The 52,814-nt window shown below is 42.2% G+C and overlaps 3 protein-coding genes across 4 annotated transcripts; 1 reads left to right on the forward strand and 2 right to left on the reverse strand.

Moving 5' to 3' along the window:
• Positions 1–13,725: 13,725 nt before the first annotated feature.
• LOC106810796 (telomerase protein component 1-like) lies at positions 13,726–49,139 on the reverse strand. Its single transcript, XM_014814248.1, has 43 exons — positions 48,939–49,139; positions 48,556–48,652; positions 48,012–48,204; positions 45,781–45,938; positions 45,030–45,230; positions 44,492–44,678; positions 42,156–42,339; positions 41,650–41,802; positions 41,308–41,385; positions 30,913–31,121; positions 30,241–30,393; positions 29,842–30,018; positions 29,168–29,410; positions 28,506–28,740; positions 28,043–28,234; positions 27,720–27,904; positions 27,287–27,434; positions 26,767–26,943; positions 26,310–26,402; positions 26,018–26,150; positions 25,589–25,787; positions 25,103–25,295; positions 24,367–24,587; positions 23,726–23,997; positions 23,440–23,569; positions 22,961–23,107; positions 22,605–22,713; positions 22,123–22,242; positions 21,674–21,929; positions 21,332–21,435; positions 20,966–21,132; positions 20,606–20,822; positions 20,175–20,294; positions 19,838–19,973; positions 19,266–19,444; positions 18,881–19,026; positions 18,420–18,531; positions 17,854–17,978; positions 17,442–17,606; positions 16,984–17,083; positions 16,430–16,651; positions 16,032–16,142; positions 13,726–14,733 (listed from the first exon to the last, which is right to left on the reverse strand). The coding sequence occupies exons 1-43, from the start codon at positions 49,137–49,139 to the stop codon at positions 14,611–14,613; spliced, it is 7,071 nt and encodes a 2,356-aa protein (XP_014669734.1). The 3' UTR covers positions 13,726–14,610.
• On the forward strand, positions 33,946–40,821 carry LOC106810801. 2 transcript variants are annotated; one of them, XM_014814254.1, is made up of 3 exons: positions 33,946–34,612; positions 35,953–36,279; positions 38,879–40,821. In XM_014814254.1, the coding sequence occupies exons 2-3, from the start codon at positions 35,957–35,959 to the stop codon at positions 39,873–39,875; spliced, it is 1,320 nt and encodes a 439-aa protein (XP_014669740.1). In that variant the 5' UTR covers positions 33,946–34,612; positions 35,953–35,956; the 3' UTR covers positions 39,876–40,821. The 2 variants fall into 2 exon arrangements, with proteins under 2 accessions (XP_014669740.1, XP_014669739.1); XM_014814253.1 differs by lacking the exon at positions 33,946–34,612 and adding an exon at positions 34,619–34,734.
• Positions 49,140–50,767: 1,628 nt separating the features above from the next.
• Positions 50,768–52,151, reverse strand: LOC106810797. Its single transcript, XM_014814251.1, has 2 exons — positions 52,064–52,151; positions 50,768–51,607 (listed from the first exon to the last, which is right to left on the reverse strand). Exon 2 carries the CDS (start codon positions 51,308–51,310, stop codon positions 50,768–50,770), a length of 543 nt encoding a protein of 180 aa, XP_014669737.1. The 5' UTR covers positions 51,311–51,607; positions 52,064–52,151.
• Between the last annotated feature and the right edge of the window lie 663 nt (positions 52,152–52,814).

Genomic DNA, 52,814 nt, shown 5'->3' on the forward strand with positions numbered 1-52,814 from the left:
ACTCTGTGTGTGACTGTGTATCTGTGTGTGTGTGTGTGTGTGTATGTGTGTGTGTGTGTGTGTGTGTGTGTGTGTGTGTGTGTGTGTGTGTTAAACGTTGCAAGTAAGGGACAAAATCTAGCTCAAACTAATAGGAGTAGTAGCTCTCCATTTTACATGTGTAATTTGAACAAAATATCACTTCATTTACCAGATTCAGGCATGCACGCGAGCTTATGCATCCCGCTTTGGTACAGGAAACTTTTGTATTACTAAGCGCTTTAATTTTTATTAATAAAGTAAATAGACGGCATGCTCTCTCTAAATAAAAAGTATAATTACAAGAAAATGCTACTACTTCTTTTGGATAGCTGTACACACAGCTGCAGATGTTATCTGCATCATATAGGTATCGCCATCTACTGGAGGATTTAAGCATTATTGGTGTGATGACAGCTAGGGCATTCTCAATCTGCATGGTTACATAGAACATAATGATATGTTTGAGTGCGTGTACTACCCAATATTACAGATATTTATGCTTGTTATTAAAAACAGTCAACATGGGTACATTACCCACTCAATGTTCATGTTTGAATTTAGCTCTTTTTACAAATTAGTTTGTACTAAGCATTGCAATATAACAGAAATTTGCTCGTCTGTAAAAGTAAGAACAAGGTTAAATACACACTAGAAGACACGACAAAACTATGTGCTCCTTTGACAACAAACCATTGTTCTAGTACATTTAGGATAACTTGAACGTACAGCTAGTTAGGCTACGATTAACAAGAGGCGAATTAATAAATAATGATAAAAATATGTCAAAATTATTAAAACAATAACAGGTAAGATTTGAATAAGGATATCATTAACATAATTATAATATTTTTGTACACATATAGTTGAAAATTTCACGCTATACATACATATATATATATATATATATATATATATATATGTATATATTGATATGGTTTAATTGATTATATGTACAGATAACTAGATCATTAATCGATCATCTTGCTGATTGTTTTCACATGTTACTGCAACTAGCATAGCGTTTCAGATGAAGAGCGAATGAAATTCTTTGTCAATGATTGTTGCCGCCCGCTCTCTCCCTCTAGCTGTTTCTTCCACCTCCCATCTCCTGCTTTCCCTCCCCCTCCCTCCCTCCCCACATCTCTCTATATAATAATGTATATACGTAGCTATTATATATAACATTAAAATAAAATAAAATATGTAATTGTGTCATATATTTCATATGTTCCGTAGTGCGAAATATATCGAGAGAGCTGATCAAGATCGAGTTTTACACAGCTAGTTTTCCAACAAACACCAGGTCACAGTCGTACTCTGGCCGGTCCTGCATAAAAGCTTCAGGCCGCATATGAACACCGCTTTGCTGAGCGTTTACTGCGTCCTCACAGAATTGATTATCTTTTTTTAGAATGGGTATCTCGGCTTTTTACCCCTGATGTCGGCACCAAGGTGGAGGCCTAAGGTCCATTCTCAGTATTCCGGTTAATTAAAATTGTAATTTCGGCTCTCCCGCGTCCCGGATGACTTCTGTTCGTAAATATATCATCTGGTATTTTCCGGTTTCCATGAAATAACTGCCCCCTCCATATTGCATACCTGCGTGCCTTTTAGCACATCCTCATTAATCCGCCCGTAGGTGGCGCACTAAGCACTAACGCACCAAGCTCATATATGTTACGATGGAACGAATGGTTCTTCGCGCATTCCTTGCCGCTTAATTTACGCGTCGGCCATAGGGAAATAGTTGAGTTGGTTGTCATGGCAACGAGTCCAAACGTTTGTTAACAGAATTTACAGCAGAACAGCGGGAAGAAAAATTTAATATCTTCACAATTATTAGTATAATAACCAGACGTCAATGACAGACGAATCACCGTGTAACCGCTGCAACACAGTGAACACACGCTGCGTGCAATAAAAACCGGGCAAAATGTAATCTACAATATCTACAATCTTCCAAAGCAAACGTTAGTTTATTTGTTATGATTATAAAAAATACAAACTACTGCGAAGCAAAATGAAATGTTGCGATTTCGCTAGTCACTATATAATTATAAGCAAACGTCATTGTTGGGTCCGTAATTAACGGCCCAGTCACACATACACGACGCACGGCCCGCGCACTGAAAAATTAGTGCCATTGCGTTGTCTTTCGCTGGGTGTGCGTCAGCATTCGTTACACGTTCGTCGAGCGCGCTGGACCAACGCTATGCATTCGTTGTCATTCGCTGTGTGAGTCGGGATTTTTGTGCATGCACAAAAATGTGCCCGGAGCTCAACGCAATAATGTACACGCCAGAAGGACGCGGAGCACACGCTGGGTATTCGTTGTATGTTCGTCGGCTGAGGTGTAGCGAACACCTAGTGCACACCTAGCGTGCTTCTAACGCATGTCCAGCGAACATGCAGCGAATATGGGCGTGCTGAACGAGTGCTGAACGAGTCTGTAGCGCGCCCAGCGTTCTTCTAGCGTGTTGCTAGCGTGTACGCAGCGTGTAGCCATGGGGTATATAAACGGGTCCCGCCCCACCTCCACATCATCACTTCTCCTCCGACCCTCATGGGTGATGACAGAAGTTCCTGCTGATCGTGTCTAGAAGAACCACCTCAGAAGATGGAGGATCCCGACAGGCTGCGACTACAATACGAAATCGCGGTTCTCCAACATCAGCAGAACGTTATGGAACTGGCACTTCACCAAGTCTATGTCATCAGGAGAGGGAGAAGAGAAGAGGTCAACGGATGTTCTGGGTCCGACCGTGGATCGGTAGGCGACGACAATTTGGCCTGTATGACCAGCTACTTGTTGAACTCCGTAACGAAGACCAGGCAGCCTTCAAGAACTTCATGCGGATGCCCCCCCGAGATGTTCGACGAGCTGCTAACCAGAATGGGTCCGAGGATCACCAAGCAGAATACAACCTACAGAGAGGCCCTCGACCCTGGTCTGAAGCTTGCCCTCACTCTGCGGCATCTTGCCCCTGGGACAAAGTATCACTTTATGTCCTATGGGTGGAGGGTGCCTCACAACACCATATCCCTGACCTGTTCGTTCGGTGACCTGATCGTTCGCTGGCTGTGCGTTGAATGCGCGGTGCATGCGCGGACCATTCGTTCCGTGCGCTAGCAACACGCTGTGCATTCGTTGGATTTTTTAACATGTGCGCTCTGTATACGCTCTGTATGCGGCCTGTATACGCGCAGCGCGCTAGCAACACGCTGTGCATTCGTTGTCAACTCGCTAGCTTCTCCCAAATCCTGACAAAAGTTGGACGCACAACGACGCACTGATCTTATTTTCCATTTTTTGATTAATTTTAAATGCGCGGGCTGTGCGTCGCGTATGTATGACTGGGCCATAATATTCCATTCAATTTTCACTGATCAAGTCAGTAACGCTTATAAATAATGAAACGTTTGATAGGACACGCACGAAACAAACATACAGCGTAACTACGTTTATTTGTATCCTACTACGTAATCTTCACAATTTATTTAGTTCGTACGGCCGACGCATAAGCCTGATGGCTAGGCCGCAAGTGATGGCTAATTTCGGGGCAGCTACGGGGACGTATGGAGTTAATCTAAATTAAGTAGACATGTATATTTCGGTATGCACAAGGTAATGTGTTTCTACATATGACTAGCAATTACACATGTGCATTTATCCTAGCTATTGTTACTGCAGTATTTATTTTATCATGTAACGTATTTGAATTGAAGGCTGCTATATAATAACTACAGTTACCATTGTATCTAGGTTTCGCACGACTAGAGGGCAAGGGGTACCATCTGAGTCCCCAAGTTGAGAATAACTCTACCACCAATCACCAAGAATCACAAAACAGCTCGGTTTCCAATCACCAAGAATTCAAATGTGGTTAAATACACTCCCACATTCACAATTTACATTCCGACAATTCATTCCAAGCAATTATACATTGGACAGCGAGGTAAACTAATTAAACCTATAGTAAAGTTTAATATGCTGTATCCCGTTTCATGCTGAAATGGACATGTCAATGAAGCATATGGCTATTTAATCGGCATTAAAAACGATAAACGCCCAAGTCAAACACAGCATTACACACAAAAAGCAAAAAGTGATCCTCTGTGTCGATCGATGATGTGACACAGCGTATGTTGCTTTCAACTTGTTTGTCTTCAGTTCTTACGAGACTGATTCCTTTCATTTGTACTACGCGTACCCGACATATCAGCTCGACGGTGATTGTGCTACGTTATATATATATATAGTCACAATTACTTCGCCTTGATTGTGCATTATCTTGGCTTCACCTGCGTGGCGTTGGTTGAAACGTAGATAGACCTACGTCATTCAGTGACGTTTCTACTAACTACTAGTCCATATGATAAACGGTCATCCACGCGAACACGAATGTAGCTATTACAGATATTACATGAATGCGTATGTGTATAAATCAAAGTATTCGTGGCGACGTATAACATTAAATATATTTAAATAAATAGTGTCTGAAAGTATATTCAATGAGATAAATAAGTTATCCATGAATTACCAACCATTGTGGCCGTAGTTTTGCAGCTAAAATGAGATGATCGGTTTCAGATTGCTTTGAAAAAGTGCACATCCTTTGGGATTACACGAGGAAACCCGGCATATAGAACAGCATAGTGGCGCTCCTGTCATATTTTATTTTTTGAGCATTTGATCTTGTTCGTAACCGTAGTAATCTCGTAGCAATAGGCCAATTTTCGTTACATGAGGTATTATTGTCAACAAATTTCCCGCAAGGTATGAAAACCCATTATTGGATCGAATATAGTTGCAAAATTGGTAAAAGAAACACACACACACACACACACACACACACACACACACACACACACACACACACCACACCACACCACACCCACACCACAATATATATTATATATATTTATATACATTTTCGTTATAATTATTATACATTAGTATATATATTTATATTCTAGTAGTAAGTATACTAGAACTACTAGAAATCACTACGTAAACGTTGCAAAACCTCGTGCTAGCTCACAGATATAGTAACAAGAATTGCCTATGTCGAGCACAACGAGCGCGTGCACACTAACATCCAATAAGGTGTGCGCCAGCGCGATTCGATTTGTTCACCGATGACACTTATACTCACTGATAAATATATATACGTAGCGTTGGTTGTAACGTAGATAGACCTACGTCATTCATTGACGTTTCTACTAACTACTATATATATATTATATTACCCGGTTATATATTATATAGATTAGCGGTTATATTGGAGCACCACGGTTCCTTTCGGTGGGTCGTGAACGCCGCTAAGCAGTATGTCGAGGTGCGCGATCAGGCGTTTCGCCTGGAAGGTGATGTGAGAGATTGCGAGCTGCACGCTGATTGTCTATCTGCGCCGGCGTCGACGGTGTAGAGGATCGTCGGAATCGTCAGGGCTCCGTAGCTGCGACGAAGGCGCGGTGTGCCATGGCGCGCCGAACAGCACCCGAAGACACCTGGCAGACGTGAAAGGATTGTGAGCATGCGTATCGTTCCGTCGCGATAGAAATTCGATTGCGCTAGTCGGATGAACAGCTGCTGACGGTATGATGATTCAGAATTTTCTCTTTTAAATATGTGAGAATGGGTATTGTAATGGAACGATTGGTAAATTGTTATGGACTATCGTATTCTGGGTTGTTCGCCTGTAACAACGCATGCAAAATTATTCGATCTATTTAATATTGCAAGACTACTCTTTCATGTCTGCTTATCGGTCGACGAATCGCTTGATTTGTGCATTCAACAAATTCTAATGTACGTATTGCTAACAAATTCATACCATACCGTCAGAGTAACAGACCAACGCCGCTGGCTTGCCCGAGAAAATGTCCGTATCGAAATGAATGATCATGTTAGTGAGCGTCAGGTGGAATCGTCTGATAAGTACTCCGTAGACACGTAGACGAAAGCGTCTGCGTCATTGATGATGCCTCTCGCATTTCTTGGCCGCAGCGGGATATCCTCAATGCGCTGAGGTGTGTCATTTGTAGCTCGCCATCATTAGTGGAAGTTCAGTTCCAAGGGTCTAAGAACAAAATTTGCGCCCCCCCCCCCCCCCCCCCCCCCCCGCCCCCCCCCCCCGCCCGCCCCCCCCCCCCCCCCCCCCCCCGCCGTCCCCCCCCCCCCCCCCCCCCCCCCCCCCCCCCCCCCCCCCCCCCCCCCCCCCCCCCCCCCCCCCCCCCCCCCCCCCCCCCCCCCCCCCCCCCCCCCCCCCCCCCCCCCCCCCCCCCCCCCCCCCCCCCCCCCCCCCCCCCCCCCCCCCCCCCCCCCCCTAGTTCATGGAGCTCTCTTTCTCTCTCTCTCTCTCTCTCTCTCTCTCTCTCTCTCTCTCTCTCTCTCTCTCTCTCTCTCTCTCTCTCTCTCTCTCTCTCTCTCTCTCTCTCTCTCTCTCTCTCTATCTATCTATCTATCTATCTATCTATCTATCTCTCTCCTTTTCTCTCGTGCGTGTGTGTGTGCGCGCGTGTGTGCGTTTTTGTGCGTACGCGTGTCTTTGTGTACGCGCGTGCGTGTGTGTGTGCGTGTGTTTGTCACGCTCGGGAATACTCTCTGAAATTTCTGGGTAGGTGATGGACATCAAGCGCGGTATGCCGCAGTGTTACAGAAGAGTCCACAGTGACTCTTTTGAATTCAGTAGTCTGAAAAGTGATTACCTTCATTGTCGAAAAAGTAGTTTTTTACTCTTATTTTTACTCTCGCACACACCCACACATGCAAGCACGTACACACTTAGGCACGCTCGGGCGCACAAGCGATCACAGGCACGCACACGCACAGATACGTACGTACACGCACACAGACACAGACTCACACGCGCACGCAGATGCGCACGCACGCGCACACACTCCCGTGTCCCTAGCATAAGAATACCATCGACATCTGTCACCAAAAAGCATCTGGATAACGAGCTCATGTTGCCGAGTGATTCTAACAAAACTGTCAGTAAGTTTATCTGCCTGCACGCGCGTGCATGTGCACGTACCCACGCGCTCCACTAGTACACACTAGTACTAACCATGTCGTCACCGCTCACAGCAGTATACTATACATATGGTTAGGAGTGAATAATAATAGATCAATTCTATTTCTATTTCTATTCTATTTCCATCTATTATACTGTCGATACTATTACTGTCGATACTTATACTGTCGATTCTATTTCTATCTATTATTATTCACTCCTCATATGGTCTATCGTAGTGTCGTTACGCATTAGTTATCTATTCACGCTGTGCATTATTTGAGAAGTTAACTGGAGATGTCGTAAAAGCATCAAGGAAGAGAGTAATCAGAATATTTTTACCAACACCAAATTTGAACGAACCCGGCAAGATGAAATCACACCGTGACAAGAAATCGAATTCTCCGGGCGAAATTAGTATAAGCCGAGAACATTTGTTCAGCAAGCGACAGAGTTGTAAGCATCTTAATTATCACCGAACGGCGCTCGATAACATGAAATTAACCGTCAGTATGAGATGAATGATCGAGGTATCAAGGTATATATATATATATATATATATATATATATATATATATTATATATATATATATATATATAAGCTATATCTCCATACAAGGTCGGCAATTAGTATGGTTTTCCGATGAGCCAATTAGTGTGTTTGGCACAGGAGCAGGGTCTCCTACGTTTAATTCCACTGAGCAGCGACCGCGTATGATCGCGATAAACGAGGCTATCGTCTGCTAGGTAATCGTAGGTAATAACTGTAGGTAGGTATCGACTCTGGGCGCAGGGCTCCTCGATGCGATATTGGTGGGACGCGAGCGAGGCCGGGAGAGACATCGGCACGAAACTCATACGCCACTCTTGGCTCTTGGTCTCACTTGCTTGATATTTATCGGGACTGAACTCGCGTGCACCCCTTCATTGTCTGACAGGGGTGGCGCTAGAGGAAAAGAGGAGCGGACTACAACCCCTGCCGGGGAAAAATTGAAGTAACTCGTCGACTGTACCATCTACGAAAAAAGATTGCAATCTCTCTCATTCCGTAGCGCTGCGTTACACGCAGTAATTAACAAAATCAAAATCAGCAGGACCGCGGGCAAATTTATTTGTACATATGATATATTACAATTTTTAAATTATAATTAATGTTATATCGCAATCATTTCCTGGTGAAGATGCTAAAGAGGCCACTTTACATGTTCACGTTTCAAACAAAATCGGATCCCCTACTTTAAGATAGCATTTGGCCTCCTATTCTTATTGTGAATTATTTTGGTATTCCCTCTCATCGAGGACCTTCGCCCCTGTGTCGGGCAATCTCTGGTGTCATCCTAGCTATACGAAATAACGAAATGGCTGAACGCGTCTCTATAATATTCAGGTAGGTTTCAAACGAGAGAAAATATAATCGTCTCTCTGTGAAATCAACTATTCGCGGCCGTCAATGCCGCATTTTCCATTCCCCTTTTGTGTCTTACACGACGATTGTGCCGCGCAACGAACCGTCTGAACACGCAAGTAATAATCGCTTTTATGAAAACGAGACGCAAGATTCGGATTACGAACTCGAGCGTTTGCGGCTGTGAACGCGTTCTCCGTGTAGAGCGATGCTTTCGTGCTGCCCATCGTTTGCGACTTATACAGCGGGCGCATCGTGTTCCGCGGTCGCATAATTATCTTATCTTATCTTATCTTCATCGCGTTTTCACCTTTTATTTTTTCACGCGTTTATTTTACCTGCATCTCAAGAGGATCGATGGCTGATACATAGACAGAGCACGCATGGCATATTATACTCGAGAGGGCACACGTGTGCCCGTGCTATATACTACAGGAAGAAAGTCCTCGGTACAGCAAGATTTCATTACGCTATCTTGACCAAAGGTATACGTTCAAAGCGCTACTACCGGAGGAACGGTGAAGAGCGTAGCGGCACATCACCGCAGCATTGTAATGGGCAAACGATCTTCAACTCGCTAATGGAACACCTGCACACGGACGTCACGTACACGGATGCTAACGGGCAAAGGCGCGATGTGTTCGAGGACGAGCGACATTCGCGGCTACGAATACTTTTCGGATTCGATAAATCGGAATTCCAATAACCAGCGAGATTCTCACGCGGACTCGCGTTCGTCGCGTCACATCTGACGCATGCAGCTCTAGAACCATAGCCTTTCGCTCCGTCACAGGACCACGGCGCCTGTGTCGGAGCGAATGGCTATAGTTCTAGAGCTACGTCTGACGCAGCTAGTGCTCTTACCCATGATAATCACTTCGTGGCCGGTGTTCTCCAACAGCTCTCGCACGAAGACCGTTACTCGATCACAGAGTCGCCGATGCCTCACCGATCCCATGAAGATGCACACCTTGTAGTTGTCGCGGGCGGCCATGTCTGTCGAGTCTGTCATAGTATCCCTACTACCATAGTACATGTTATTACGAGGGTAGGGGGAGTTGTGAGGCGGCGGTTACGGCTGCGCAGTATGCGGCGGCCTGCATGTCAGCTTCGACGCAAATGATCACAGTTGTGTAGCTGCGATATTGCCTCGCTTTGATTTATTGCCAGTACGAATATTACACAGACTACAACGGCGAAAATGCTCGAATATATAGATTTTTCTGGTGTTTTTTTGCGGGATTGCCACATGTGTTAGAAAATAACATCGACCTCGCGTCGTGTCATAGAGTGGCGTAGTTAGGGGGGGGGGGCCAAAGGGAGCCATGCCCCCCCTGTTGATCCGAACGTAAAAAGAAAAAGAAAAAAAGAATTGTTCTACTAAAAAGAGAATTGTCCTAGTCAGAATGAAGGCTGTACATGTACTCAAAAGTGCCTCAAATACCAACTCCTGCGATCAACATTTTTCTGGGGGAGGACCCCCATACCCCCCCCCGCCTGTTTTTCACCCCCTCCGTTTATATATCTTGGTAGCAGAGAACAACGAACAAAAATGTTGTCTTTATGCATGGCGCCTGAAACAAAGATTGCTGAGCTGAGAGGTGGGGGAACGTAGGGTGTGGAGAGGGAAGCGGAGGAACCATTAAAATATTAAGTCATCCACCATTTTGCACAGTTCGCTGTTTTTGCCCCCCCCCCCCCTGTTAAAAAATCCTGGCTACGCCACTGGTGTCATATGCCCTTTGCCATCGATTCTAGAACTTCACCCCTGCTAGTTTTTGTCATGACAGCTCAATATTGCCGGCATTTCCAGCATTAGCAAGACAAACGCACCATGCAGCTACGTAACGAAGAGGAGGATTCCATAACAACGTAATATTTAATAATTAATATGTTAATGAATACGCCGCTAAATTATACAGAAAAATTTAATCAATATAGGCCATACACTCTGCTCATGTAAATACGCACGTGAGGAAGATATTGGCCTTGATGTTTTGTCTAATGAGCGCAAAAGTGTGCTTCTTTTAACTATTAATAATTAATAATAGGCCGATGTTTAGGCCGAAGTTTAGGCCGATGTAAGTCATGGCCATACACTCAATGTAAGCTGACCGCTTTGGACATGTAAGAAGAACACACTGCAATCACAGGCACATAGTGCTCCACTCATCATGCAACACTAAACCATCTAAATCCACTAACTCATGCAAACATCTCTAATGTTAGATTAACTATGTCGTAGCTATCACCCGCGCCACCTGTCATGTCTTGGCGTCATTGTCCTGTCACCATCGTCGCTGTCTCTCCTTTTCCTCAGTGTGTTTAGATTACTTAGAAAAATTACTAGAAATACTAAAAGTGAAGAAATTCGAGGGGAAAAACTCACATACCGATCAGCAGGAACAGACAGACGCACGTCCGCACGCGCAGGTGCTAATAACTGGTATCGCCTACAGACGTGTCGCAGCTGGTAACTCGGCATTAATCACTCCGACAGTATTGGTGACCGCGAAGCAGATGTGAGCGACTACACGCTATGACTGCTTATGACGCCCACGACCGCTGCGCGCGTACTACGCGGTGTCGACAACGCTTCGATAGCCTCCTTGAGCGAGCTGCGCATACGACGATGGGGTGTACAATGATGGGTGGGGTTGGCGTGAGGTGAGTCGGTGCACGTTCGGTACTAGCTCTATAATTATAGCCCTTCGCTCTGGTCCTAGAGCTAGTTCGGTGCCTGCTGCATCACATTGCTACACGCTGGATAGAGTAGGGTGAACATGGGCGTGGCGAATCACGACCGAATGTAATGTAATGGAGTGGGGTGGGTGAGTGTAATCGGGCAAGGAGGAACGATCGAAGTCACGGGGGCCACATACAATTGCGCATGCGTGTAAATTTCAGGTAGTAGCGGCACAGTGACCATTGGTGAGTGCGTAGGCGCGTTAGAGCAAGTATCTTCTTTTTTCCCTACTCAGATCAAAGCGCAGAGGAAATAAACACGCGCAAGTCTACGCGGTGGATGCAATCTCACGGTATACCTCTCAGTGAAAGGATTCATTTGATTACTGACACAAGATACTGCGACGAAGAAGCCACATAGATCTAAGGAGACAGTGTAGCGTATGGCACCCGCTGATTCCGATCGTTGTAATTGCAACGATATGCGAATTCGTGGCACGAGTGCAACGCCATGCAAGTACCTCGAAGGAGCTCTCTCGCGCTCACTCTTCGCACAAACATGCCATTCACACTTACAAGCTACAAGCGCTATACTATCAGCAGTGTCATAATATCAGGAGTGTATTATATAGAGATTCTTATCCTTATAATTATACACTCCTGATAATATGGACACAATATGTATATAGACACGTAATATAGACTGTCTATATTAAAACACTCCTGATATATATATAGGGGAGAATTCGCCGTTATTCGTGAACACTGCACGCGTTTACGACCCTCGATCTCCTAAGTCTGACGGGTAAATAAATATTGCATATATTATTATCTATATTGCAAATAATGCACGGGTCTATCTCGCTACTTCTGCTACTCGCATTCGACACTCACGAAGCGAAGCTCGAGAACGAAGCTACGATAATTATAATTAATAATCCTCGCGTGAATTATAATTATGTCAATACCAATCATGCACTGATGTAGCAAACGAATAAACGAATTTGGGCCACAGCTTCTCACGGGCACGTAGTCCGTAAGGGTATCGTCTGCGTACATTAATCGCATCCGACCATAAAATGCGAGCGGGATATTTGCGTGTGATGCAGCTTACGCAAATGCAGTGCAAATGAGGACGCCCAAGATCAGGTGTGACGTACGGTAAGCTAATCGAATTTCATAATCATGATGAAGACCTCTCGATAGCTGGTTTAGAAATGATAAAGATGAATCATATCCCATTACTTTCTAAAGATCAAGCGCACCTTGTAAATTAGCGCGGACGACCGAGTCATTTCAAAACGATGACCATGTAAGAAAAGTAGCGAATGGTGGACTTATAGTTTGCTACAAACGTTCGTAGATGCCCTTGTTAGTTTGTCAAGCTATGAAAGACTGGATTAGATAGAGTCAAGCTTTCAGTCTTGTTTCCAGTAAAATTAAAGGGACAGTAACCTCTAGGTTTTTATTGCATACAACTGTACTTACTGTATAAGAAATCGTCTATACCCACATGTATTTGTCACCAGATACCTAATTTAATTGTTATAATTAATTACACATCAACGCTACGAAATTTGAACGGCGCCATGACACCCGCGACCGTGCTGCCACCCCGAAAAAGTTGCGTATTTGACAATTTATTTTGCACGTTACAGACCAAGGGCTAATCACAAAAGTGCAATTAAATTTATTACCTAAATGCTATTTAACCGAACGATATTCATTTTAGGGCAAATTTATCCATATTATAACTGAAACTATATGTCGTTTATAAGATATTACAATCCTTTTGCTTTTAAATGAATAAATAAGAAACACTCTCGGTCTTATGTTTTAAATGGAAATCTTTATGTTCACATAATTAAAAAAACGATAAAAATAATAAAAAACATAATAAAAAAAACCCTTGGCTAGAAGGTGGTTTTGCGCAACTTATCAGATCGTGCGCTTTGAGTGGCGCCACCGTCGTTGTAATCAAACTTTAGTCGTTAGTTTTAAAACATAAAAAAAAAAAATTTCTAATGGTGATTGAACCATGAAACTTTTCATGTAGCGTAATTATAACCTAAATTAGCTGAAAATAATCCTAGAACCTAGAGTAAACTCTCCCTTTAAGAGTTAATTACATCGATTTTAGCCGAGTAATTTTGCGCTGGCTAAGAGCAAGAAGATAATCGTGAGCCGAGTAGAGTTGCAGCATATACACAATGACACGCACGCACACACGCACGCACGCACGCATGCAATCGCGCACTCAGGCATGCATGCAATCAGGATGCAATCACACATGCACGCACGCATTCACGTACGCAATCACGCACGTCCGCACGCACGCGATAGCGACTAAGGATGAGAGGCAGGTAAGTAGAAGAACATTAGATGCCGATGAGAGAACGCATAAACCCCAAATGGGTAAGCATGTATGCATATATAAGCAGGTATGTTAGACGTGAAAGTATGATCAAGGGGTGTCTCACTGGAACATAGTGGGTAGTCATGAAGGTATTTTATACTCATATAATTACAATGTGTCAGCCAAGGATGTCGTAGATAACAGAGTAAAACGATATCGATTGTACGTATGAACATATATTGGGTTTTCAAGAATTTATTATAACATCTAGGTTCCACACACTCAGTGATCACAGTGATGCTTCCGACAATAATTTCTGCTAAATCTCTGTAATGTATTTAACATGCATATCACGAAAATGTAATCTCTATAACTATCAATATTACACCGACCATACATTCCACTCAAAAATGAGTTTTATAACGTTTTTTTAATTACGTGAACATAAAGATTTCCATTTAAAACATAAAAATAACACAGTAAAGCATTATACCATATAGTATTCATTAAATAATTATATAGGCAGCCTACTAATGATACATTAAACATACTTGGCATACTTGATCAGCATTAAACAGAAAATATTACAAGCGTCTTTGATCTTGGTTTATTGGAACTAATCAACCAGCAGTGAACATAACCTTGCAAACTACTAATTTAGTATTACTTGATGTTATATAATGCAGATTAATTTTAAGAATTTAGAATTTACTTTATATAAAAACAAGGTCATATATTTTAAAAAGCGAGCTTTCTAGAAAGCATGTCTCTATGTCTCTTTGTCAGGCTACATTATACTTATATTTAATCATAGTTTATATGACTTGATACACACATACACACGCACGCACACACGTACGTATGCATGCACACACGTACGCACGCACGCACGCACGCACGCACGCACGCACACACAAATATTTAATTCCATGATGAAATCATTAAAATTATACTTGAGGTAAGTCCAAATGTAATCATAGATATATATAGATATATTGTATGCGTGCATCACACCATACAGTGCTTCTTTAAACGTGCACTAGTACGTAGTATATGAGTTCCATAATTATAAGGCACGTCTCTGGCCTGATCAATATATGCTATTTTTTACTTCTTTCTCTAGTTCAAATGTCAGTCATCTTCGCAGGCTGCAGAAAGATAGTGCGCCCCTGCTTGTCTCCTGCAATCAGGGTTCCATTGCAGCTGCACAGACTTGTCACCTCGGTTTTCGCATAAAACTGCCCAACCTGAAAACATCAAGTAGTCCAAACGTCAATACAGTGACGTTGTTTCGTGGACATATAAGGTATTATTCCATACGAAGAGCTCTCAAATTTTGACGAATTAATATTGACTAGCAACGGAACAGCTACAGATGATAGTGAAGAATTAATTGAACCATTCCCGCAGTTTCATTCCCTGGACCTTTCTTTTGATTAGCATAGTTGACAGAGACCTTATATGTGACCCGCTCCAGCAGAACCAGGATTAAGTAGGAAATTCTACAAATTGAGTTATGTGCATATCTGAATAGATCATTTAATTATTTAATTACCTTTAAAATGATATATAATATTTGGCTATATCTAAAGAATTGACCGATCTACAGCAATTTGAAGATCGGAAACCGACTTCTTTCGGAATATACAGCTTTTGAGATAAAGCGTTCCGGGTAAGGGGCCCAGTCGAGGATGAGCGGTCAGGGGCCCTTAAAAAAATTTAGTTTCTTTTTTTTTTAATTAAAAATTACCATAATAATCTAGAGATATCTGAACCTATATATCCGGATTAAATATGCACTTAGAAACTTATTTTTGTAAAAATCTCATTTTTGTCCTGGTAGGCCATTTTCAGCATTGACATGTGTGCGGGCTCATTACTGAAAACAATGACTTGCGACTTAGTCCGTATTATGCTGGAGCGGGTCACATATGTCAAATACAAATCGATGTAAGCATTAAATTACTACAGGGAGCAAAGCACCTATCTGGTATATCTGGTATACAAATGCATACATTCTGGTACATCTGATATATGTCTGGTGCAGATATTCTTACCTAGTACTTATAAATCCTATACAAGTGAAATTATGCTTTTAATTTACATGCAGCAAGTTGGAGAGTTTCGGCCCAAAGATTATTTTCCAGTGATTTTTATAAGAAGCGTTGATAAGACCTTAATAAAATATGGCCCTTTCCAAAGCAGAAAATCTTTGTTGGTATACAGTCAACAACTACTAAATAAATTTATATTATCCAGTAATTATAAAAACAATCGTTTTCTAACATTGGGAGCAGTCTTATAATTAGAATTATGCACAAGCAAAAGACCATGCTGAATATTGATACACAAACAGGGAGGCCGCAATGAGTACTGCACACGGAGAAGTAATATTTTGGATAAAATATTTACCATTTCAAGAGCCATGAGCTAATACAATAGTTGTGATCAGCCTCAGCTTTATTGGTGTACCCTGAGGTTACACCTAACGTATAAAGAGATAAATAGATTATTTATGCAAGCTTAGGCACTTCAGTATCAGTACCTGCTTCCACGTTGAAAGATTGAGAAGTTTGATGGTTTTGTCGTCCGATCCGGTTGCAATTGCACAGTGGCTGCGTAGCAGTGTCATACATGTTATTGCTCCATCATGGACCTTTGGAACAGAATTACAGCCATTGTCAGATAAACTGTACTACTAATTGTAAACCTTATAACATATATTGATGCACAGCTCACTTTGTACGCTAAAGTGCAGTTATGGATAGACATACCTTTACACGAACATGCAAGTTCACCAAAGTTTACAATACATGACTGACAATAGAATACACGTGACACAATATACATTACATTACGTGTGACAATTACACGCATTTCTAGCTATAGAAGCCCAAGCTTGCCACAGAGATGAAATTTTTTTCCAGAACCCTCATGACTTACCTTCCTTGAGAAGAAGTTCTTCTCCAATGCGTTGGAATTACTTCTACGGAAGACAGTAAGATAGCCTTCCGAGTCACCAGCATACACTTCCCCTCTGTTACTGTCACAGCAACAAGCCAGCACCCAGTTTTGGAAGATTTCTTTGCCTGCTGACAGGTGCTGGATGGTAGTCCACGACTCACTGTTGCTCTCTTCATCTGGCCATATTAGCTTTGGTTTTTTCTGTAACGCAAGTAGAACGTTGATAAAACGTAGCAGATCACGTACACAGAGAAATTGTGATCCTGACTAGGCTAGTCAAACAAGAGACAGGTTAGATTAAAGCATGTACTGAGAGATCAGCTTCAAGAATAGATGCTAACAATATAGAAGAACCACAATTTCACCACAAGCATATCTGTAATTGGCCATCTATTCTATAAATATATATTCCTTGCGACAGTAAAGGGTAATATAAACACATAAAAAACACCCTAATCTATGCAGTAAAGAAATAGACTTTATGCATCACTCTACACACAATAACCTAAATTTCTTTGCAGAAGGGTACTTGCCTGATCTGTGGACTTTAAATAGCATAGAGCTATTGTGCCATTATCTGTAGAACAGACGATCATATCTCTGTCCGAGTCAACACACAGAACACAGTCAAACCTGGTAATGCCAAATTACATAATGCGTTACATTAGCTCATAAATGGCGGTACAGAGTTTGCCGAATCTACAAGAACTATACATAATTACAGACTATACATGGCAATTACAATGACAATACTATGACAACAACAATGACAATATTGTACGTACAAGACAAACAGTGTGACAAGGACAGGGACAATGTTATATAAATCAATACTACGACAATAATGATGACAGCAATATACAAGATAATACTATTGCAACAACAATGACAAAAATATACAAGACGATACTATTGCAATAAAAATGACAACAATATATAAGACAATACTATGATAACGATGATGACTTTACTATGACTAGCGATAACCTACATTAATTCTGAATCCCTGCAAGTCATCAAGGTATCATCAGCATACACCAACGACACTTGACCGTTTTGTTGTGCCACAATCACCATGATGACAGCTGGATTTTTGTCTGTGTTCATGGTCACAGTTGCAATTGTTGTTATTGGAGTGTGAAAGATGTGAAGCTGCCTGAAATATTGCATTACAGCAATAAAAAAATGTCCATCACAGTTACCTTAGTAGAAGGTAATATTATACATTCAATTGTGAAAAATGGTCCCAGATTCGAAAAAATAAAACACTGCACACCAGTTCATACATTATGAGAAATAATTCACAGTCAGAGAGCAGATCAAATGCATCCTAGAAAATCACACATTAGTAACAGCAAACGACAGGGCAAGTTGGCAGGGTACACTGGTTTGTGAAAACCCACCGAGAGAGGCTCAGCTGGTCGGTGACATTATCAATGGTGAACTCCCTTAAGACACCATCAGCAGATCCAATCATGAGTCGACTTTTGATAGAGAAGCAAAGTGATGTGACTGTTCTCTCACTCACCTAAAACACATGAATATCTAATTTGAGTGGCTTTTCCAATAATCTCATTGCAGCACACTACATTTCCTTCCACAGAATTAATGGCACAGATACATTTTTTGTTTTATGTTATTTTATTATATTTATATTTATTTAATATATATGCTTCAAATAGCTTATATGACATCTTCAGTCCAAAGGAAATATAATTGGATGGTAGTGTTTATATCGTATATATCTCAGCTACTATCTTCAAAAATAATTTCAATTAAAAATAACATTTCCCAAAGATTCTTCAAATAACACAATTAGTAATGGCACAATTAACTTCATAAGATCTTCAAATGCACTTCTACATTTCATTATATCATTAATTACTACATATGAAATATGCACACCTGATAATATTATTTACATAACTAAAGGATCATTAACAGATGACGTGGACTGATATTTCTTTACCTTTGCTTTGCTAATGCATTGCATACTTGCAATACTCCACAGCCTTACGAGTCCATCTCTTCCACCAGTCACTGCATATTTACCCGACGCAGCTACACATGTTACTTCACCTCTGCAACAACAACAACAACACACATCACAGTCAATTCGAAGCAATGAATAAATGAAATAACAAATGATAAACATGAAAACATGTATTCCTCCTGCTTTCTCTCACTAGTGTGGTTATAAATTATGCCCCTGTTCACAAGATATTAGGTAGATAAATTTTTAAGGAGCACAGCAACATTTTGAGCAGGTTGACAAAGCTGAAAGTAATTGACATGTTAAATCCTTTCTTACCATCAATCTTGCACAGTTGTTCAATTCACGAAAACCGATTAAACTAAGCATAAACATCAAACCTAATACCTCTAAGAACTCTACTTAATATTTTCTAGAAAATATGTTAATACGCTCACCTATGCTGGTCCTGCATAGTCTCACGAACGGCTTGCCACACACGAACACTGCAATCTAGAGAGCTAGTCACGATTTTTTCCTTGTTCGTCATAGTAACAGCTAGAACTCGATCGGAATGGCCATCCAATGTCATCAACTCATTTCCCTTATGATAAAGACGTGGGTCATCATGTTAATATAGCAGCTGAGTACTGACGGTAGCATACAACCAACCCATATATCTCTAGTAAATCTTATAATATCAACTGATGTTAGAAGTGGAAAACCACACCAACTGCTATTTATCTGAAAGCATCTGCCACTTCAGTCTTCCATCTCTGAATTCATCTGTCAATAGTCACATGTAGCAGAAACAATTTTGGTTACTATGGCAAATCACAGTACCTCTAAAGGACGCCACACTCGAGCTGTGCCATCATCACCAGCTGATACTACGATGACATCCTCGTATTTCGGTTTGCTCTGCTTTTCTTTAGTATCTTTCTTTTCATATTCTTCCTTCCAATCACTAAGTTCCATTTCTGCTGCCCAGTCCATGGATCTTTTGGACTTTGTCACAGAGACTGTGTGAGTTACACCAGTGCCACAATGAGAAACACAGTTTTCTAGCCTGGCTATGTTTCATAGTGCAGACTTTACGTCTGCTATTAAACAGTGGTTCGTTAACTGTAACAACTCTAAATAGATTTTCCAGAGCAAGGTGACCATCATTGATATTGCATAGCGTAGATATAGCATGGGGGCACGTGTATTACAACGAGTTAACAATACATGTATTACAATGAGCTAACAATACATGTATTATAATGAGCTAACAATACATGTATTACAATGAGCTAACAATACATGTATTACAATGAGCTAACAATACATGTATTACAATGAGCTAACAATACATGTACTATTACTGCTATATTAGCTCTTGATTACAAGATAAAATGTGTTGGTATGCTCACCTGCTTTTTCTGGGAAGACGAAGAGATCACAAGAGTTAACCCTCTCACTGTGCCCATATAATGTTGTCATCTCAACACCCTTGTGGGACCACACCTTCACTGTACCATCGTGTGACGCAGACACGACACAACCCGACTGAGAACAACAGCTTTGTAAATACACAATGTACAGGATTATTTATCCTCAGGATTACGATAAGACATAATTGTTCATAAGGTTTGCTCGACAATAATTTCTGTTTTCAATTACTACTTCTGTAGAAAGCATGCTAATTATAATATCATAATTATATACCCTAATGCTTCAGTGCTGTGCTGTTGTACACAACATACCTACCTTGTAAGCAACTGCGTTGATAGCAGACTCGTGACCAGTAAAATGGTACTTTGGAACATTTTCTGCTGATACAGCAGCAACATCCCATAGCTTTAATGTGAAATCATTAGATCCAGTTACCTGAAAACGAATGAAAAAAATGATAGCTTTCTGACAAAAAATGCAACCAATTTCACCATTTGATTGCACCTATATTAGGCTACAATGTGGTGGAATCTGGTGCTATCTAAATAGCGGAAAGCATGAACAAACGTTTATTGCTTAGATATATAACCCATATTATTTTCATGCATTACGAATAGATTTTTTGGAACAAGATACTCTTTATGTGCAGAGACACACAAGAACGAAATATATTTATATTCCCCACACGATTCTGTACACATGCCATGCCACATTAAAACTGAGAAAAGTCCAAAGTTGCTCTGTACCAGGTAATTTCCCACGTTTGACCATGCACAGCATGTGATCCAGTCTCTATGAGCTTCAGGTATCACATGTTCCGGTCTTGTCGGATCACTTCCCGCGAGGTCCCATATGATCACCGACATGTCCCGACTGCCAGTCACAACACGCCTGCCATCTGGTGACAGGTTGCAGCATGTTACGGGGCCCGTGTGCTCACAGAGATGCCACAAAGGCGCCAACCTGCGAAGCAAAAGGAAATACTTAGAACACAAGTTATCGCTACTTGACACACCCATCAAGGTTTCACATGTATAATTCATAGCAACGAAATATTATCACATACTATCACAATTTGCACATCCATCAGTGCAAATAGAACTTACTCCTTGCCTTTACTGGTGGAGAGAGAACTAGCACCAGGGTAGACATAGGCAGTGAAGTCCTCAGATGCAGTGACAATGTAACTATCGGCTGCAGCAACAGCTACCACGGCTCCCTTGTGCCCAGTCAACAGCTGCTCTGTTACTACGTCTCTGTGTCTATGATTAACCTATAAACAGAGGAAATTGTGCAAAATTGTAAACCAGTGTTTTTGTAACAACACCAATTTAAAACATCAGTATTCTCACAGAAAAGGTCACCTCATTAAAGGTCAAGAATTCCCAACACTTATTTAAAACAACCTGGTCTCTTAGGGCGACGACTTTATAAGATTTCTATACATGGGAGATATTGTCTACAGGTGGTACCTTGGCTGTATGATCTTCGGAGCCAGAAACTAGCAGATCAGTTGACAGGAAAGCTAGGCACCTCACAGGAGAGGCATGTCGGTGAATATCGTCCATCAGTAAACCTAATGATCATTCAGCGAGTGATAAGTCAAGTAAGAGAGTATCATTCAGTATAGCAAAAATATATAACTAGATGTTTGTAACCAACCATTTTTGTCCCCTGACGTCCATCTTGCCATACATTGATTCTTAAGATTCATCGATTTTGAGTATACGAAACCCGATGTTGGGGTAGCAAGTCACACGGTCAATTCCTTCACATCGAATAATACTGGCAGTGTTTCCCCCCTTTCATTTTACCTGTTTTCACACAAAAGATCCGGACATGTCCATTGTGATAGCCAACTGCAACCCTGGAACCACTGTCGTTCAAGGTCACACACAGAGCATGGCTGTCCCTCGCCTCCACTGGTGGCTTCAAACACAAAACTTCTTTTCCGATGTGACCCGACCATAGCTTGGCTGTGTGGTCATCGCTAACAGTGACCAGCTGCTGCCCATCACGCGAGAACAGTAGGCTGTTCACAGGCAAGTGGTGACCACTCAGGTTGCCAACCTGCATGTATTCAGGAAGCACATGTAGCCTTTTGTATTTCTTTGAATCAATGGTTTTCGATTTAAAAAAGAATGTATCACGGCACATACAATTAACCTCTCTAGATAAATCATTTCTAAAAATAAAACTAATACCTGCTAGTTTGTATGGTTTTTGATAAAAACAGTAGCATTTCAGCAAGTATTGAACAAACCATGGTCCCAGTTTTGGCTGCCCAGAGGTTCACACTGCAATCCAAGGCAGACGATGCCATATATTTGCCATCTGGGGAGAATGTCATCGCCCTTACAGATGCCATGTGTCCTCGCACAATCTACAAATAGAAAGAAATTTATTAGACGACAATGACGAGACAAAAACTGAGTACATGAGAGGACCTGCAAAAAAGCTCTTACTGGATAAGCAGCAACCAAAGCCTTTGTTGTCGCACAGTTAATTAATCTAATATTCACAAATGTGATATAGTGCAGTGTGATATGGCATGGTGTGACGTGGTATGGCATGCCCTGGTATGATGTGGGTAGCATGCCATAGCATAGTGTAGTACTGGTATGCATGTAATGCACTCAGCTGTGCTTTTAATAAAATGTGCGCACACTTACACCCATAGTCTGAGAAAAAGTCAACGCAAATGAAAGATTTCTACACCTGGCAGGTTTCACGTGAAACACTTACTGCAATTCGTTTCTGGTTAACGATGTCATACAGCTGAATGACAGAACTCCAGCCAGCTGTTCCTACAATATCTCCTTCAGGATGGAAAGCGACGGCATTGATGGGTCTCCTGTTGTTATGAAGGCGTGACAGATACAATAAGTAGTTAGTTCTACACGTTTATATTAAAATGACACAGAAAATATTTGATTAAATTGCGTATAAAAAATGATAAAGTTTCCTCTCACTGAAACTCATTCAGGCCTATTTTTGGGTCTTATTACTCCATTATTTTAGATTTACAAGAAAGTAAAAAATTCAGACAAAGGGATTATCGATTATGCAGGAAAGTGATTACAAAACATCCAAAGACTTACTTTTCCAAAAACGTTGTCACTAGTTTGCCTTGCCGCACATCCCAGATTTTTAGTTGACAGTCCCAACCAGCAGATGCTAACAGCTTACCACTTACATCTGCAGCACACGCACTCACTCTTCGTGAATGACCCTTCAGAACGTGCAGCCTTTATGACAGAATAGAACAATCAGTTATGTGGTAATAACAAGCAACAACTGATTGAATATGGAGTTTTTTAAATAGAAAATATTAGTATTAGAGATCTGGAACCAATTAATCAGTGACGGTGCAAGTAGTAGGTGCATACATATATAGTGAGTAGTAGTAGTATAAAGAGATATCAATAGAAATTCAAACAAATAGTCATATGTGAACATTATGCACTCTGGGTACTATATACATACAGCAAGTAACAGTAAATATCGTGAAGCTTTGCAATTCCTGATTTAATGGCATGACAGTAGATAAAATGAAAACTCTCTTTCCGGTCTATACTACCTAGTTCCATGACTGAGGTTCCACAGTGACAGTGTATTATCCAGCGACGCTGAGCACACAACACCAGTGCCAGCAAAACAGACGCCACTGATGGTGTGTGCATGGCCAACAAACATGGACTCCTCTTGGCCTGCAAGAAAGCATCGGCAGAGCATTTGGTAATCACAATATCTGTTTGAGCCAAACGCCAAACCAAATCTATTGACATCAGTAAGTGCAGAAGCAAAATCCCACTGCCATATGCAGTTATTTGCAAAAATATTTTCGAATCTATTTAGAAGTTTACCTGTAGTTAGATTGATGATTCTTAGAATGCAGTCAGTACCACCGCTCACAACACAGACTCCGTCACTAGACACTGCCAGGCAGGTTATCGGCTTATGAAAGCCAGTGAGTGTCATGCTACAAGGATCGGCATACTGCGGTCGGTTCATCCAGTTCAACATGAGGTACGCATCACGTTGACTTGGCGACAGTCCGGCGCACTTTCCCAGATCATCGCGAAGTGGAGACGTATCCGGTTCGTTGAGTGCGTACTGCCACGTCAACAGCGGGCAACTACCAGAAACACAACATATGATTGCCACCTCACAGTAGTACGAAACAAAGAGCAAATAACGTAAAGAATGTCTATTCTCTGATGACGGTGAATGCAAACAGATCACGAATCTCATCGTGAATACTCATTCGCTGAAATAATCCGACGTAAACCGATCGCAAGATTCTCGAACGCATCTGTAAACCGACCAATCATAGAGGTCAGGGTTAGGGTTAGGATTAGGGTTAGGGTTAGGGTTAGGATTAAGATTAGGGTTAGGGTTAGGGATTAGGGTTAGGGATAGGGTTAGGGTTATGGTTAGACCTTGGTATCTCATGCAGTATCAAACAATAGGTTTGGTACCGACCAATCATAGAGGGGGACCTCACCTCGACAGGATGTGCTGATGACGAGTGACAAACGCTTGGTACTGCTGCACGCGACTGCCATCCTCCTCCGCAGGCTGCTGCTTGGAACTAGCGGGCGACCCCGACGCCTGTGCAGCAAAGTCCTGCAGGAGCTGAGCACCAAGACCCAGCTGGAACTTCTTGTGTAGAAAGTTTAGGTTGCAGAGCATCCGCTCTAACTGCACGTGGCAACCGCCGAGCATCTGAAAGTAATCGCAGCGGGTGAGAGATCGCGATCGCGGCGGGCGAGAGATCGCGATCGCGGCGGGCGAGAGATCGGGATCGCGGCGGGCGAGAGATCGGGATCGCGGCGGGCGAGAGATCGCGATCGCGGCGGGCGAGAGATCGCGATCGCGGTGGGCAAGAGATCGGGATCGCGATCGTCGGTCCGAAACGGAAATGTCACGGAGCATTGTCTAGCAGACGAAGAGCTAGTTTTCGCGCTTAGGAAATGCTGGCCAACAGCTTGGGAAACCTGGCGAGGAAATACAGCGCTCTGCAATCTCAACTTGAAGCTGTCGTGAACTAGATATATGTTTGCCAGGATTCCCTCTACGTAAATCATTCCGGTACCTCCAAAAACAATGCTGAATTCACACGCAACCACAGAGAGACACACTGAACGAAGGTTTTACCGTCTGCAAACCATTATCACGGATGCGACCACAAAGATACAAGATGTGTCGCGTTGATGAGGGAAACGTGATATTGAATTTACAAGATGGTATGGCAGCGCAGTGAAGGCTCGACTGTTGAGTCCCTTCCAGGAGCCATCTCTGGCTGGATCAGCCTCCTGCAGGTAGATGCTAGCCAGTAGCCTGTGCAGCTCCTGCTTCTTGTTCGCAGAGAGGCTCCTCACGTAGCGTGAATTCACTGCCGCGCCTATCGCCGCATGCGCCAAACGCAGTATCCTGAAACAGGTAGCATATTATATTGTGGCACCATCTCCAGTCATATTTTGTAATTATAGTTAATCAGGTCGCTAAGGTGGGATGTTGCAGTACAAAAAACACTGCTCTGTGGCGCCATCTGCAGTTGTATTGCTGTGAAACTATACTCTATTGTGATAACGGTAGCAAGAGCTCCTGCTACGCCCCTGCCATACCCACTCCTGCCTCCATATTGGCCACTTCCATAAGTAAATAACCAGAAGCACTGGATTCTGATCGAAAAGAATAGTTTTGTAAAGTTTTTGAACAATTACCTTTCGGTGCCTGTTACTCGTAGAAAGCCATGTAGAGCATGTAGCAACCTTGAAAGCACCACGGGTGCAATCATCTGGTCTGGCCTTATATACACATTCCTGCTCTCACAAGCTGCATCCTTAGACCGTGACTTGTTCCGTGACTCGCCAGCATTGAAATGGTAGCTCAGTAGGTAATGTAGTTCTGTTTCTAACAGCCCTGCATAGGCGAATGTATTCCATCAGCAGGAGTAAGCAGAATACTATTGTTGTTTCAAGAAGGTTGAACAAATATGGACCTTTCAAGGCACGCGCCAGTAGCTATATGTTTCTTCAAGGATAGCAGGATGATTCTTAGTGCAATATACTATATATGCTATATGTTATATTCTATATACTATATACTGCATATAGCATAGAGATAAATGTATTGGGACATGACGTGCATACCATTTCGAGCAAAGTAAACAAGTTGAAGTGTCGTGGCAATCATTTCGTGTGTGTGCTCTGTCTCCAAACGCTGTAGAATGTCTTGCAAGAGCTTAGGGGTTGTCTGAGGTAAACTACGCAGCTTGGCCGACACCTGATGTAAGTACATACACGCATTTAAATTTCAGACCAGGGGCTAGGCTTAATTAGACCCAGAAGAAGACACTGTGCTGCCATAGTTACATAGTTGCCATAGTGCCCTCAGTTATAGTAACGGTAAATGATAATAAAGTAAAATGCTATCCTTACTTACTTTCGCAAACAAGCCGAACACTCTTAGCTCCTCGCAGGCCAGTTTCAAAAACAGTGGTTGACCAGCTTCCCTCTTGGAAACCAACACCTTCATCTAGTAAAGAAAATAATTGACCTTTAATAGTGCGATGACAACATTCTGTACAGGTGAACAGAGGTGACAGCTTACTCTATATTCACAGTCAATTCTATAGATCATACCCTACAAATAGTCCTACAACTATATATAATCCCAGTTCTATAATAGTACCATGTAGTACAACACACCAAGTCTTGTACTAGTAGATATTTGCTGGCTACACATGGTACACAAGTCCTGTACTAGTAGCTATTTGCTGGCTACACACATAATACACAAGTCCTGTACTAGTAGATATTTGCTGGCTACACATTATAATGTCCCAATCTACACTTTCCAGCCTCCGGAAGAAGAGAATAGCTGAGAGCATGTGTCAGACCTGGTTGCTGAAGGCTGATTCATCGAGAGTCTTGCCGTGTGAAGCCAGCGTCTGTCGCACGAGTTTTGCTCTATCCCAGATGTCGAGATGCTCGACGATCACCTCATGTGCCCTCCTTTCCTTCAGGACGATGTGGAGGTCGGAGTCAAGGTTCACACTCACGACGAATACTACATTCTATGGAGTAAAACGAATGCAATTAGTTATCAAGATGCACCTGTGGAAAAATAATATTTTAAGGGAAGGTATTAAAGTTTAGCGTAAGTGTTGGTACGTACGAGTAAAATGACAGCACCTGTATTGCATGCAGGCCTTCACAATAGCTGCACAGTTAGTATGGATAAATATGATATGTGCCAAAAACAATAGTATACATGTATGGATATATGTATAAAATATATAGCAACACATTTCACCTAATATCAAAGAAATGTCATATCTCACATGCCATCCACTTCATAACTCTTCTTAATCACACATGGACTCACACACAGTTTAACATTATCTAATAAAAACACACCTCTGGCAGTGGGTCAGGGAGCCAGTGTAGGTTCCTGGCCTGATGGGTGTCATCCAGTAAGTCCAAGCCATCGATGAACACAACTAGTGGTGATGAGGTCTGCTGTGCTGTCTCAGCAATTAGCTTTCCAAACTTAGCAACCAGGTTCCTGAAAGTCAGTCAGATCTTTTAAAAATCTTATCAATGTAAAGGTTTTTTCGATTTTCAAAATTATGGTCGACATTATATCGAATAAGAATAAAGAAATGAATTAGAATAAAGAAATGAACTACGTTATGACACAGGCATAAATATTGTTTGAAATTTGGAAATATATATATATAACATGAGTATGATTATACTGCTCGACCCTAGAAATAGCCAACAGGTATGGACCCCGTTGATTTATAACTATAGTCTTTATTCATTGGTTATGACAAACATGAACACATACTCATATTTGACTGGCACAGTAGAGTCTGCAAATTGTCGCCAGTCGCAAATAGTCAGTTCATGACAGAGCCTGGTTAGCATGGCATGAATGCCCGTAGAGCCCGGAACGGCTTCAAGAAAGTGTGAAATCACATCTGATCCAGCCTTGCATGCGTCTGACCCATGGTACAGTTCCAGTAGTTCTGACTGTAAGAGAAACATACAACACATTTATTCATTCAGTGAGATCTATTTTTTTGCAAAACATAGGAATGTAGAGGGTTAATTGAACTTAATTTGCTTTCAACAAATTTGATTGATCTTTAACACTTAATATTAGCTTACCATCACTGCAGATTTCCCACTGCCAGGCTTCCCAGCTAACACGACTGCACCCTTCTCACATGCCACTATAGTGTTCAGACATGTCTGCAGCAGAGGTCTGCGTCCAACAAAGGCCTGCCTGTAGAATTCAGCCTGTGCCGTGTGCTGGCCATGGTGCCACTCCCATTGATCTCCCTGGTCAGTTGTCTCAGTCTACAGACCAATAGCATATGTGATTAAGGTAAATCATGATAAATCACCATTCTTTTCTTACATCACAAGAGGGCCTACATTTTTATACACACGATTGGGCATAAATTATATCAAGAGTAGACACCGATTCCCAAACATTTTATAACCCTAATCCATTGCTTATTGCTAATACTTAGCAAACTTTTTCCTGAACACATAAAAACTGGTAAAAGAAACTTGTGTATGAAGAGTCAAGCGAATTTGTGAAATGGCAGTCTGCGGAATAAGATACCTCATCACAACACAGATCTAAAATGGCTTTCCACAGATTGTTTAGCACTTCGGCTCCAAACAGCTCTAATCCTGCGACAATAGGTTTGCCATCAACAACCCCGCCCCACTTGCACGGATAGCCATCATAGATGTGGTGCCCACTGGCGCGGATGGCTTTCTTCAACTTGGCAACCTTTACTGCACAGTCTGCATTTTCCACGCACATTGCCGATTGGTATTTCTTTGGAATTTCCCTGCAGAAAATTGAGAAGTGAGTTTAGGTAAGAATTGCAAGAGCTGATCTGTTTGAAGTTTCTTATTTGTGTATATGTATATTCTGTGTCATATCTCTTTCTTACTTCTGTTCTCTCTTTCTTTCCCTCACACCTCTTTCCATAATCTCCCGTTTCTCATTTGTGCTCCGTTGCTCTCTCTCTCTCTCTTTCTCTGTCGGTCTCTCTCTCCCCCTCTCTCTCTTTCTCTGTCGGTCTCTCTCTCCCCCCCTCTCTCTCTCTATCTATCTCGCGCTCTCTCTCTTTCTTTTTCGGTCTCTTTCCCTCTCTCTCTTGCTCGCTCTCTCTCTCTCACTCCCTCTATGTCCATCCTACTCTCCATAGTTCTCGCACAACTACCTCCCTCTTCATATTCCTGTATCGTCTCCTTCTATCTCGTTACACCTACTTCTCGTAGCTGCCATCACGCAGCAGGAAGATGGCCGTCCCGCGTCGACGCGCGTGGTTCCGCAGCACGCTATGCTGCATCTCCAGCTCCGTCACAGACGCTCCCGCCACAAAGCCCTTCAGCCAATCAAACTCGCGTCGGTCGCTGACATCGTAGGATGCAGGCGTCCAGCCGTAGCGCTCTCCCAGCATGCCAACGAACAGCTGGCATTGGCTGGCTTCGGACAGGCACAGCTCGAGGCTCCTGAAGGACGCGCATGCAACAACGTAAATGCCTCTGAACTTTACTAGCGACACTAGCCATTAGGCAGAGAATGCCAGCCTAGGTAAACTTAAACTTAGGTAACTGTAACTGGTAACTTACCTGTAACAGCTGAGAAAACTTGCGAGAAAACGTTACTTTGAACGACGGTGACCAATATATGGCAGGTAAAATTAAGTAACACCCATACTGTCTTATTTCCGGATAAGATGAGGGTGGTAGTGTTTCGACGCAGACTTGTGGCAGACACCAATGATGTGAATTACCATTAGAAATGGTGGCGTTTGCTAAACTCGAAACTCGCTTTTAATTAGAATTGGATCGCAATTGTCAGAGCAAGTGTTTCAGCAAAATACGTGGTGTAGAATGAACATTGTAAGCAAGAAATCTGGTGCACATGCACAACCACGTACCCTGTGTCAGTGGCAGCCGTCTCACTAATGCCCCATCGCAAGTCAACCTCGTAGACGTTGACAAATCGCTCCCTCGCACGTGCTCGTAACTCCGGGAACACGAACCTCGTGAGAAGGTCTCGCTCACCATGCATGTCTTTGAACGTCGAGGAAATGAATACGCGGATGGTGCGCCACCTACAGGAGAAAAAGAGAAAATTAGAAACATAAAATTGGTGTTCATCTACGGGTGACAACTGCGACGATAATGACACAAAGAATTGCCGTAGTATCAGCAAAACCTCATTTTAAATGATGAGATCACAGTTTAGAAAATCTGATTCAGGGCAAAATATCTGAACATGCTATTGGACCCTTTTTATTGTTATCATTTTCCCACACATAACCCAAATGACATACAAGGGAGCATAGGTCAGTTTAGCACTTCTAGCATCAGCTTCCTCTGTAAGGGCCTCCAGTTGCGGCTTCTTCTCTGACGAACACAGCTCATAGGCCCTGTCAATATTCTCCACCTGTATCAGCTGCCCACTGTCACCTCGGTTGCAGATGTACCTGCAATCAATCAACCATATATTGTGAATTAAAACATCGCAACTATAACACTCCTTAAAGATTTTTCTGTTGAAACTATTCTTTGGTTTAATAGACATTTATGATCTGACTTCATCAGATTGCATATAGGATCCTATTGCTCTTAGTCACTCCGCATTCATCACATAGATTGTCTTGTGTTGAATCATCGGATAATATTATGACTATGCGACATTGAAAGGCAAGATAACAGCTATTGACTGACGAAAATCAACAGCGGAGAAATTTGATAGAATTCACTGTGTGAGCTATAAACACACCTGTAGGTGGCTGACATGAAAACGTTACTGTGTGATACATGGAAAACCTTTTAGTGGCAAGATACTTTTCACCTGAATTCACAGCACTCAGCCCAAACATACTGTAAATCAGTGACTAATATTGTAGGAATGCTCTTTACATATCAGCTACGTTTGCTTAATAAACAAGCAAAAAATCCGCCAGCTAGGTAAAATATGAAATTGCATGGATTGCCTATACCTTAGGATTTGGTCACTGAATCCAGTCAGAAATATGTCTCTGTCATGAGTGTTTTCTCCCCTCAGGATTCCAGAATGTCCAGACACATCGATATAGGCATAGATCAGGTTTGGATTTACAAGCCTTCTGTACTTCGCCTGGAAACTCGATGATCCACATTGAATGTAGTCACACATGATACCATTGGACACTACGATGATGTTGTCAATCTGAAGAGAGAAAAGGTATCCATTTTTTTCAAATAAGGTTCGATTAGATGTTAGCTTCAAATAGCTCGATCAGTATGTTCATAAAAATATTGAACATAATTCCTTCAGAACACATCAAATTAAATATGTATAACCAATTAAGACAATGAAAGCATCAGTAAAAGTTTCTGAGAATGATGTACGTTTATGTAAAAGAAATTATTGCACAGATGACATAATGAGAACAACTCCCAATAAGGTCATACGTGGTCAACACTATAATAAAAAAACACTTTTTGCTAGTTCTTTGCAATGTTGTGATCCTAACTATATGATATTGACTCTTCGACCTCGTGACATTTAAGAGAATGTGACACAAGCCACGTGAATAATCATCGTGTATAGGTGAAGGAAAAAAACAGTAAATGGTTAAGAAATTATAATTTAATTGTGCAAAAACTTAATTGCCATCTTAGAACTTTATTCAGACATGCAATTCCTCTTATGCAATAGTGGATGACAAGTAATTAACATCTACTAGAGCTCTTACTAATGCATATATAAGCACAATAGGGGGAATTAAGAGTAAATTAAGAACAAAGGAATGTTTAGGTGTTAAGTAAGCGTTTTGATGTTGTCCCCCACCAAATTATTCAGTTCTCACTAAAATAAAACTGAATGCACAAATTACGATACAATGGCAATATTGCTATCAAGCAAGACCAAACTGAAATCATGTGTTGTGATCTGGATATGTGCACAGGTCTATCTGTACACGTCTGTAATACAGGTCTATTCACAGATGCTCGAGCAAAAGTTAGACTGCCACGAGAAAACAGTCACACAACGTGCACACGAGCGCATTGAGCAGCAGCTTGCACACAAGTATATCAATAAGGGAACAACTAATTTGGCCTCAGGTAAAATTCCGGGCTACCTGTAGCCCGTATGCGTGCATTCACGCATGCGTACACGCGCGAATCGAAATTGTACAGGTATATATTAAACGTACAGCAGTAACATGGAATAATATGAAGAAAACCACTACTGAGAGCCAATGCCACAAATAAAATATATACATGTGGCAAATTGAATAAATCCAGACATAGCAGTTAACTGCATTATGTGTTATGGTGTAGAAATAAAATCCTAGTTCTTGGATCTGTGCAGATAAAAATACAGTCTTCATCAGTGCACGGTCCACGTTGTATGTAGGAGGCTTATGCCATATAGACTATATGCAGCCTATAATATTTATAATTAAACTATAATTTTTTTACACCATCCACCAGGGATCGACAAACAGCATATTTATGATACAGTAGGTAGAGATAAGTCAGTTGCACAGACAAGACGCAGTAACTTTCCCTTAATTTGTTCTGTAGGACTGATATTCATAACAGAACAGCTCTGATCACTGATTAATAATATCATTACGACGAATGACGGATGATTTCCCATCATATTTCGGCTATTAGTAACATGGGTTAATCGTCGTGCGATGGCAGTACACCCGCAGCTAGCGGATCTGATGACGGCAGAGCTGTGATCAGCAGCTTGATGATCTTGTTCCGTGACCTACAATGAGCCAGCCCCGCTCGCGTGCGTACGTTGGTTGTTTCGCATCGTATACCTGTACTGCTGTCTATGGATTATCGCGTGCGTAATGGCTCAGTCATAATCACCGGCGATGCACTATATTAGACATCACTTAGCCAGCGAGAGTTATGAATTACACGACGAAAACTTATCGAAATGAGAGTACGATACTCTAACCAATACCGATGCGTGCTCGACTCTATTATTACATTTCTCTATTAGAAGGTGTACTGTCGGCAGGAATTTGATAGGTGGAGAACACACCAACAGTATTTTCGGCGCGCTGGGTTGGAGCACTTTAGTTATGTGCGAACTGCGAAATACCAGATAGATTTCTCGTGATTCGAAGTGGCCCGCGTCGACCCTGGGATTTGGAAATTTGGAAATTGCATATATTCGCGACCGTTTGGTCTTCTAAATATTATTAACAAATCGAGAATATGACTAATTACAGCCAGATCATATTATATGCAAACCCCGGATAATCATAGCCTAAAGCCACGTATGTCATTATTTCTATTATAGCTAACACTTTCAGTATACAGTAATCCAACTCCACCGCATTGCCCGTTTTATTAGCACGCCAAATATTCGTTGCGAACGGTGGTGACTAGACATATTTTTAAATTGTTATTCCTCTTGCCAACGTCTGGCTGTAGTTCACTCTCGCGTGCATCCTACTCGTTTACAGCACATATTAGTTTATCTAGCGGAGCATATACGCGTTACACACACGCGACACACCCGGTTGATTTCCCAAGTTTATATTGCGTAATCCTATTTGCTCAATATCAAAACCCCGACAATAAGAGTAGAAATCGCGATTGCTGAAAAAATGCGCAATCATATTTTTTCCTGAGCATGTTAATGCCCTGCGGTAATATTTGCACGAACAACTTCATTATAGCTTCACGCGTGCAGGTAGGAAATACACAGCTACCTGTCCAATTATGCGGACATGAGGCTGCACACAGATCGATGTGAACCGCGATGTGTGGATCGAACGCGAGCGAAAAAGTGCCTAGCAACCAGTAACACAGCGCACCCCTCCTGGCTGTAAACCCTTGTTATGTACCAGCAGTCCGCATCGGAGTCACACCTGACTAAACAGGGACCGGCCGCCTTCCATATAAGGCACAGGTGCGCTGGTGGGGTGAGGTGAGGTGGGGGTGGGGGGCGTCGTTCTACAGACCGGAATAGAATGCCCTGCCCTCGGGCGCTGCATGACGTATACCGGAACGCTCATCTCACAATGAGGGCGACCCGGATAGGTAGTGTGGAATTTAAACCAGTGTCAGAGCGAAGATAGACGACGACGTACGGGGGTGGAGCCGACCGCCGGAGCGAGGCTTGTCACGACATATACAGTCACACTCACACTCACACTCGCGCGCTCACGGACGCTGCGTGACTTACGCGGAACAGCGTCCAATTAACCGCGGTGCAGGTGATGATGTCATCCACCTAATGCAGGTACGCATGTATTATGTATTGAGCGAATTGAAGGTAACCAAACAAGCGGTGCGGAACGCGGCTATTTCCAGCGCTGAGTAACCAACCATCGAGCAAGGTGGCACCTGAACAGTCTGGCGTGCGGAGAGCTGAGAGCTGAGAGCTGAGAGCTGGAGCTGGAGCTAACGAGCAGTTATACGAGCAGCTATACGAGCAGTATACCCACGTACGCACCGCGACCATGACGTGACCGTACGTGTGTGTCTGTGTGCGACACATATACTTCGTGTGCAATAACATACTGCGAAATCCCACGATGTGACACCACCGCACCTCAGTTAACTATAAGCAGAGTGTAGAGACGTGTTATTTTTGTGATCGGATACGTGCGTAATAATCAGCCAGTGCCGACGCGGAGCGCTACTGATACGAGCTGACAAGCAGCAGGGACGGAACAACAGGTGAGTTTGAATAGCGGGCGCGCCGAAACAGTCATCATGTGTAATGACGCGCCTTACCGCGTCATTGTCGACCTCACTGACCAGCAGACGAACCGTAAAGTGAACCAAATTCGTTCACAAAGGTAGATTACCGTGCATATTCACTAGGTGTGTGTGCGTGTGTGTGTGTGCGTCCGGCAATACCCTTATTTGATCATTTGCTAATTTGAAATTTTGTTCGGTGGATATTAACCTGAGTGGATAAGTGGATATTAACCTACCCATGACATTATAGTCAGCTAAGAAAATTCAAAATTGAAATTCAAACTTATTGAAATTCAATTTTAAATTCGAAGATTCACACTATGCATTATATCCAAATATTTGTTTACTGTAGTTTTAGGGCAACACCTTATTCACGGTTAACCGATAAATAAAATTCAGTAATAAACTGGTGCTAAGCAAGCTTATATTAATGATCCAGCCGTTTTTAACGGATATGTTTTCCGCGCATATATACCCAAGCTATAAAATTTCGCAACTGCTATAATAAAACCTGTTACGTGGAATATATAACCTCGTTTCATCTATAACAAGTTCCCTCCCACCCAAACAGTATTGCCCGACTGCCTCTGTCCATAAGGAAGCTAGTTTGGTGTCCTATCTAGCCCTGGTTTACCTTCTTGGCTGATTATAAATATACTAACCCGTGCCTAGCCCAAGTTACACCTTGAATAAACCACGGACAGTAACGTAGGCTCAACGCGATATGAAAGAAGCAATCACGAACAACTGGCCATCGGTTCGTTTAGAAAGTACCCGTAATGTTGGTTATTTTATATAGGTTTTTAAGAATTTCTTGGCAGCAAGTATTAGCTGCCTACATTGAGAGCAGGCAGCAGACTAACCCTTGTAGGCTGTAAATGTTGCTCGCTGTAAATGTTTCGTCCTCTGCAGTAATACGAAATTGTGCCTTTTGCTCTTCAATTGCAATACTAGCTAACTGCCTACTACTAACTTAACAGGAACTGCCTCTGTATTAAACACATACTACATCCATGTGTACACAGAACTCATTAATGTTTATACAACTTACATGTTGAACTTGATCACCTTAGTGCTATGATAAAGCTGTTCAATTATTAATCAAATTGACTACTGTCTTCATATATTTTATGTCGAAATTGACTATTATATTTTATTCGAATTATCTTGCCATTTGATAAAAACAAACCATCTTTTGCAGTTTTAGTCGCACGAAATTACCAACACGGAATGTAAACCTAACAGAAAAACTAAAGAAATGTTTAGTGCAAGTATCCGCTCCGATATGACAACTAATTCGTCCGTTTTCTTTTCAGAGTTATGCAACCCTCATCGTTCATCATGAGCCTGCCAACAAGACAGTTCGCCGTTCTTGCGGCGCTGCTCGTTCTGGCAGTATCTATGGGCATGACTGCCGGAGACCACTCTCACAATAAGAATAATCCCCCAGACGCGGACGTTTCTGGTTCGCATCTCAACCTGAGTACTATATGTGATACGGCAGCAGCTAGGATTGCGCTAAACACTCATGACGTCACAACAAAGAGTGTGTCGCTAGAGTGGGTCGTATGCCGAGCGTACGACAAGATACATGGATTTAGAGTATATTGGAGGCGAGTAGGGATTGACCGCAGTGACCAATGGTTCGTATAGCTTAATTTTATAGTTAGGAAATTGTAAAAAAAAAGATTAGTTGGTCAATGAAATGGCTTAATATGAATACATTTGTTGAGTATAATAGAATCTTTCACATAAAAATAACTAGAAAGGGCATGTAACGATGTAACGTTATGACGCGCACGAGAGCGTACGAGATTCCACGAGATTCTCGCTCTCTCTGCTACATGTGCTTGTAAGTGTAAGCTGTGTGTTGTCGCCAACTACATGTATCCCCCGTGATCTAGTATGAATGAAATATCTCTGTAAGGACGTAGAAGATAGGTAAAGTTAAATAAGCCACAAAGACAAAGGTTTGTTACACAACTCATCTGCCTGAGATGTGCAAGTATGTCAGAATTGGTTGCTTTAGGGGTTTTGGTACGCTGCGCACCTTCTCCCCAAGATGTGTAAGTATATCAAGTTTGGTAGCGCTAGGTCAATTAGGGGCCGAGTTATAGAGCAGAAGAAAAATATGATCAAGGTTAAGGTAAAGGTCAAATAAAGGTCGCAATGACCTGGTTTTGGTACTCTGCACACTTTCTCCCCAAGATGTGTAAGTATACGAAGTTTGGTCGCGCTAAGTCAATTAGGGGTCGAGTTATAGAGCGGAAGAGAAATTCTCTGCGGCGGATCGAGCGACGGCGGCTGGACAGACATGAAACCATAGTATCCCCGCCAACTTCGTCGCGGGGGATACAATTACGCATTATTAAAACTAAATATAATCCAGAATCCTTATTCAAAAGGACATTAGCTATGCTGGTTAAAAGCACAAAACAAGGTTAACTGATTTTCGGTTTAATCGAAAATGGGATATATTTAGGCACATTGCCCATTAGCAATTTTTAAAGGTTAATGGCATTGAAGAGTATGGTGAGATGATAACTTGATGAACGATGAGTACTCACAAATTCTAAACAATAGTCACATGGTTTTAGTTCTGCAAATTTCAGTCTAAATACTAATCTCAAAAACCTTAGAGTCACCTATACAATGAACGTATGGTATGGTTCAGATACCGTGACAGCCATAATGCACATAAGCCTCATCTACACGACGAACATTAACTCGAGTTAAGCGAGTTAAGCGTTATGTAGCGTCTACACGACAACACCCGATAGCGATTATTACCGATTTATTATGCATGCGTGCGTGCGTGTGTATGTAAACGTGCGTGCGTGTGCACGTACACGTGCGTGCATGCGTGAGTGCGTGCGTGTGTACGTACATGTGCGTGCATGCGTGCATGTGCACGTACACGTGCGTCCGTGCGTGTGTACTTACACGTGCGTGCATGCGTGCGTGTGCACGTACACATGCGTGCGTGTGTGTGCACGTACACGTGCGTGCGTGCGTGCGTGCGTGCGCGTGCGTGTGTGCGCGCGTGTGCAGGTACACGTTCGTGGGCGTGCGTGGGTACTTGTGAAGGTACACGTGTGTGCATGTGTGCGTGCATGCGTACGTGCGTGTGTGTGCACGTACACGTGCGTGCTTGCGTGCGTGTGTGTGCACGTACACGTGCGTGCGTGCGTGTGTGCGCGCGTGTGCATGTGCACGTAGACGTGCGTGTTTGCGTGCATGCGTGCGTGTACGTACACGTGCGTTCGTGCGTGCGTGCGTGCGTGCGTCCGTGTGTGTGCACGTACACGTGCGTGCGTGTGTGTGCATGTACACGTGCGTGCGTGTGTGCGCGCGTGTGCATGTGCACGTAGACGTGGGTGTGTGCGTGCGTGCGTGCGTGCGTGCGTGTGTACGTACACGTGCGTTCGTGCGTGCGTGCGTGCGTGTGCACGTACACGTGCGTGCATGCGTGAGTGCGTGCGTGCGTGCATGTGCACGTACACGTGCGTGCGTGTGTGCGTGTGTGCGCGCGTGTGCATGTGCACGTAGACGTGCGTGCGTGCGTGCGTGCGTGCGTGCGTGTGCACGTACACGTGCGTGCATGCGTGTGTACCTACACGTGCGTGCATGCGTGCGTGTGCACGCACACGTGTGTGCATGCGTGCGTGCGTCCGTGTGTGTGCACGTACACGTACGTGCGTGCGTGCGTGCGCGCGAGTACAGGTACACGCTCGTGCATGCGTACGTGCTTGTGCAGGTACACGTGTGTGCAAGCGTGCGTGCGTGCGTACGTGCGTGTGTGTGCAGGTACACGTGCGTGCGTGCCGGCATGCATGTGCACGTAGACGTGCGTGCGTGCGTGCGTGCGTGTGCACGTACACGTGCGTGCATGCGTGCGTGCGTGCGTGCGTGTGTACGTACATCGTACTAGTGTTGCCGCCTATCGTGGAGTTATGTACTATTCGCTAACTCGAGTTAAGCGTCTTCATGGAACTCAAGTTAGCTTAACCTCGATCGACTGGCGAGGTTAAGCTAACTCGAGTTAACGCTAACTCGAGTTAACGCTAACTCGAGTTAAGGCCCCGCGTAGACGCTTAACTCGAGTTAAGGTTCGTCGTGTAGACGAGGCGATAGACACATAGATAAAGAAACGAGCTGCCATACAAACACACTAACAGAGGTTGAATGAGATGGCATAATAACGCCAATGAATATAAATATCACGATGCATTTGCTTCCTAGGACAAAGAGCCTGGTCTTGCACGAAGACATCAGACACCACACCATCTACAATTTATCGCCGGGGACAGTGTACGAGGTATGCACCGTTGAACGCTCCATGAACGGGACCGAGGGCAGCCCACGTTTGGAGAAGTGTGATGAAATCAAGACACCGGACAGCACCGCCCTGGCGATGGGCATCATCATTGGCATCCTCGCCTCCCTGCTGCTCATTGCCTTCGTCGTTATCGTGTGCCTGATGAGATACTACAAGGACAGAGTGCTGCTGGAACGTGCCAAGGGAAAAATAGAGGTCAGTCGACCGATAGAGTCCACCTGGCCGGAGGACTGGGAGAGCAGGAGGACGACTCACTCCAACCTAGCGATGAGTGACGTAGGGCTGCCCAGCCGGAGAACTACGGCCACAATGGTAATGGACAACATGAACGGTCAAGGGTCGGCAAACGTCAGCAACGTCAGCGGCTACAGCCAGCGGTCGGGCAAATCCGAGAAGCGCGGCGGCCCGCTGCCGCCCGTGCCACCCTCGCTGCCGCAGCGCGACGACAGTTTCTTCCACACGACGGGCAGCAAGCGCTACAACCAGTACGGCCCGAAGCCGCCCCCGCCAACCGAGCCACCGCCTGACGACAGCCCGCGACGCTTCGAGCCGCCGCCGCACGACGGGCTCCCGGACTACGACAAACGCGCGCCCGTGCCGCTGCCGAAACCCAAAGAGCTGACGCTCAACCCGAGCCAGCTCCCACCAAGCAGCAGTAAGTACCTGACGATGGAGAACAGTCAGCCGACGCCACCCATGCCCCGCCCTCGCCGCGACCACCCGGAAGGTGAGTCGCCGCCGATGACCTGGAAAGAGCCGGGTGCCGTTGGAGGTGGCGATGTCTACTTGACGCCAAGTGATGCTGACGAGGAGAGAAACGGAGGGCACGTGTATCACTATATACCCTACGAGACGATAGCGGGCGAGGAAAACGACCACATAGCCAACACAGCATTGTGATGAACTGCCCGACATTTGAAAGTGCCTTAAACTGAGGGCGGAACTTAGCATGTACTGCAATACGTAGCCAGTTTTACACATATTACAAACGTCACATATGCATGCATGTATGAAGAAGTGAGCAATGACAATATGTATATAGTATAGTTATGGACTGGGTGTCTTACATAATTATTTTTATACAGAACACTCTTGATGTAAATGGTGAACATGTTCAACCCATTTCGGGCGATAAATCTTTTGGAACTGTCGATTCGTGTAAAGTTAATATTCATGCATTAGCAGTCTTTAACCATAAATAAATAAATATATATATATATATATCATATATATATATATATAGATCAATGTAATGCTTTCTGGCTGGTGTAGACCGTTGCACACAATGAAATAGTTTTAGTCAATATTTTATGGTCGACTCCTAGCAGAAAAGCATTAATTTAAACTTCACCTGCTGAGCCATACTTCTACCTAGTAGAACTAATTTTAGCCCGTTTTTTGGGGCGACATTATAGCTTGGTGGGTTTGAGAAACTCCCCAGTAAATTGATGTTATTGGTCAAACGTAGTATTGACCCGTCTCTTGCTCCTATGCAATATTATTACTGAATGTGTAACCAATGTATAGACAGGCACGCACACACTATGTGTGTATGTGCGTGCGGGCATGCGTGCGTGTCTGTGAGAGAGGTGGGGGTGGGGGAAGAAGACAGACAGATACATACAAACAGACATAGAGACACACTATCGGAAAAGATGGGTTTGATTTTTGAAAGATGATTGTTGTTCATCAGGTCTATGCATTAATATATATATAGAAATGTCACTGCCTTAGAATGTAACCCATATATTATTGTTCTGCAAGCCTGTGTAAGTTTGTCATGCAGCTTTTTAAATATCAAATAATTATAATAAGTTATAATTATATCACCATGTTTACTAGTCTAGATTTGTTATTTTGCAATTTTCATTAAAATTGATGGGGATTGAATTAATGTGACTCAGTAACAACAAGGGAATTATGTGTTGAAGCCTCAAATCTAGGCGTGTGACACCATGACGAAATACACAAAGTTTTTTTAGTTATGTTAGTTTATGTTGCACTATAAATAACAAAACCAAACTAAGTGGGATGAATGCTTCAAATGTGCACTACGCTTGCACCAATTTTTAATCTTCCGTGTGGGACTAAATCTAACGTTGGCCGGGAGATCACTACATTTATTAATCGAAAGGATATACTCTACTATATAAAATCCTAGAATACACACGAACGCACACACACACACAATATACACACGCACGCACGCACGCACGCACGCACGCACACACACACGCGCACACACACAATATACACAGTAGAGGAATCAATTCGTGCAGCACAGTGAAAATTCCTGCATCACTAAACAAAAGCAAATAAGTTTTGAACCTACCTGCTTTCTGTCCCCGATCAGATCATGCAAGACCTTGCATGGAAAGGCTCCCACTGAAGGTGGTCCACAGTTCAGCCACTAAAGACAGAAATACACTTCAAACATCACAGAAGGATGCTAGTCTGGAAAACTAAAATAATGAATTAGAATGATAAATGCGTGCTTTACAGTATGGTGCAATACAGTATGAAACAACAAACATACTCATAATTGAAGGAATTTGGCACCGTAGATAACCAAGTATGAGCGCACACACGCACGCACGCACGCACGCACGCATGCGCACGCAAACACAAAATTGACATAGACATTCTATAACAACTAAAAGACATATACACATACATCTGCGAGCTTAAGGATCCGGTTTACGTTGTCTAGGATGGAACCTTCCTTCAGTTCAACTTCAACACTATTAGCTGCTCCATACACAACCATCTGTCCTTGCTCACTTGCATATTTACACATCAGCCCAAGTAGGACAGCTAATGTAGCAAACTAAACAAAATACACGGGTAGTCAATATATTAAGACGATTATATCAGCCATTGTGTGGATGCAGAAAGCAATTATATTATTGTACTTTATATCATAAATTCGCTTGGTTGACATAGGTACAAAAAGTATAAATATCAATATATCATTCCATATGTTTATTAACATATTACACTAAATATATCGTCGTTTTACAAACATAATGGCTAGCTACTCCACATTTACAATTTTTTTTTTCAAATATTTTAAGCCCTAATTCAACACGGTAGGTTACATCATAGCCACTTATATTGTTCACCCAGCGATTATAGATAAAACTACATTATATCAGTCACTGCAGAAAAGCATTTACTTACCGTCTTCGTTTTACCAAGACCCTTTGCTGCCATAGCTGGGACATCCATGCCTGGTCCAAGGTCACAGAAAATTATAGTGCTTCCAGGAATAGGATCCGTGTTGTAGACGGTTGCAATTTTGACAGCAGTATCCAAGGCTTTACGATAGCGATTGATCAGCGCACTATCGTATTGCACACGCCTACTATAAATCGCATGAACATTTAAATTACTTGCATGTAATAACTACCAAAATATTAGAATAACGTCCGAGTAAACTATTGTACTGAAACGATAAAACGAGTAGCCTAATGACGGATGCAGAAGAATACCCTATCGAAAAACAAACGTCAGTTAATTTATCAAATTTGCAGGAGAGGGGTTGTCTACACCAATACTGTCTGTGGAAGGACATGGTCTGAGAGCAATTTATCACACAAATTTTTGAGATAAATAACAAACCTAATTGCACTTCATTTACGAACAACAAGGTTGTCAAACAATTGAAGTATAACAGTTTATATACAATAAATCTGTAGGAAGAACTATAAACAACAATTGCAGCGGAACGACAGCTAGTGCTCATCCAACCGTGTGTGCCAGTGGTGGAGCAAGGAGAGGAAAGTTGGAAAGTCACAGTTGAAATCGTTTAGCATTAACGAAATACAATAGAATGAATTTCATGAATTTCACGTCTCGATCAGCTATAAAAAATTTTATTCAGTGGGAGTTGCACTAATGTGACCCCGTGATATGCTGTTACAATGGTGCAATTCTAACACAGTGAGTTTACTGATGGAGTTAGCAATGATAGGAGAAAGTGGAGCATGAGGGTCAAATAGAGAAAGAGGACAGAGGAGGTAGATTATGCAGAATTCAGAAGATAAAGGAAGGAAGACGTAGAAGAGGAGGATGAGGCATAGTGATAAAGGGAGAAGTTAGAAGATCCTATCTATAAATGAATTTCATCGTTTACATTACAATTCACAGTGGACACTTATGAGTATTTTAGTCCTTAGAAATTATAGGAGTATTGTTGCACAACTATCAAGATTAAAATACATTAGCAAAAAATGTAAAAGAAAACACGTGTGGGTTTCAAACCTGGCTTACAAAGATTCTAAGAATTAACCACCAACTGTTATAGGAACCAGGTTATGCCACAGAGATCACTGGCAGTGCCAATGCTCTGATAATGACTGCAGCATTTTGCATTGGGTTGTTAAAAATGTTTAATTACTTTCCAAAAAGTGGGCCAATTTGGTCAAATACGCTGTGTTGGGTTTGATTTCAGAGTGCCAGATTACATTCAGAAGCCTTATGTTGCTATAGTTGCTATAATGCTGCGCTAGCGTATTTCTGCATTGTAACACAGACTACACTGTATCGAGCCTTACTGCTGTTACACATTGCCGAATATGGTAGTATCCCATACCATGTATCTGCCATAAGACTGCACGAGTACAGGTAGCAGAGAATATAAGTTAAGGAGCTGAAACCTCGTTTAACTGAGTTTAACCTGTTTAGTGAAATTATAGCCTTCCACATTGACAGAAGTAGCTAACAAAAGCATTTCAGTCCATTTTAATACATAAGTAATGTTCACCCCTATTCTTGAGGGTTAAAAGGTCACAGTACATTCGTGGAAAATATACTGGTAGAAAGTGTATTTCAGTCCTTTCAATTAAGTCATAAAAACGGTAGTTCATCCCTGTAACAAAACAATTTCTACTTGGTCCGCTGGACTGTCTTCCAAAAATGTTGGAAATCCATCCTCGGCTTCACTGCCCTTTGACCTTGACCACCACTGCGACCTGGGCTTCTCGGACCCTGACTCTGTACACTGAATATCATATTATAGGTCAAGCCTATTACATTGTACCAAAGATTCTTCTGTTCCACAATGCCGGTCCTATACCTTAAGGTAAAAGGAGAACATTCCGCTCCCTTTACACGTTGTGACATTTGACCCTTAATCCACAGAATCAGGCTTCTAATGTGGTTTCGGATTGCACCCCTAAGTCCCGAATTTCAAGACCGTACTTCAAGCTGTTCAGATTTGTACCCATATTGCTGAAGGATAGACAGCCAGACACTCATTTCTACGAGCTGGCTCTGACTGTGAAAGACACTGACAGACTGTGGACCAACTCTCTGCATCACTAGTATTGAGATGATAATAAATTGAGAAGTTACAGAAATCACTATCACTGCATATTACCAGAAATTCAAAGTTTTACGCATTATGATATTTAAATTATGTAAACATGGCTTTCCTATCACATGATAAATCTTATAAGTCCTAGACATTAATACCCTTAAATAAGGCAACACTAATTTATGACATTATAATATACCTCATTTTTTCTTGCTGCCCATTGTTGATGTACCACGGCTGTGATTTGGTCGTACCATGTTTTTTGGCTCCTGGTTGTCCTTTTGCTCCTCCTCTTCCTACATTTCCTGCACCCTTTTTCTGAGTGCCCTGCTTTCTTTTCGCACTCTTTACTTGTTTATACTGTACTTCAACAGCAGAAGCAGATTCTGTCAACAAAGAGTACTATTGTAATGTTCTGTCAACAAAGATTGTAATGTTCACCCTCATTCACAACATAATCATAGAATTATCAAATGTACTGAATCAACTGAAAAGATACATTTCAACACTGCCATCTATGGCGAGTTAAAACTAAGAACCTCTAACAGATCTGATTATGAACATATTAGTAACACATAATGGTAAGGCAACTCCCTATGAGCTGTGACTACTTATCAGCTGCACCACCCCCAAGTAAACTTGTGATAGGATATTCACTAACATGGCCAAGTCATAAAAGAATGTCTAGTGTTTACACTACATGAGACCAACAGCCTGCAAGACGCACTGAGTGATACCTTGATTCTCGAGTTGATTTTCCAAGTCTTGCAGAGCATCGTAGGCCGAGAAGAAGCGGAATGGAAACTGCCGACTGTGGATCACCGTCTGCGGATCGGTTAGCTTCCTGATGATACACGCGTGGTGCTTGTCGGACACACCCACCTGTATCATGTTCCTCAGGTTGCGTAGCATCGCCATGAACGGCAGCTTCTTTTTGTCTGTGTGAAATGTACGTGCATTCATTCTGATGCGAGCATGCAATCTCTCCGTCGCACACAACATGTAGTCCGCAACTGTGGCAACTTCACGTGCACTGATCAAAAGCGACACGAGCAGAAAGAATACTTACAGGAATACTTACATACTTACTTACTCTTTACAGGAATATATAACACAAACGAGGTGATATCAAGCAGCTAAGATACATACTACTCGCCCATTCTTGGCATTCTCACGGTACTTTGTCAGCAAATCCAAGAGTAGCTGGATGCAATTAAAAAACTTTTCCACGATAACGTAAGCAGATTGATCACGTTTCACAGAATTATCACTGAATGGTCAAGTGTGCCTACAGAAATTTGATTGGTTTATAAAACCAGGTGGCTTAAGGGCACCTGGTGAAAGCACATGAAAGGTATGTCCTTATCAAAAACCGATTACTTTTAAAAGTCAGATAATTTCGTCTGAAAACGTGAAAGTTCCTGTGATAATGCTCTGTAATGTATGTTAGTAAGACAGCATAAGCCCTTCCACACGTTTCACACGCACCTATCAGCGTCTCCCACACAACAGCCTTGTTGCCACGCGCAGATATCTGTGTCTCCCAGGTTTCGGGAACTGGTAATTTCATTCTCTTCCCTGCTCGGGTTTCGTCGTATGTGCCCGGTAGCTTACTAATGATGAATTTATCCCAGTTATCCGGATATCTGCAATCAAAAATGAAAAAATGCACGCTCTTTATGATGATGACAATTTTAACTGATTCTCTAATCTGCTTTTCCATGATCTACTAGTTGTAAATCATCAAGGACAATGACAATAAACTTATCTGTAAGAGTTGTTTGTGGTTTGTTGCAGCCAATTCCAACTTCAATTAAACATTATCTGCTAATATAACTACAAATACACAGGTCATTAAGCTGCGAAACAAATTTAGCAATAATTTTTCAGTTAATGCTTTTCTATTGAAGTAGACTACACCTGGATACCGTATAAAAACATTTTTATTGTGATAAACTACCTGGGAAATATGAAATGATGCTATACTGCTAACAGTTGATGGTGTGATCTTTCAGGAAAAAACTATTGATATTATATGTAAAAGGCACATAGGTTACATCAGGAGTGTATCAAAAGGAGTAAGACAGACTGAAACCGGCAAAATTCAACATTTAGTAGCCTTAGTCTACCTATGATTTTATTGTGTTTACCTCGATAAACTTGAGCTCAAGTCTTGCCTTAATCATTTAAACTTTATCCGTGTCTAATCGTTGGTCTCACAAAAATGACAAATCGGGAGATATCGGTCCAAACGTACATGGTTTTAGAAAGTTATATCGTGAAATCAACAACTGTGAACCGGAAACATAAGGGCAATGCTTTTTGAAAGCCTCTATCGCTTAGCAATGCAAACATAGCAAAGAACTAGCGAGGTTTGCTAGGGATTTCGGAAAGTTAAAAACGCCTTGTTGTTATTATACGGCCATGTCGAATGACAGTAATTACATGTTATGAACATATTGTTAAAACAAATAAATGGTAAAAATACTAAACATGTGAAATATTTTATTTCTAATGTAAATAGTATCAATAACACCAAGTGTGTTTTAACTTTCGAAATCCCTAGCAACCTCGCTAGTTCTTTGCTATGTTTGCATTGCTAAGCGATAGAGGGCTTTCAAAAGCATTGCCCTTATGTTTCGGTTCACAAGTTGTTATTTCACGATATAACTTTCTAAAACCACATTGTACGTTTGGACCGATATTCTCCGATTTTGTCATTTTTTGTGAGACCAACGATTAGACACGGATAAAGTTTAATGATTAAGGCAAGACTTGAGCTCAATTTATCGAGGTAAACACAATAAATCATAGGTAGACTAAGGCTACTAAATGTTGAATTTTGCCGGTTCAGTCTGTCTTACTCCTTTTGATACACTCCTGGTTACATATATATCAGAGTAGATAATAGGGAAGGAGTGTGACATCAATAAACAAGAGAAATTCGTCATTTACTAGCCTTATAATACCTAACGATTTACTACGCTGTAACTCATCCAACTTGAGCTCAAATCGTACACAGTACATTCGCCTAACATCGTGCGAAATCGTTTCCTCGTTTACACAAGCAATCCGCGAGATACAGACTAAAACGTACGACACGACTTTCCATTCTTTGGCCATCAATCCAAGTGAATTGCCCGCCTCTATTAAACCAAAAGGCAGCTATACTGACGCGCTGTTTGCTGTGCTTGCTATTCTGGAATGTGGAATAAGTGGGCGGTGTGGCTCGCGGGAGATTAGCCCGTCGCTGCACGGCTACAGGCTACAGCATACAGGCTACAGTACATCGCCGTTGCGTCTATGGTTCGCCGATGTCCAATCTCCCCGCGAGCCACACGCCACATTCCACATTCCGATGAGCAAGCACAGCAACAGCGCGTCAGTATAGCTGCCTTTGTTTTAATAGAGGCGGGCAGTGCACTTGGATTGATGGCCAAAGAAATAGCAAAGTCGTGTCGTACGTTTTTAGTCTGTATCTCCGGATTTGCTTGTGTAAACGACGAAACGATTTCGCACCAATGCTTAGGGAACTGCTACTGCTGCTACGATTTGAGCTCAAGTTGGATGAGTTACGCGTAGTAAATCGTAGGTATTATAAGGCTAGTAAATGATGAATTTCCCTTGTTTATTGATGTCACACTCCTTCCCTATTATCTACTCCTGATATATATGTAAAAGGCACATAACATTAGGTGCTTGAATTTTTTTCCAAATACCTTTTCCCAATTATGCACATAACATGTTCCACAGGCTCACACAAGTGTAGAGCTCGAATCATTTGTTTTAGATTGAATGTTTTCTTCCGCTTTGTTTCTTCTACGGATTCTCCTGTCTCTACAAGATCTTCGGGTCTTGATGTTTTCTTTCCCTTCTTCTTCTTTTTCTTCTTTTTTCCCTTGTTATATTTAGCTGATAATATATAGATCAGAGGAAATTGCATTAATGCCAAATCAGTAACATGGCATATACTGTATAACTGACCCATACTACATATATCAATGCTATATAACATTGATGAAAATCGTGGATGAGAAACTGCACACAAATCGTCTATAAAATAAACCATCAACATCCCCATGGTTATATTTATATACATATATTCATATTTATATTTTCAGTGGTTATATTAACATCACTGGTAAAGGTAACTACGATATGAGAAAAGTGCACTACATTGCACACCATACAATAGATGTTTCCACAAAAATCGCTATACAAAATACGTTTTTAGGTTTACATACATGCATACTTAGCACATACCTAGCTGATAAGCATCAAAGTCAGAAAACTTTGTGGCCATGACCTTTCTCAGTGCAGATGGTAGAGCTACAGAAGTCAAGCCTTCTTCACCGAATACCTTTTAAGGACAAATGGTATTAGTATCATTACTGCTAAGATAAGATTAATATGTATCATTCAGATGCTTGACCAATAGCAAAAAAGCCGACAATTGTGATTAAATTAGTGTGTTAATGATACGCTAACATGTCTAAGGGGGAGGTTTCTATCATACACCATTTATCAGCACTTCTATAGAAAACATGTTCATACTACTTGTGCAAACTCCATTACTAATTACAATTTAACTAATTATATTTAATCAAATCTCCATTCAACTTCCTATTTATTGTGCACATACATACTTGACATTGTTCAGCCACATTTAACCAATCTGATGGCAGACGAATAGAAGCCTTATAGTATTTCTTTAGGAATGGTCTGCAAGCCCTGTTACATGAACCATAAGCTAACAGGAAGTTAGCTACTGACCGCTGATTAAGCACACACCTGCTGTACAGAGCCAACTGCAATGAAAATGATCTAAATGACTGCACAATAAACATATCTAGTTCATCACTATGAGATTATTAAACAAGAGCCGCAGAGCATCTGGGCTCATCTGAGGTCTGTTGCTACGGTTATAAACATAACATTTAAGTCATGCATATTGACACCTTTGTTAGGCGCAGATATGCAGATATGCAGAAAATAGGACAAGTTTTTTTTATTAAATGTCTAGACATAATGATATTTTTCTGTTTCCACCCGTCGCTTGCATTGTTTTATTCAGACATAAACTTAGCTGCCTTGCTGCAACGAGATTTGAATGAAAAAACACACAATGCGAATGAAACAATCAGTGCATAGTCATGCACAGAACATGCACACAGCAACATGTAAACCCGGCCCCCAGGCCAGGCATGGTCGTTACGTGCCCCTCTACTGCAGCCTGTGAACAACGATTTTCTTTTCTGGTACACAAAAACAGATACACTGTATACTTCGCTGTCAGTCTACTGTCTACACTCTACAGTTAGGTGCTGTTGAGGGTATTATAATTTAAATTTTTACATTGTTACCCCCCTCCCCCCAATTTTCTCAACGAATTTAGACGTTTCACAAAATCGACCCCTGGGACTGTCAAATCCGCGGATTTCCGCGGATCCAGAGAGGGAGAGAGCGCGTGCGAGAGAGAGAGAGAGAGAGAGAGAGACAGAGAGACAGAGAGAGATTGTGATAGACAGTGAGAGATTGTGATAGACAGTGAGAGGGATTGAGAGAGAGAGAGAGAGAGAGAGAGCGCGCGTGTGTGAGAGAGAGAGAGAGAGAGAGAGAGAGAGAGAGAGAGAGAGAGAGTGAGTGAGTGTAATCATAACCAATAACAATTTTACCCAAACTGCAGAAACTCGTACCGTGGCTCTTATATTCAGTTATTTAGCATACCCACCCCACAAGGAGATATCCCCTTGTGGGGAGGGTACGCTAAATAACTGAATATATATAGGTACGTATATACGGGTGGTAAGGCAAGTGATAGACGCGCGTCTCATTTTGACCACAGCCAAACAACAAGTAGAAAGTAAATTACCAACCTAGATACTGGGAATTATACACGCTCCAATTTCAACGTATAAAAACGGCCGAATAAAATTCTCGTTTATGGCAGTCAACGGTGACCGACGATGGAGCGCCTTTACATGCAAGGTCTTCGTCCTATTTCTTAAATTAGGTCTAATGACGGAATGTTATCAGATAAATCTATGCTGGAATACCTCCTCTCCATTATAAATGCATAATTTTCGCAAAATATTCTTCTTCTCGGGAGACATTGCGCATGAGCGTGTATTGTTTCAGGCGTGCAGTAGGCCTACTGACTGAGGAAAGCTGCATAACATAGTTTGCTGAGTAAGAGAGTAGTGGGAGACTGAGGAAAGGCAGCAGGGAAGATAGCTGAGTGGCGGTGGAAAAGGAAGTAGGCTGTGCGAAGGACAAGACAGGCACGGAGAAAGGCGGGAGGGCATGAAGTATAGGGGTTTTGCACCCTACAGGCTAGGGCGCTCTCCTAATTATAAACACAGGTCTACCCATAGCAATTAATTACAGAATTCTATGCTTGCTGAGATCCCCCATAACCATATTAAATCATAATCATCACAAAATATAACTCCTGTGGTGAGATATTGTGCATGCGCTAACACAATAACATCTGCTTGGTCTTCAGTGCTGGTGAAACGTGTTTATTCTGTAGACCATATGCATTCAACAGTTTATTTTCTGTAGAAATAAGTTTGCTCTCCACAAAGTGTAGAGTGGACCGCTTTACGATCATCCTCGATTCTGGGCGATTCATAACTTTTCGCTTTCGGGTGACAGTTTCATTTCCAGATGCAGGTTCCAAGAGGCTCAATTCAAGTTGAGGTTTGAGATTTAGACTTTGTGTCGTGCATGTCGATTGTGCTATGCCTCGCAATGGTTTCACCAGCTTCCCCGATCTTGTGATATTTTGGGATGCTAAGCCACTGTGTGCATTTGCCTTCATGGCTGTGTTAAGGATATCAGATGTTCCAAGGATGTTAGAACTCAGCTGAGGTTTGAGGTCAAGAGTCTGCACTGAGCGCAGAAACTTTGTATGTAGACAAGGCTTCTCTAATAAATGGTTCTTTAGCTGTGTGCGCTCCACTTCTAGCAAAGGCTGTGATACCGAGTTGTGCCAGTAACTTTCAATGGTCTCCATTGCTGTACTTTGAAGTTAGGCAATGATATAGTCATAAATTCTGAACATAACCCTTCCTCGTCAAGAAAGTAGCTGGTTGTGCTAAAAGCCTTACTTTAGTTTTGATGAACAGACATGTAAGATATCACGCTTCTATTTTACTCCATTACTCTTGAACCCGGCCAGACTCATCACCATAACTTGCACATAACTCGAATAAACCATGCAGCTCAAGTGCTTCGCACTTCCTTAGTGTAATCTTTCATCTAAGTGGAAACAGGAAAGCTCTGAGTGAAACTGAAAGATAGCCTTCACAATCTGAAAATATAATAATATATTAATACAATTATTTATTAGAATCATCATACTCATATTAACGTAATTACTATACGTATTACGTAGTACTATACGTAGCCTATTACTTTTACTAATAGTAATACAATTAGTATTGCTGAGAGGGTCTATGTCCCCCGAGGTACTGCCGGAACGTACCCTGGCCCGGGTACGGTTCGGTATACCGGAACGTACCCTGGTACTATCTAATATGCCGGACCGTACCTCGCCTACTCCACTAAGTGACTATAACGAGTCTAGGGAGTCGCCTACGCATACTCCCTAACCCTAACCATATCAAATAGTGACCAGGGTACGTTCCGGCAGTACCCTGGGGGACATAGACCCTGACCCTATGACCATTAGTATTAGTATTACGTATACTACTATTAGTATTATATTATAACGTAGCTCTAGTACTATATTAAATAGCCCGCTTACATTAACTGCCGCTGGCGTAAAACGGCAAACACCAGAGTCCTTACTTAGTTACGGCGCCGTCGCGGCTCTGTACGACTACTACTACTAGTACTTGTTAAACAACCACCACGTCAAATACTCTTCAAGTTAGATTCTAAAATGCACGTACCTTTGCTCTTTGCTTGCACTGCTACTTGCTTTTCGGTCTGTGCATTGCACCATACATGTGAAATTTCATCACTGTTTGCAGAGCGGGTTTGCAGAGTACGAGCTGGTACTGTTACGAGCCGAAGTAAACACTCCAAGGTCGCCACCTAGTGAACAAAATTACAAGTAATCGATTTTTTCGTTAAACCCGAGGTTACCATAAAAACGTAATAAAAAATACTCAACTATATTATATTGCTTTAAAAAATATGCGTGAAGTATACCCTACAACACTCATGTTGTAGTTGTGCCTTAATGTTTGTATGTTATAACTCCTCTTCATTTTAAATGCATAATCTTTGCAAAATACGATTTCTGTCAGGAGATATTGCGCATGCGCGCGCACCGTGTTAGGCGTGCAGTGCCGTCTGAGGCAAACTTCATAGTATAGCTTGCTGCGGGAGAGAGGAAGTGATTGATGTTATCACAACCACGTATATGTTGTATTGTATATATGGGGCGCCAAGTGTCGCATGACTGGTGAATGATTTCGTAACGAAATCAAGTCTACAAAGTCATTTCGTTACGAAATCAACTACTGCGAGTCATTTCGTTACGAAATCAA

This window comes from Priapulus caudatus, unplaced genomic scaffold (genome assembly GCF_000485595.1).
Source record: "Priapulus caudatus unplaced genomic scaffold, Priapulus_caudatus-5.0.1 Scaffold474, whole genome shotgun sequence".
Lineage (NCBI taxonomy): Eukaryota > Metazoa > Priapulida > Priapulimorpha > Priapulimorphida > Priapulidae > Priapulus > Priapulus caudatus.

Coding starts and splice junctions, on each gene's coding strand:
- LOC106810801 (XM_014814253.1), top strand. CDS start 34,649: ATGTGTAATGACGCGCCTTACCGCGTCATTGTCGACCTCACTGACCAG. Junction 34,735..35,952: donor AACCAAATTCGTTCACAAAG/GTAGATTACCGT, acceptor TTTTCTTTTCAG/AGTTATGCAACCCTCATCGT. Junction 36,280..38,878: donor ATTGACCGCAGTGACCAATG/GTTCGTATAGCT, acceptor TTTGCTTCCTAG/GACAAAGAGCCTGGTCTTGC.
- LOC106810796 (XM_014814248.1), bottom strand. CDS start 49,139: ATGTTTATTGTGCAGTCATTTAGATCATTTTCATTGCAGTTGGCTCTG. Junction 20,823..20,965: donor TCCACCAGTAAAGGCAAGGA/GTAAGTTCTATT, acceptor TTTGCTTCGCAG/GTTGGCGCCTTTGTGGCATC. Junction 16,652..16,983: donor ATTTAAAGTCCACAGATCAG/GCAAGTACCCTT, acceptor CTTGCGTTACAG/AAAAAACCAAAGCTAATATG.
- LOC106810797 (XM_014814251.1), bottom strand. CDS start 51,310: ATGGAGACCATTGAAAGTTACTGGCACAACTCGGTATCACAGCCTTTG.